The 60,948-nt window shown below is 44.6% G+C and overlaps 4 protein-coding genes across 9 annotated transcripts; 2 read left to right on the top strand and 2 right to left on the bottom strand.

Annotated features, from left to right (window-relative positions):
* Window positions 1-491: 491 nt before the first annotated feature.
* atp6v1ab (ATPase H+ transporting V1 subunit Ab) lies at window positions 492-10,104 on the bottom strand. The gene is made up of 15 exons (XM_086306276.1): window positions 9,940-10,104; window positions 6,827-6,928; window positions 6,431-6,559; window positions 4,992-5,206; window positions 4,769-4,906; window positions 4,525-4,676; window positions 4,270-4,432; window positions 4,083-4,191; window positions 3,791-3,913; window positions 2,706-2,820; window positions 2,529-2,592; window positions 2,234-2,437; window positions 2,006-2,100; window positions 1,425-1,596; window positions 492-1,189 (listed from the first exon to the last, which is right to left on the bottom strand). Exons 2-15 carry the CDS (start codon window positions 6,906-6,908, stop codon window positions 1,097-1,099), a joined length of 1,854 nt encoding a protein of 617 aa, XP_086162402.1. The 5' UTR covers window positions 6,909-6,928; window positions 9,940-10,104; the 3' UTR covers window positions 492-1,096.
* A 979-nt stretch (window positions 10,105-11,083) lies between these two features.
* naa50 (N-alpha-acetyltransferase 50, NatE catalytic subunit) lies at window positions 11,084-15,026 on the top strand. 2 transcript variants are annotated; one of them, XM_086306279.1, is made up of 5 exons: window positions 11,084-11,301; window positions 12,607-12,740; window positions 12,965-13,084; window positions 13,427-13,493; window positions 13,604-15,026. In XM_086306279.1, exons 1-5 carry the CDS (start codon window positions 11,294-11,296, stop codon window positions 13,779-13,781), a joined length of 507 nt encoding a protein of 168 aa, XP_086162405.1. In that variant the 5' UTR covers window positions 11,084-11,293; the 3' UTR covers window positions 13,782-15,026. The 2 variants fall into 2 exon arrangements, with proteins under 2 accessions (XP_086162405.1, XP_086162403.1); XM_086306277.1 differs by having other exon boundaries at window positions 11,085-11,301; window positions 12,604-12,740.
* Window positions 15,027-15,194: 168 nt separating this feature from the next.
* On the top strand, window positions 15,195-25,635 carry usf3 (upstream transcription factor family member 3). Of its 3 annotated transcripts, none has more exons than XM_086306274.1 (7): window positions 15,195-15,351; window positions 15,874-15,997; window positions 16,113-16,144; window positions 16,238-16,320; window positions 16,411-16,507; window positions 16,622-21,471; window positions 22,491-25,635. In XM_086306274.1, the coding sequence occupies exons 2-7, from the start codon at window positions 15,954-15,956 to the stop codon at window positions 24,300-24,302; spliced, it is 6,918 nt and encodes a 2,305-aa protein (XP_086162400.1). In that variant the 5' UTR covers window positions 15,195-15,351; window positions 15,874-15,953; the 3' UTR covers window positions 24,303-25,635. The 3 variants fall into 3 exon arrangements, with proteins under 3 accessions (XP_086162400.1, XP_086162399.1, XP_086162401.1); XM_086306273.1 differs by having other exon boundaries at window positions 15,871-15,997; XM_086306275.1 differs by lacking the exon at window positions 15,195-15,351 and adding an exon at window positions 15,408-15,495 and having other exon boundaries at window positions 15,871-15,997.
* Window positions 25,636-26,477: 842 nt separating this feature from the next.
* boc (BOC cell adhesion associated, oncogene regulated) lies at window positions 26,478-50,368 on the bottom strand. Of its 3 annotated transcripts, XM_086306272.1 has the most exons (18): window positions 50,142-50,367; window positions 37,900-38,028; window positions 36,970-37,242; window positions 33,449-33,595; window positions 32,767-32,910; window positions 32,377-32,670; window positions 31,226-31,498; window positions 30,876-31,141; window positions 30,626-30,791; window positions 30,210-30,278; window positions 29,727-29,936; window positions 29,197-29,372; window positions 28,893-29,115; window positions 28,594-28,782; window positions 28,300-28,502; window positions 28,127-28,209; window positions 27,707-27,855; window positions 26,478-27,559 (listed from the first exon to the last, which is right to left on the bottom strand). In XM_086306272.1, exons 2-18 carry the CDS (start codon window positions 38,009-38,011, stop codon window positions 27,390-27,392), a joined length of 3,147 nt encoding a protein of 1,048 aa, XP_086162398.1. In that variant the 5' UTR covers window positions 38,012-38,028; window positions 50,142-50,367; the 3' UTR covers window positions 26,478-27,389. The 3 variants fall into 3 exon arrangements, with proteins under 3 accessions (XP_086162398.1, XP_086162397.1, XP_086162396.1); XM_086306271.1 differs by having other exon boundaries at window positions 27,703-27,855; window positions 28,893-29,372; window positions 50,142-50,368; XM_086306270.1 differs by having other exon boundaries at window positions 28,893-29,372.
* Window positions 50,369-60,948: the final 10,580 nt, after the last annotated feature.

Below are 60,948 nucleotides of genomic sequence, written 5' to 3'. Positions count from 1 at the left end.
TTAGTGTCAATTGAGCATGATTTAAGACAACAGCCTACCTGAGTATCATTGCTGACCGTGTCCATCCCATTATGACCAGTGTACCCATCTTCTTACTGCTGCTTCCAGCAGGATAACACACCATGTCTCAAAGCTGAAATCATTACAAACTGCTACCTTGAACTTGACAATGAACTCACTTTTACGCTTTATACTTTTTTGACTTTGAGGTACAACTTATGCTACTTATTTAAATTATTTTTATGTTGTGTTTAACTTGATATTTAACTGCTAAATTCACATGAGATTAAGACTATTTTATATTAGATTACAAGCACTAAGATTCAGCTGTTGCTTTTAACCAGTAGTAATTAAGGTAGTTAAAATGTTAGGCAAATCGATCCTGAGGTCAGGAGACTACACAGTATGTGTGACATGTGGGGAAACCAGTTTGACAGCTCCAGCAGTATCATCAGAAACAATGAAGTCAAACAGGCGACGACACCACAATGTCTGTTTTTTTTCTCATGTTTTAATTCTTTGGGAGTAACATGATGAAAGCACTGGACAGCAGAGCGTTGGACTCTTACACATTCACACAGCAAAGTACACAGCACTGCACAGCGTGAAACAACCATAAAAACAAAAAGAAACAAAGCCTTTACGTCAAAATGCTGGCAATAAATAGACTGATCTCATTAAATTTATATTCAATACTTTTCTGTACAGATGGTCTGTGAATTACAATACATCAACTGAACAATCCTCTTCAGGAAGAGCAACACAACACATAGGATTCATGTAAACAGAGAAAGGAATTACCAAGGTGAAGGGATCCCTGTTTCATACACACATCTAATTCACATACACGCACACATGATCGATGACCATGCAGAGGATCCAGAGTGTGCCGATACGAGGCAACGAGTAATAATGAATACAGTACATCTTTCTCTTTTCCCTCCACATGAAATTTCACATGCACACACTCTCACACGGTGACTCACAGAGGAGCACAATTGAGTACAGATAGTTTGAGGGATACATGGAGGTGGAATGTGATTCTGCAGTGGAGGGGTCTGAGATGAAAACTCGAAAGATTGTGACTGGTGGGCGCCTATTCCTCCAAGGTACGGAAGGCGTTCTGCATGTCCTCCACCAGCTGTGCATACTCGGCCTTGATCTTGGCTTCACCATCCTTAACCGGGTCCTACACGGAAATAAACAGGAATAAAGTGTCAAAGCTCGAAAAGAAAACGATCTGTGTTGGCTTATTTAATCCAACAGGTAGAAACAGGTTCTAAGTTAACTTTTGACTTCTTGAAATCTTGCTGCTTAAAAACTAACACAGAAGAAAAAAAAAAAAAAACTTCTAAACCAAAAAAACAGATGATGGAAGAACAGAAGAAACATACGGTGGCTTTTGCATGTACACCTGAACACACCTTGAATTTCATCGAGCTGATCTTGTAGAGGATTTCTCCCATGTGCTCCCTGATTATGGCCCAGGTGATTTTGTTGTCGCTCTGAGCTGTGGTTTCCACCGCGTGCCGTGCCATGTCATAGAAAGCTATCATGTTGGAGAGAATGCCCACTGTCTTGTAGAAAGGACAGAACCTGAGGAGATTGACAGCAAAGAGTCAGGAAAAAAAGGAGCTAACTGTAGATTAGGTCAAGAAACGGGGGAACGTATGATTTATAAAGAGTAGCTCTAGGGCCAGACTTACTGCTTTGCAGCAGCACAACCTGGGTTTCGCCGTTTGTTTGTGCAAACTGATTTACTAATGTTTATGAAATGCAATTTACAGCTAATACTGTGATACCGCGATTGCAATGATATTTAACGCAGAAAAAAAGCATCGTATTTTTTGGACCTGGACACTATTTTGGCCCCGTTTAGTAAATATGCTGTTATTAATCTAATGATCTCCACACAGAAATTACCCAGCAGTGAATCATCATTTTTTTCAAAATCTGAGCCAGTAACATCAGTTAAGGTTCAAGTCATGTAGGCTATAAATGTTACCTGTCATAAGGAGTGTAACCGTTCTGCTGCAGGAAGTCATCTTTGATCAGTTTGGCCACTTCCAGTGTGATTTTATCTGTTTCTGCCAGTGAAGCCTGTCAGAGATAATGACACCTTAATTTATTCATGTGAAAAGACTTCAATGAATTTCTGAAACACGCCAAAATGGAACCAGTGAACAAATTTTTTTTAGGATCTGTTTCTGGCTTTGTCTCTGTGGTAAATTACCTTTCCGACAAGCTGCACAATCTCTGCCAGGTCCTCTTCCTCCTGCAGAATCTCCTTCGCCTTGGTACGCAAAGGTACAAATTCAGGGAAGTGCTTGTCGTAATATTCATCCAGGGCGCGGGTGTATTTGCTGTAGCTGATGAGCCAGTTGACGGATGGGAAGTGCTTCCTCTGAGCCAGCTTCTTATCCAAACCCCAGAACACCTAAGAGGGGAAAAAATGGGGGAAATAATAAAGCACATCTGATTTTATAAAGCTCATCCAGTCAGCGTGGGATCAGAAGGTGATCCTTTACCTGAACAATACCAAGTGTGGCTGAGGTAACAGGATCAGAGAAGTCACCACCAGGGGGCGATACACTGGAAAAAAGCACAAACATTTTCATTAAATTGCTGTATTCAACTTTCTGTTGCTTCTCAAAAAAAGATGTGCAGAGTAATGTCTCCCTCTACTGATGCAAAGCTGTACTCACGCGCCTACAATACTGACGCTGCCTTCCCTCTCTGGGTTGCCCAGGCACTTCACTCTTCCGGCACGCTCATAAAAGGAGGCGAGTCGGGCACCCAGATACGCAGGATAACCACTGTCTGTGGGCAGATGCAGGAAATAGCTTTTTATGCTGTGCCAAGTACCACTCTGCTTTTATTTTACCAAAGACCGAAGCACCAAAGCACACCAGCTCCACTCTAATGAAATTCGAAGCTGTCAGCTGTTTTCATACAGTCGCTTTTGCAGTTTTACCTCAAACAACACAAAATGGTTTAATTCATACTTATGGGTCAATATTTGTTCTATCTATATAAAGTCAAATGAAGATAAGAGAATGGCATATATGCTATATGGAGTGCTATTTATATAGTGCACTCATACATACATTCATGAGGTACTTTATTCTATAAACGTTAAGTATTCCATCTACCTCACATCGACGGGCAATTTATAACTACTAATTAATTTAGCATGCATGTCTTTATACTCCTGGAGGACGCCCAGAGAACCCATGTAGGTAATGGGAGAACATGTTAACTCTATACAGTAGGGCCCTAGCCAGACTCAAACCAGAATCTTCTTGTTGTGAAGCAACAGTGCTAACCACTGCACCACCGTGCTGCAAAAGTAAACTTACATTTTCAATTGTTGCTGTTTTTCTATCAACCAGAAATACACTGCAGAAGCTTGAGAAGGCCTTTTGTTCAACGGGCAGCTTGTTTCAGTTGCTCTGTTGTTTTTATTTAAATGGCTGTGCTTTTAAAAGTGAAAATAGGGTCCATGTACGAAAATAAAGCAAGCGTACTGTTCCTGTTACTCCCATGTATATCTTTAGAAAACCTGATATGATTGTGATGAATCTTTTGAACATTTCTCACAAGCCCCTCCTGCTGTTGCGTAGCTTAGGTGAAAATTGGACTAAATCCACCCTCAAAAGACTGACTGTAACCAGCTAAATCTGTGTTACAATAATTAGGAGATCCTTGAATATTTTCTTCCCCATATTAGACCCTAACATTGCGCCCTAAAATTTTAAAAAGCTCTGCTCACATGAGACTTCAAACTTACCAGCAGGCATCTCAGCTAGACGTCCAGAAATCTCCCTGAGAGCCTCAGCCCAACGAGAGGTGGAGTCGGCCATCATGCTCACGTTGTACCCCATGTCTCTGAAGTACTCAGACAGAGTGATTCCTGCCAAAATAAACTGAGTTAGAAGGCACAGCACATGTGAGCCAATTAAAAAGAATCACACGAGGACAGTGAGTGAGCAATCCCTTAAGAGTGAGTGTTCTTCATTATAAGAGGATCGCACAGTTAGGGTGAGAGATAAAAAGTACTTTAGGGTACTGTTAACAGTCACCTGTGTAGATGGAGGCTTCTCTGGCAGCTACGGGCATGTTGGAGGTGTTGGCCACCAGCGCTGTTCTCTTCATGATGCTCTCCGTCTTTCCATCCACCTCCATCGTCAGCTGTCGCCCAAACAACACTGTCAGTTACCTCTGAACAATAGTTTCCTTAAAAAGGGGTGCCAGTACACTGCCACTTACTTCAGGGAAGTCTCTCAATACTTCTGACATCTCATTTCCACGCTCCCCACAGCCTACGTAGATGATGACATCACTGTTGGAGTATTTGGACAGGGACTGGGAGATGACAGTCTTTCCACAGCCAAAGGCTCCTGGGATAGCTGTGGTTCCTCCTTGCACACATCTTCAAACCATGAAGAGAAGAGATTAGGAAAACCTTTCTGAAACAAAAAAATCATCAAGGGTAAAAGGTCTGAGGGAGAATTTGAGACTCACGGGAAAAGGGCGTCCAGCACTCTCTGTCCGGTCAGCAGCGGGTGATTGGCGGGCAGCTTCTCTGTGACAGGCCGCACTTGTCTGACAGGCCACACCTGCACCATGGTGAACTTCTCCTTCACGCCTTCAAACTCCAGCTCCATCACCACATCCTGACACAGAAACACACACGACATCAGCACAAATCAACGCCTCACAAGCTGCTCGTAAATTACAACCGCAGCTGAAGGCATGTCAGACTCACAGTGATATCATAGTTTCCAGGCGGAGCCACGTAGGTCACGGTGCCTCTGTTTTTAGGAGGCAACATGATCTTGTGCTTAATGAGGGAGTTCTCGTACACCATACCGTAGATGTCGCCGCCTGTGATGTGACTGCCAACCTAATAGAGTGAAAAGAGATGTACAGTAAATCTAATTCACCCGACATCTCAGACTTTTCAAGAAGAAGTCTCTACAAACTCCTACCCGCAGACTCTTGCTGGGAGAAAAATCCCACTTGAGGTCTCGGTTGAGGGCTCCAATATTTACACCTCTGGGAATGTAGATGCTTTGTGTGAGGTCATTAATGTCCTTCAGAGGTCGTTGGATACCATCAAAGATCGAGCCCATGATTCCTGGACCCAGCTCGACTGAAAGAGGTTTCCCCGTGCGGAGCACAGGATCGCCCACAGACACACCAGCTGAATTCAAGCTCAGAAAAATCATCAGGGTTTGGGTGAATTAGTTACCACCTGAGGACTAAGATAACCCCAGTTTGATTATTTTATAAGCAGCAAGGTGTTCAATAGTCTTGAACTCCCCCCCTCATTTCTTTATATTTTAGCTGGTAAGTGGGAAATGGACGCAGAGATTTGAAACATTTTCAAACATGCAGGGAAAACAGTATTTGGCAAAACTACAACCTCGAAAGTCAATATTTGGCATGACCACCTTTCTTCTTCAACACAGCCTGAACTCTCTTAGCCAAAAATCTGTTTTAGCTACAGACACGACTTTAAGATACTGTTCATCTGCTGTAAACAGATTTTAGGTGTTTTTGTCCTCCGTTTGTCCAGTTTCCTCCAATTTCTTAAGGACACACTTCAGGCCATGCCGTGTTTTTGTGACAGGCTTCTAGTAACAACGTTTCTAAGCTGTCTGTCATGTATAAACAAAAAAAAACCTGGTTTGTCCCTCCAGTTACGTGCCTTTTTTTAAGCTTGAATGAGTCAACAAACAAAAATACATTCCTTTGAAAATAGTCAGTTACAAGGACTAGATTGAAGAGTCCTTGTCCTTTGAAAGACCTTCGGAAAACACGGAGAACTCAAGGCTTGCTCAAGACTGCTTTAAAAAATACAAAATCGTTTTGGTTTCTACACAGAAATGGAATGTCTGTTATATCCAGATTCACACGCTCTCATTAGGAATTTACGGCTGTGACTTAATCCATCCAGTTACATAAAAGATTATTTTTTATAGTAAAGGGTACAGTAGCTTTTTCCAAATTAATTGACTACGTCCTTAAATACGGTCAGGGATGACCCCAAAACAATCTGGGTAAAAGACACAGGATGCCTTTGAAATGCTTGAGCATCATTATCCTTACCACCAGTTAGGGATGGAAGTATACTGACAATTAGATAGTAAATACAGCAGTAGCTTAGTTACACTGATGTTATTAATACTGTCCTAAACAATGTCACCTGCAGCTCTATCAAACTTGCTGCAAGAAGCATAACAAATGATGCACCCACTTTAGTGAATCTACCACAAATCCAGGGTGGAAGAAAGAGACCGAGTAGCATGAAATGGAGAAATCCTGCAACCAAACCCTATCTGACTGTTTATATGGACATCTTCTTCTTGTTTCAGGATCAACTTTTATAATATCCCATAACAGCAGCGTAATAAAATAAGGATACATGTCTCTTCATAGACCTGGATGGTGGCCATGTCTCCCTCCAGCCTGATAATCTCTCCCACCAGCTCACTGTGGCCGACACGGACCAGCTCATACATGGCTGCTCCTGCCATGGCCGTCGCTGTCACCACTAGAAGCACAGATGAGATGTAATCATAAGAGTGGTTGCTTTTTGTTTGACTGAAATGAATTTCGCTGTTTGTTGTAAAAGCAAAGTTGTTGTGCCTTTGTAGGATAAAATAGTGCTCACAAAACCTTATTGTTGTGACCAAGACTGAGAAATACAGATGTGGTTAAATGTGTTTGCATCATTACACCTCCTCAGTTTTTTCTGGAAAGTGGTAATAATGTGTTAAATATGAAAGAGGAGTTTCATAAGGAGTATGTGGTGACCGACCTGGTCCAGAGACTCCGTGAACGTATCCAAACTGGCTCTCCCTCTCCTCATCCCTGATCTTGGGCAGCTTGGACATGTCCATCTTCACGTTTATTAGTCAGACTGGAAGAAAAGAAACATAAGCAGCTGTTACTGACAACAACTTCCCTTTTTGTGACAAATTTAAAATGACAAATTAGTTCATTTTCAGCATAAAGCCCCTACGAGAGTTCAATTCAATTTTACTTATATAGCACCAAATCACAACAACAGTTGCCTCAAGGCAATTTATACTGTAACCTAAAGACTCTGCAATAATAAAGAGAAACCCCCAACAATCCTATGACCCCCTATGAGCAAGCACTTTGGCAACAGTGGGAAGGAAAAACTCCTTTTTAACAGGAAGAAACCTCCAGCAGAACCAGCCTCAGGGAGAGCACCCCGGTTACCATCTGAGGACAAAGATAATCCGCGTTTGATTATTTTTATAAGTATCAATTTGAAACTTCTCATTTTCAAGTTATTGCATTCACAAACTTAGGTGCCCATGGTGCCCGCCCAGCAGCAAGTAAATGGGAATTCAGCTGGGAAGTATTTTTGCAGGCCAGTCGAACTCTTATTTAACCACGTAAAAAGAAACGTTCATGTTTAGAGTGGCTGGATGGGTAAAACCAAAGCCTTATGAGGAAATAGGAGAGGTAAAAAGAAATACTGAAAGTTAAAAGAACACCAGCACACATCTGAAAACATTTCAACATAATTACTAGTGAAACGCTGACCACCGGTGCTGAAAGTTCAAAGGCGGTAATTACAAAAGCCACCTTTAATGTGCTGATTCAAAAACTCACAGCAGCTCTCAAAAAAATGTTTCGTTTTTCTTATAACACATAGACATTCTGTGTATTCAAATGAATTTGAATACCTCTGTGATGAACTGGCAACTTGTACAGGCTGAGTGGGTAAGCAAATGGATATATGAATGTGGACTTTTGACCAGAATTGGACAAATTTATATTTTCATTATGAGTTCATTTAAATTTTTTCCTGGCATTATGCTGACTACTCTATATTGTCTCCCCCTGTAATAACCATAGAAACCTTGAAGAATGCACAGCATCACTGCTCAGGGCTCCTTGTGTTGCTGCAGTCTCAGCATCAGAGGCAGAAGTAGGCCACCTCACCAGCCAGTCCACTGGCCTACTACAGTCAGTCAGTGTGGCACATCCGGCTAACATTAGTGGGGGATCCCACTGCATCCTCTTTTTTTTTTTTTTTTTTTTTTCATATGAAGAATAGGGTGCATCTTTCCCACATCAGGCTGTTCCTTTTTCTGCTATATTTATACCTCACAACTCAGCCACATGCAGCTGTAACACAAGCTGCCATGAGTCGTGACACAGACCCATCCTCACAAAGCGCTGCCTGCAGATGCTCTGCACACATTCAAGATCAGCTTTATCTGCTAAATATATTCATTACTTGCAGTTACATCAAGAAAATATGCCTATATTGTGGATTTCTTTTTCTGCTCCCCCCCTTTCTTTCCATCTTTCTACATCTATGTCCTTTATTGCCCTTCCTACTGATGCACGGATCTTCCTGCTCACGCTAGGCTGCTTGGCCATCTGTGCTGGAATAAAGCAGCTCCACCTATTGATTAAAGCAAGAACTGCAAGAGAGATATACATAGGAAGGCTTCACTGCTCAAAAACACCAGACTAAATTTACTGGTTTTAACTGGATAATACTGGTATTATCCAGGGAGCTCACCTGGAAAACCTGTTAGTGTACCAGAGGCAAGCCTCTGCCCATTTGATTAATAACATCACAATAAATAACAAAAGAATTACACATAAAACATCAAATATGTCTTCTTTTAAAGCAGCACAATAATATTTATTGGAATAATTAACTTCTGTATGTAATAAACCCACAGAGTAGCACTTTTTCATAACTTCCAGATACAACAGCTATGGAAAAAGTATTCTACATGACACTAAGTCATATGATCCTGGCACATGACTGGCTGCCCTCAGACGATGAGTCTCTTTAAGGAAGTGGAACACCAGCATGGTGAAAAACTGGGAAGTCAAAATCATAACTGTCTATGTGGAAACTCTGGAGATTTTCTCCCACCTGACTGCAATACTTCATATATTAACCTCCTAAGACCCGAACTCTTACACGGCATGCATATTTAATTTCTCTTTGATATTTGGGCATATTGGGGCATCGCGCCCCAATATGCCCAAATATACATGTCCAAAAATCTGGTAATTCTTTGTTTTTACATTCATCGCGAATGTAAAAACAAAGAATTACCAGATTTTTTTTAACCTTATTTTTGTTTTTAAGAAAAATAAGAGCCACATATGAGGATATTCGTTTAGAATTTTGATAAAACAGTAGCTGTATAATGTCCTTGTAAGTGGATATCAGGCCCTCGTAGAGCAAAATTTCGTATTTTGGTCTAAATAGCCCAAAATGTGATGTCCACATATGTGGACGCCAGGTCCTAGGAGGTTAAAGACAATTTACCACAGCATTAATATACTAATGTGGGCAACAATTGACGGCAAGCCTCCTGTTGGGACCAAATGTTACACCGATAAAACAGCTTATCAGACAGCAATTGAGGAGTCTGTAGTGAGTTTAACCCGAGTGTCCCTTCTGACCTGTATGAGATGTTGTCTGGGTAAAAACAGGCTCAGTAATATTACATGTAAGTGAGGTGATTCTGCAAAGCATCCTGACATGCAGATGTTAAATGAAAGTCCCATGGACGCAGGTAACGCTGCTGATCGAGTGCACAATATTCGAAACTATAAACTAGCCAGTTGTTTAGCCACAACAGGAAGAGTCTGAAATCCGAATAATAAAGCCGGAAAAAATAATGTTTGTAATTTCCACTCGGCCATATTTTGTCCTTACGTTAACAACAAGGTTAGCTAGCTGTGTGTGTGATTAGGTGTTGTGAAAACGATAGCAAGACTGGTTTGTCGGCCTGGGTGGAAAAAAATGCTGTCTCTACTATTCTGCTGCATAGGGATTGCTAAACGGTTTCACTGTACACACGCATCCAAATATACTTCGTAATATTAAAACGACGTTAAAATGAAAAACGGGATATTTACCGTGTGGCTGTGAAGTGTCCGTTTACTGTCTTGGTTCGAGAGAGGAACGCTGGCTGCTGCAGAGCGTGACAGCGAGATCAGCTGACTTCATTCACTCACCGCTTGCTTTTACTGCGGGCTAGCGGCAACTGGCGCCATTTTGGATCCTCCCCTGGACTACCGGAAAGATCTCTAACTGGTGGATATTTGTGGTCATTTAACCTACTTAGCATAAAGCACGACTCCGAGCTCATAGCTTCTCATATTGTTGTTGTAAACCCTTGTCTTAAATTATGTTTTCACCTTTGTGGTAAATTGGTTTTATGGGAGACTACGTAAACTTTTAAGTACACCTTATGTGAGCGAGCGTAAACCCACAGTGATGTAAGTTCTGTTGGTATGCAACGATAAACAACCTATCTACATTACATAGATCATAATGAGCCACGGCACCTTATCTCTCATGTTGTTTGATATCTTTTCAGCAACGGTTGAGCCAAAATGGAGGTGCTTTCACAACTCCCGGTTTATCTTTCAGGTGGTTTAGGAGTAAACGATAAAAATGTAATTTTGATAAAATACATTTATTTAAATATGTATACATACCCCCAGTTTGTTTGTTTTTTTGTTTTTTTATTTTTTTATTGGGGGGTGTATTTATTGGGGTAGTTTCTCCAAACTACAAATTTACAGAACTACAGGGCTCATGGGTTTTTCTTTCGCTTTCGTTGTGTAACAGAAAATCTCAGCATCCATATGACCAACACTGTATTACATATATAAACTAATTTCGGATTTCCTTTTTTATGAGTAGATAAATATAAAAAATAATTTCAGTAATATATTTAGAAAACTAAAACGATAGATTTCATTGAGTAGTAGTAATCCAGTTCTGGGGCGAAGACGTAGGCGCTTTTCCCCCAAAAAATATAATGCTTGCTTTCGGAGGTCAGACAAATGCATTTCACACGCCTCAATGTCACACCAGAAGTAAGGTCCCCTTAAATAATGCGAGACGAATACGAGCCCTATATAATTATGACTGAGAACCAGGATGTTTTCAACACATAAACCGTTATTTAAATGTCTTAATTTGGCTGGAAAAGAGCCTGAGAGTCCATATCCAGGTCAAAAAGTCTCATATCTAACATTAGAGGCGCGTGTGCGCATGCGGAGGTCAGGGTTGACAGTCCGTCTCCACACAGTCGTGGAAGGAGTGTGGCGGCTAAGCTAACTGCAACCATCGTAACTAGCTACATGTGGAGGGTAAAACGGGAGGCATCCCCGACCCCAACTCTTTCCAGTTTCTCACCTTTTACCCGAAACAACTTCAGAGTTCATACTCTTCGAAAATAAGGGATATCATCTCTTTAAAATGAAAGGGTGAGTGTGAACTTTTGGGTCACGAATACGTAGCTTAGCACAAGTAAAGTTTTTCATGTCTGTTTTTTTCCTACAGGAGGAGGCGGGGAGGTGACGGCGAGGCTAGCTAGCTTGCGAAACGACTTTTATTTAGGTTCATGGCCACTATATAAAGGACAGCACCGTCACTGAAGTGGTGCTGTCTTAGTTGTTGTCGTTAACTTTAGCCGCTTGTCGGTTTGTGTAGGTCGCGAACAAGCTAAGCTAACTAGCTCGCTGCTAGTGGAGAGCTGAGTCAGTAAAGCCAGTTTAGCTAAGCTAATCATAGCTCTGATTATTTTTGGTATTTGCCGCGAACCTCAGCTACCTGCACAGAGTCATACCAGTTTTGTCGAAAGTCTTAGACGCAGCTATCTCACGTTGGGCAAAAAAGTTACCATTTTAATGTCACACATGACAGCAACTTTAGCGTTTGTGCCAGCTGACTCAGTGTAACTTGATCTGCCAAAGTAACACACTATCAATGATGCTTCTGGACATTTCTGAATAAATTCTCTTATTCCACGAGGGCAATAAAGGCTGAAGTGTATTAATTGTATACTTAGGGTTTCACCGATCTCATTGTACATGCTTAAGGACAACACACGTGACCTCCACCAGTTCTTGGATGTGTAGTCGTCCTATAAATACCACAGTGAACCTCTCACTGAGGCGAGTGGACTGCTACGTGTGGGTCATTTACTAGTTACACAAATCCAGCCATGTCCCCTGGTCATCCTATAGATATTTAAAGGAGAATATTAATCAATTTTGATGGTAGAAAAGTTTCATTTTTAAGTAAAGAGTTATAAAAAGCACAAGCTGCAGGTGTTGTTAAAATTTATTTCTAAGCGGCATTCGTCCAAAGAATTACTGTTAGTAGTAGATTATGTAAATGTATGTGTGTGATTAGAGGGGACATGTTGATTTAAGCTATACAAGAGTTGATAACAGGTTCAGTTCAGCAGTGTTATAGCTTTTGGGACGAAATCACGCAGTTCATGAGAGATGATTTAATCAGTACTCAAAGTAGACAACTATCTGTGTAATTCATCTTTGAGCTTTGATAGTAAAAGTGAAATTCATCTTTGAGCTTTGATAGTAAAAGTGTTTACTCAAATATTGAGTGTATAGACTGAAAGAACTGTGCTTATAAACAAATATAAAGGATAGAAGGCTTGTAAGATGTCAGTTTATTAGTCTTTATTGTATTTTGGTTCATATAATGTTAAATGAAATGGTTTACCTGTTGTCAGCCATTTGACCGTTTTGCTCTTGTTCCAGTAGCCGGATCGAGCTGGGGGACGTTACGCCCCACAACATTAAGCAGCTGAAACGCCTCAACCAGGTCATCTTCCCCGTCAGCTACAACGACAAGTTTTACAAAGATGTGCTGGAAGTTGGAGAGCTTGCAAAGCTAGGTAAGACATCACAATACTTACACCTAGACAACTTCAGTTAGGGTGACACCTGATTATGACTGTATGTGATGACATTGATGCGTTAAAGAGGAAAGCGACTGGTGGAATTCAGTTTGCATGCACTTTAACAGCTTGATTTTCAGTCATGGGAAATGAAATGTAGAAATGTGGCTTTTAGAGGTATTTGATCTTTCAGCATCATGTTTTGTTTTGGTTTTTTGCAGCGTACTTCAATGACATTGCAGTGGGTGCTGTGTGCTGCAGAGTGGACCACTCTCAGAACCAGAAGAGACTGTACATCATGACACTTGGCTGTCTAGCACCCTACCGTAGACTTGGAATTGGTAAGTAGTAGTAGATTGTTTCTGTTATTGATTCCTGAAGAAGAAACTTTTTTTTTCTTCCCCACTATCATTAATGATCCTTATGTGTGATTCAGGTGAATAGAAGCTCTACTGTCATTAGTTTGATAACGGAAGTTACAATAATAATACATTTTATTTGAGGGCACCTTTCAAAAAGCCAAGTTCACCTTACAAAAGAACAAAATTAATAAAAGGAGCAATTGTCATCCTCTATGAGATGTATGATAGACTAGACTGTTTGATACTGTTTCTTAAAAGTTATGAGGACCTCAAGAAGAGGCTGTTGTGCAATTGGTGATTTTGTTTTTACCTTTACGCCAGGTACAAAGATGCTTAATCATGTGCTAAACATCTGCGAGAAGGATGGAACTTTTGATAATATTTACCTGTGAGTGTTTGCAGAATTTGCATGAAAACTTATCTGCATACAATAATTATTTTTGACTGATTTTCCAGATGAGCTGCCTGTTAATGCATTTGTATTTTCCCACTCTACAGTCATGTGCAGATCAGCAATGAGTCGGCCATTGACTTTTACCAGAAGTTTGGCTTTGAGATTATTGAGACAAAGAAGAATTACTACAAGAGGATAGAGCCTGCAGATGCCCATGTGTTGCAAAAGAGCCTGCGCAGTCCTTGTGCACTGCCCAGTGGAGAGCTTCAGAAGTCAGAGTAGGGGCACAGCGTTCGGAAAAGGCACTAATGTGGCCACCTCCACAGAAACAGAACTGTGACAAATGCCCCAGGATTCAACACTTTCTTCAAAGGACGCTAAAAAGAGAAAACAAATTTCAAGCATAAAAGTTGCTGCATTTATTTCACAAGAGGGTCCCCTGTTGTTGTTTTTTTTTTTTTTTTTTTTTTGTCAAATTCTCTTCATACTGTTAATTGACAATGACAAAAAGCTAAGCATCCTATAGTGCTCCTGTTGACAAAGTTACCAACTTCTGACAGTTGACATGGTGGAGGGGGAAAGAGTTGGTGTTTTCAAATCACATTGTTGTTTTTTTTTTGTTTTGTTTTTTAAATGCGGTTATTAAAGCTGGAGGGGACATATCTATGCTGTTGATCAAAGGAAATCAGTTGGTTTGGAAAAGTAAAGGGAAAAAGTGCTTGAAAGACCATCCCCCGACACAAATGCAGTCCCAGGTGGTCAGCTTAGAGTGATACTTGAGATATGTGGAACAGACAAAGCTCTATTCCTGCACCACCTGAATCTTTGGACTCATGAGAAATGAGTCTGACCGGTTTGTTGTGTCCGGGGGGGCAGAAATGCGTCCCCTCAGTACAGGAGAAAGGGGAAAAGCTTGACGGTTTTGTGGCAGTGGGAATATGCGTTCAGTACTTTTAATTTTTAAATATTTCCAGGCTGTTATTTAAATCCCCCTTCAACTAGTCTGTTATTTTTATTTTCCACACTGAAATGGCAAATGGTTCAGAGGTTCTCCTGGGTTTATCACAAAGAGTGAAAATATAAAGGAACGAGAGAACCAAACAAATGTATTGAATGTGTTATGAATAACATCAGATCGATTTGGATTTGGGCATTATTTTCAGTAGTATGGTGGAGGTGTTTGTGGATGCTTGTTTCTAAATATATACAAGTGTTTTGAGACATACCTTAAACACCTTTGGCACCTTATGTAGCCATCTTATGACATTGGTCTTCTCAAACTTCCTGCCACAGTGAGCTTCAGTGATTACACACACTTTCAGCTGAAAGTTTTGGAGTTTTGCTATGATCTCTTAACAGTGTATTACCCAGAGGAAGCTCTGACACCTCTGCATGCAAGGAGAGTTGTGTCCTCTCCACTGTAGTATACGCATGTTTTCATTTCTTTGGAGAATTTTATCTTTTCTGGAGCTCTATATTGTAAGACTTTTTAACGTCTAAATGAATAAATTACTATTTGCAGTAAAAGTTGTGTTATGTTTTGACATTATGAATATTTAGTATAGAAATTGGGTTTTGTGTGTGTGTGTGTGTGTGTGTGTGTGTATGATTTATGTCTCCCTCTGCCTTAAACTCTTCCTTGGATGCTTATAGGTGTTGTGATTGGATATAACCTCCTACCTCTGGAATGCTATTGGCTTTCAGGACTGCGTGCGGCCCGCCCCTTTCAGCACTAAGTTAGGTTATTCAGATTGTTTTGGGAGATGAGTTGAAAGCTTTGCTAGCTAATAGTTAGCCTCCAATTTTTAAAGTTCTTACAGGAACAGCGGTCTCCAAAATGTCGAGGCTAAAGGTTCGTGAAAACTACTCTCTGTAAGCAGCATTTGTGTGAGCACGGCCGAGAAGCGACTGGCGTTGTTCTGCTTAATAATCATGTCGGTGTCGATAAGCTAAGATAGCTGTTAGCCTGCTAGCTATCAGAAAGCTAGCTGAACAGGTAATTTCTTAGGTTTCTTTGCAGGTTTAAATATATGAACATCGCTCGCTGCCGATATTGATACACAAGCCCAGGAGAAAGATCTGTTTAATCACTTCGTGTAACACTCTAATTATTTTGTAACGTGTCGGTAAGTGTTTTTATCTAAATGAGTAAAGATAGGGTAATTACACTAGCTTGTTAGCATCTGGTAGTAGTAGAGGCTGAGTGTAGCTTGACAGATTTAATACTTTTATATCTGCTATTGTATGAAACAGTATGAGCTCATCACTAGTGTATCTGTACTATTTTTCTCAGCTGATACACAGCGGTGTGTTGACAGTGCTCTTATTTATAATCAATACTCTGTTCGGATGCTTTATGTTTTGCTTGCAGCAGGACGAGCACGGAATGGATTTTAGGTCCAGCTGTTGATGTGTTGACTGGTACCTTATCATACAGGCAACTGTGAGGACAGGATGCCAGAGATGACTGAAACTCAGACACCTGGCCGTAAACCCAAGTAAACATCTTTGAGATATAGTCTGTTTGTTCCGGTTCAGTCAAATAATTTCCGTAAGTGGTCGTTTAAAATGTGAACTGTTCAATTTTTTTTAACGTTATTTTATTGTTTGCAGAAAGAAGAAAAACAAAGAATCTCACAATGCAGGTAAAAAACCATAGATGACCATAGATTTATTGTGTAGGGTTTACTTTAAATGTACATGAATTCTGATGACTTTGTGTCTTTTTGTTGTTTTAGTTGAAAGACACAGAAAAGAAAAGATTAATGCCGGGATTAACCGCATTGGTAATCTTTTGCCATGTTCCCAAGCACTTAAACAGGTAAGAGACAATCTGGTGTTTCTGTTTGCCTAAATATAGTGAAATTAGAGCAAAATATTTTAATAGAAAAAAATGTGATTTTATTTTTAGAGTAAGAACATGATACTGGACCAGGCCTTTCGTTACATCACTGAACTGAAGAAACAAAATGATACAATGCTTCTGGAAGGAGGAGATAAAGTCCAAGGTAAATTGTAATATTGTACACACCAGCTTCCTAATTTAGTTGGAGTATCCTACAAGTTAAGTGTGAATATGGATTATGTGTGGTTAAAGTCATGAACTCTACACCTCATTGCAGCAGAGGAAATCCGTCGGCTGCGGCGTCAGCTGGAGGAATTGAGGCGAGAGAGTGCTCACTATATTGAGCTCCTCAAAGCCAATGACATTAACCCTCTGGAAGATCCCACTATCCACTGGAAGGGCAAACAACGCTGTGCTAAAGTGGCAAAAGTTCCCCCTACTCACCAGCTCCCAAAGGGGATAATTGTTTGTTCTAATGGCAATGGGAAATTCCCTGCAGGAAAGGAGACTAGCCCAGGAAAACAGTCATCTGAAACATTAATTATTCAGCCATCATCTGAGGCCAGTGCCAGATTAAGGGTTAATGGAGCCCTGCTGCATGTTAACAACTCTTCTTCTACCCCTGCACTTCTCCCTGGGTCAGCAGCAGCACCCACTCAGTCTACACCCAGCCTGAGAATGATAGAGCAGTGTGTGGTTGAAGCACCAACTGTGGCACCCACTCTGCCACCTTCTGTGTCTTACATCACCCTCCAGATTCCTGCAGCATCCACGTCAATGCCTCAGCAAGCTCAGCCCCTCACCTTAGCAGCTACTTCAGCCTCACAGCTCCCCACTGAAGGCTCTGCTCTGCCTGCATCCACCCACCCTACAAAAGCTTCAGAGGGTTGCTCATGGGTAACGCAGGACGCTACCATAAGGACTGCAAGTTACACTGCTATCCCAACCAGCCAAGCCCTTCTCAGGGCTGGGGCAGCAGGCAGCACACAGACTACCTGGACAACACTGCAGATGGCAGGGAACACAGTGCAGCCAGTCTGCCAAAGTCTTTCCACTCCAGAAGTCAGCAACACCACCCAGCCTATCCAGCAGGTGACTGTATGTCCAATGGGCAGCAAACCATCTGTTCACCCAATTCAAATACAGATGCAACCACAGGTGCCTGTACAGCAGGCACCTCTTACAGGTCACATTCAAGCGCAGCCGTTTCAAAGAGCACCCCAGATACGGCCAGCAGTCCTAAACCAGACACAGCCTCAGCCTATCCTAGCATGCCAACCTCAGTGTGCTGTTCTTCCTCAATCAGCCATAGTGCAGCAGCCACCTGTGGTGGCCCACCCTGCAGTCGTGTCTCAGCCCCAGCCTACTCTTCTTCAACCAGCCATAATCCCACAACCTCAACCCCTCCCTCAGCCAGCCCTGGTACCCCAGCCACAGGCCACCGTGCTTCCTCTCCTTCAGACCATGCAGGTGTTGCAAGTCAACCCAGGTGGAGCAACTGCTTCAGGTGTTACAGTACCACAGAACACAAACAATCCAAGTGTTGTAATCCTGCAGCAGGCCAGTGCTTGCCCTACCCAGCCAGTTGTGAGGGAGGAAATAACAAGTCAAACACCATGTCAGCATTTTGTAATCATCCAGGCACCCAATCAGGCTGCAACTTCTGCTCAGAATCCCCAAGTTGGCATGGTGCCTGCTGCTATCCCTACTGTTTCCACTCAGATACCCATGACCAGCACCTCGGTGTCTGCACCATCCTTGCAAAGTGTAGGGGGAAAGCAGCTGGTGCACATTCTTCCTCGCCCTGTTCAGCCTCAAGCGAGCCATCCTCCGCAGGCCACCCAGACATCATCTTCTCCACCAGTTCCTACAACCCCGCAGACTATCACTGTGAATGGACAGGTGTTTGCCTTGCAGCCTGTGAAGACTTCTGATAAGGCCAGTTCCCAGGGTGGCCAGAGTACATTGCAGCTAGTCCAGCCCACTACCAGTGAGGAACCGACTACTAATGTGGCTCTCAACAGCTTAGGGGCCCTCAGCAGTCTCAATCAGAGCATCTCTCAGGGTCTTCCTCTTAACATTTCTAGTCAGAACAATGGTCAGCCTCCACCTGCTCCATTATCAGTGTTGCAGCAGCAGTCTCCTGCTCCAGCATCCATCTCTGGAGCCACACTTGCACTACCTGCCCGACAGCTACAGGTCCCAGTCACATCAGGGCTGGTGGTTAGTACCTCTAAGCCTTCAGCAAAGAGGCTTCGCACAGCCTTGAATATGAAGAGAGCAGCAGCAAAAAGGACTAAAGCTGCAAAGAAAAAGGAAACCAGTCCCCCACAACCTGCTGTAGCTCTTTGTGCCAAGCCAATAGCTGCTACAGGAGAGAGCCAGACAGTTCAGGTTACAGGATCTCAAATTTTACAGTCTGCATCTGTTAAAGTCACAGACATTAACTCCACATGTACCACAGCTGTCACAGCTATAGATAAAGCTATAGGTAGTGTCACTACACAACAGAACACACAGAAAATGATTGTAAGCAGTTCATCCAGCGGGCCAGCTGTGTTTAGTCAATCCCATCCACGGGATAAAACCTCTGTCAGTGCGTCTCAGAGTGATTCGACATTCAGTCATTCTAACACTAGCAGCATCACAACTGCAGTTACAACAGTCACTGCCACATCGATCGAGCCATCGGTTAGTTCAGACTTGGTTGACAAGAGTAAAGTATCTCCACTTTCTGGCAGCGACTCAGCTGTAACCAAGCTCTCAACTGCTGAGGCTAAACATCCTATCACCAGTACAGAAACTAGCATAACACAAACTAAGTGCACTGCCAGCACTGCTGCTTCTGGACAAAACCGACCTGTGGTGACCTCAGCAGCTGCCTCTGAAACTCTGTACACTTCTTCCTCTGTTTCTACTGTATGTTTGACTCCAGTCTGCACCAGCAGTACCACAGCAACTGCACCGTTACCTTTTAATAAGACTACCCAACAAACATCACCTTGTGGTTCCCAGGGATCTGCTTCACAAGATTCTCTGCCTTGTAATAAACAGGAGTCTCAAGCCACTCCATCTTCTGTGTCCACAACTCTGTCATCATCTGCACCTGCATTTTCTGCTATGCACAGCTCTGCAACAACCCCTACAACAAGTTCAGATATTAGTAAAAGGAACACTGCTCCCAGAGTTACAACACAGCAGACTGATGTGAGCACACCCAATCTGTCCTCCTGCCATCCTACTGAGGGCAAACCGCCTCAGGCCCCTAGACCAAACAGTGAGGCTCAGGAGGAGATGCAGTCCACACCAGCAGCCAAAGAGAGCTTAGTAGTGGCTCCTGACATTCCTCCTAGAAAGGACTTTTCGTTGTCTCAACAGGTGTACACTAACTTAGATGATCAAACTCTGGAGCACTCTTTGACCTCTAGCAGGCAGACTGATTCTCCCATGTCTTCTGGAGCTGGGGGTGGTAGAGGGTTTTCTGTGGCGTCCATGCTTCCCCAAGGCCACACTATCGGTGCATCATCTGGGTCCTTTGGAACATTTACATTCACAAATGAGCAAGCAGAGATGCTGGCGTTAGCCATGCTGGAGCAGGACAGCCCTGGAAGGAGGAGTGGAGGGTGCTCTGGGGAAAACACTGCATCTACTAACCCCACCACAGCCACGTGGGAGCCCACAAAAACCACACCAGTGTCAGCCAGTAAAGAACGAGGCTCAGCTGGGCAGCAGGCTAAAGTGAATAAGCCTATTGACCCAGGAACAGTTAAACCTGCTGTTGAGGTGTCTGTCAGAGGACAGGTTGGGGAAGGGCCTGTGAGTGCAGCCGGTGGAAGCAGACATCCACAAAACATCTCTTACTCCCAGTCTCAGCCTCTTCCCCAGGTCCAGTCTCAGAACTCATCCCAGAGTGGGACAGTGGCAAGCCTCAGTGTCAACAACCTGATTAGGCCCAGCTCTAGTCACCAGCCCTACCCTGGCTCCCCAAATCTGCCTGGCCAACAGGCCTCAACTCCCTCTCCTGCGGGGACCTCATCTCTTATATCCCAAGCCTCAAATAATGCTCACTCACCCTGTTCAGGTGCTACACAGCCAAATGAGTACATCCCCTTAAAGACTACACTAATGAGGGCTCAGGGAGGAGTTGGTATTGGCGAGCGACAAGTAAAGCTAATTTCCAAGCGGCAGGCTCAGGATGAGGTGATGTTAAACACTGGTAAACGACCTAAGCCCTGCCCTCCATCTGGTAACCCTGTCAACCACATGGATGTGAAAGCCGCTGACCACAACCAGATGATGGTAGGTCAGCTACCGTCGTCTTCCTCAACCGTCATGACAAGGATTAATTCAGAAGGTGGAGGCCCTATCTTCTCTGCAAACTCTTTTATGAGCCCGGTAGTTAGGCCTGCAGATGGGCACTGCCCTCCACAAGGACCTCCTGAGCAGAACCAGCCAGGGGTACTTCATCTGCCCCAGGGGCATCAGCAGCATGCTGTAACACAGCCTGGTCAACATCTGGGAGGGAACCTTTACATGAAACAGCAACAGCAGGAGCAGCAGAGGCACCATCTGTATCATCTGCAGCACCACTTGACACAGTCAGACCCAGCACAGCGCCACTCAATACACCAGAGGGCGCTGCAGCAACAAGAGCAGCATGTCCAGAAGAAGCGGGCACTCGTCAGAGGCAGTCAAACAGGCTCACCTGCTGGCCTGCAGCAGAAGCAGCATCACCTGGAAAAGTCTGGAGTTCAGCAGCAGCAGCATCCTTCACATCAACAACAACAGGCACAGCATCAACAGCACACGCAGCAGCAGACCCAGCAACATCCACAGCAGTCACACCAACAATCACAGCAGCATCAACAGCCAACACAGCACCAGTCTCATCCCCAGCAGCACCAACAACAGACACACCAACAGCCTCCACAGGGACAGCATCAACAACACCAACAGCAGCAGCAGTTGCAGCAGCAGCAGCAGAGCTCTCACTCCAGACACCAGCAGCATCTGCAGCAGCAGATCCAGCAGCAGCACTTTAGGCACCAGGAAAAGAGTTGTGAAGCACAGGCAGCCAGTTCCAGGGGCCATCACAGTAATCACCTGGCCCAGCAGGACCACCTCAAGGTTGGTGTCATGTGATATAAAAAGTGACAGTTGCATTTTTAGCATAAAGCATATTTTAAAACCAGTCCACTGGAATGTTTTTGTTCTCCATGTACCATTTACTAAGTATTACCCCATGAGACTTTTTTTTTTCCTGTGCAAGAGATCTGAAACAGTTTAAGTTAGTGTAACTCTGCCTAACTACCTAAGTGTCCTTTATACAAACATCTGGCTGCTGCAACAGTCTACCACAGAGAAACTCTCATTTACAGAAAGAAAAAAAAATCATGAAAAGAAAACAATCACAGTATTGACACTTTATAGTGTGTGGGGGACTTTGCAGTGAAATAGCAGCTCTGCCCTTACAGCCACAGTGTAGACAGAGGAGTGTAAATTTAAGATTGTTTGTAATTGAAATGTAGTTCAATCATTGTGTTTTGTTTTAATTTCTACTATCTATTCATGAACATCTGAGAGCTGTCAGGATAAAAATGTTAACACATGCTTTGTGGTTGGATGACACTGTACACCAGGGGTTCTCAAAGTTTTGATGACAGAGTGCCACTTTTGGGACTTAACATATGATTGAGAGCCATGCAAGAAAAAGGCACACTACATTACATCACATTACAAAGTCACAACTTGCGTCAGTTCAGAGGATAGTCTTTTATGTGATTAATTCATTTCTTGATAGATTTCTTTAAGTTGATTGAGTTTTCTGAATTTCTGGACAGCAGCCTTATTTGTTAATGTTAGAAAGGTTTGGTCTGCTATGATGGGAAGAACAGATGTTGAAATTGAATAAATATCTCCCTTGTTCATTTTCTGGGCTGATATATTGTAGCGTGACATGAGTTGTGGGTGTTGAAAATGTTCAGTAGTGCATTTTATGTTTGTTGCCCTCACAAGCTGCATAAAATACTACTAAGGGGCACCACTGGACTCCACTCTGATCTGTTTTTATTGCTCTTATTGATTTATGATAGTTAAGATTCATTTTGAGGGTGTCACTGATAATATTTCCACTTTTTCTCCCTCAGTCTGGTCAAGACCATAATGCTATGCAGAGGATGATGAGTTCTAGGAGTCTGGAGCAGCAGCAGCTCATTTCTCCTCCCGCCAATCCTGTGTCACGGTCGTCTGACTTGGCCTGCACTCCATCTCGGCAGGAACGTCACCGTGTGTCCAGCTACTCTGCTGAGGCGCTCATCGGTAAAAGCTCCACTAGTGGCGAGCAGCAGCGCATCGGTCTCCACCTTCAGCCTGGTCACAGTGGCGCTCAGGAGCAGCCAGACCTCCGTGGTTATCTGGACACGTCAAGAGGGAAGGCCAACATTGCACATAACCCACAGAGCCGTCTGCCATCTGACCATCCGGGGTCCGCTGATGTTCAGCGGGTCTCAGAGTGTCCGCCCTTTAAGGCAATGGGGGGTGCAGGAGGAGCACATCAGCTCAGTGGTTTTGAGGCTCAGGTATCTCGTGGGAGTGACATGACATCTAAACCAGTGCCTCCCTCCCAGAGGGGGCCTCAGGGGCAGCAACAGCCAGGTTTCAGGATGGGCCCTGCAACAGATGGCCGAAATCGTGGGGGCTACAGTGGAGCTCATCCTGGATCACAAGGGGTCCAGGTTGGACCAGCACTGCCTCGAGAACAGGATGGATGTCATCAGAGTTTCATGCAAAGCCTCCTGTCCCCCCACCTTCCTGAGCAGAGCAACCACCAACGAGCAGTGCAGTGCTGTCCTCCGGTCAGCATGGAGTACAGCTGTGTGCCTGGAAACTCGTCAGGAGACATACAGGCCAAGACCTCCAGTCCCAGTGTTCCCCAAACCCAGAAGGCTCCGCCTATGCGACTTACAGAGGGAAACAAGGGCCACATTTCTCAGGTCAGCAGTAACATGCACCCAGGCCCAGGTGTGCGATCAGGACTCCCTCACCCTCCACCCCCACACAGCAGCTCTGAGCCAGGCCGCTCCTCCGCCCCCTCCCGTCCACCCACTGCTGTTAGCCAACACTCTCGCCACATTGCCAGAGATCCTCAGCCCACCAAACTGAGACCTGGCGACCGGCCTCGATCCGGTACGCTCAGACCGAGCAACCCGTTTGAGCCTGAGGGCCATCTGCCTCTGCCCCCTGGAGGTGGGGTGCTGCTGAGCCGACCGCAGTCTGGAGGAGAGGCACGGCGTAGCGCCATTGTGCGCTTCATGTCAGACAGTGCTCAGGTTCCTAGCGACAACAACCTGGTTCCTGATCAGCACCTAACACAAAACTTTGGTTTCCCTTTTATTCCTGAGGGAGGGATGAATCCTCCACCTCCCATCAATGCAAACTCTACGTTCATCCCGCCAGTGAGCCAGCCGAACGCCTCCCGTACGCCGTCCCTCCTCCCTGTTGAGCCTCAGAACACTTTAACCTCCTTCTACCCTTCCTATTCTCCAGCTGCTCACCCCAGCCTTTCCAGTGATGTCACCCTCCAATACTTTCCCAACCAAATGTTTACGAGCCCGAGTGCCGACAAAGGGAGCGCTCCTCCACTCAACAACCGCTTTGGCTCAATCCTGTCCCCGCCACGCCCTGTGGGTTTTGGTCAGGCCAGCTTCCCGCTGCTTCCAGAAATGCCCCCGATGCCCATCGCCAACTCGTCTGGAATCACCCCTCACATCTCCAACTTCAACTTGACCTCTCTGTTTCCCGAAATCGCTACCGGCATGCCCACTGATGGCTCAGCGATGCCAATGTCTCCCTTGCTGTCTCTCTCTAACACCGCATCTGCCGACTCAGGCAAGCAGCCGAATCGTCCTGCTCACAACATCAGCCACATTCTGGGCCACGACGGCAGCTCGGCCGTGTGAGGAGACCTCCTGCTGCAGCGTGAATGTGATGGTGAACTGGAGCTTTAGAGCAAAAATTTTAAATGTTGTTGCTTTTATTGTTCAACGAGTTCAGAAAGTGGTGATGAAGCACTTGTTGAAATGGTGATTTTTGTTGTTTACATGTTCAAAACAGTTTTGGTCTCAGATATGTTCCCTTTGGCGTTTGCCAATGTTATCATTTGTAATATCTGAACAATCTTATAATTTTACAGGAACATGGAAATGTGTGTCTTTAAAGTGTCCCTCTTATGCTTATAGGCTCCTAATTTTATTTTGTAGGTCTACAAGCAAAGGTGTGCCTCTTTGTGCACTGCTGTCTTTTTGAGGCTACACTCCCACGAGCCCATTCTGGTCTGGATGGTTAGCTCCACCAAATTCACATGTAACTGGCGTAGCCCTTCAAAAGCTGACATCTGCAAACAGAAAGCCGTAGCCACATTATAAAAACATGCCATCGCTTCTAACTTTAACATCATCCTACGTTTGAATTTGATCGAAATCACGGCAAAGCCTCGTTTTTTGTTTTTTTTTAACTTGGAGAGTTTTTTCCACGCGTGTTTGCTGTTAGTGCAGAGCAGCTTTTAATGTTCAATGAGTTCAGAAAGTGGTGACGAAGCACTTGTTGAAATGGTGATTTTGCACTTCTTGGAGACTTACAGTAAAGCATTTGGAGTATTTTGCTGATAAGAGACATTTTAGAGTTATCGCCCATCTTTGAGTTGAGGTCACTGCTCGTTCTGTCCTTCCTCAAGGATGGGAAAAATTATTCCAGTTTTTTACATGGGTGTCAAGTTTTAAGTGGAATAATAATAGTCATGTGTTCTGTGGGAGAGAATGGACAGCTGTGGACATCACGGTTGAGTTGTCCTTATCATACTTCTTCCTGTTTTGCAGGGAGACGTTAATAGGCATTGCAAGCAAACCTTTGCATAAAACCTTTCTAATTCTCTTTGGTGTGGATTTTTCAAACATGTCAAATTATGAAATGGATTGAATGATGAAGAAAAAAGTTAAAAGCATAACAGGGGCACTTTAAAGTTTGTTGTAAAAATGTTGGTTAAACCGACTGGTAGTAAAACAAAATCAGTTTTAGGTTTAGAACTTGAGTTCAGTGTATCCTGGGTCATTGAGAAACCTTCTGCACAGTTACCTACTAATGTAATTTACTAACTTATCAGGTTGTGCTGTACAGAATTGTTTTTCCAAGAGCTATTTTGTAAATACCAATGTTTAATATCAGAATTATTAGATTATGTATGTATTTGTAAATACAAGATTGATTAATAAAGTTTATAAGGAGACATTTGTATTTGCTGCCAACTGGAAAACTGTGTGCTTTTTTTATTCTCTTGTCCATGACAGCATTTGAAACATTTTTCTAGATCAAACGACAGCCTCCCGCCGCTCACTCCTGACTCTCTCTTCTGATCTATACATAGTGATGATCAATTAAACCAAAAGTTTTAGATTTGGATTCATCATTTCATCAGACCTGTTGACACTAATTTTCAGTCCTGTAATGTGGCAAACTGCAGCCTTTTCTGTTTCCCTTCCTTAAGAATGGTTTCATGACAGGAACCCTTCCACCTTCACAATATGATGAGGCTTCAGCAAACACTCCGTGGATGAAAGGACTGGACGTATCTCTCAGGTCAGGAATCAGGTCTTTGTGCATTTCTTCCTCTTTCTTCAGGATATGATTTCCAAATATTTATCTGCTGTGAGGTTTTTAGGTCTGTTACTTCTTGTTTTCCACTTGTCTAATTTCCTCACTTTTTTGAAGAACACTGCACACCTTGCTGAGTCTTGCGAATGCATTTTACAGTCAACAGCTTTTTGGGAATCATTTTGTTAATGGAAAAAAAAACTTTTATACCCGTCAACTGTTATCGGTGAAGTTTGTTGCGGATTCAACTAAAGAAATGTGAACAAATTGAGTTTTTGCTAAAATTATAAGTGTGTAGACAATCCTGGTTCACCCATTTGTATGTTTGGATGATTCATTATGAGTGTTAAGTGGCTTGACAAGCAAAAAACAAAACAAAAACATTTCTCTGAAAATGAGTAAAAAAGCAGCCAATTTCCAAAGAAATTTTCTGAAAGACTTTTAAAAAGCTTAAAGAACTAATGCTCAAGATTCACAAACGACTCGACTCAATTTCATAAGCATTTATTTACATGCAATAGTGCTCCAGCATGTGCAACCACAGAACAGCTACACTTTAAAAAGAAAAAAAAAGGGAGTGTAGATTCAGGATCTCCTTCATTTTGATTGCAGATGTCTCTGTCAAAGACTAACACTTATGTACCGACCAGTGAGGGAGGAATAATACTGACACACCTGTCGCAGCAGCCTCACCTGGCAGTCTTTTGGTAACCAGCAAACAAGTAAACACAGAAATGGTTGCAGTATAAAGTTCAGCTTATCAATGACTGAGTTAAAGACATTTTCCAGAATCTCTCCCATTCAGTGATTTAAAAAAAATATACCAAAACAAAATAAATAAACTATACAATATATAATCTCTTGTACACTACTGAAACAATGATTTATGTTGCATACACTTGTTAATAGTTTGTTAATGACGAACAATGCATAATACATTTGTGTTACTGCTATACAGAAATGACCGAGAACGTGATATCGCAGAGCTAAACAGCACCTCGTGACAGCATCAGACTGGGTCCGATTGTGTTTCTGTCTAAAGCTAAGTACCTAAAAGGTCCAGACTAAGGATGGAGGAAGGCTGGGAAAGACATGATTGGTGGGGAGGGTTTAGTTGTGAAGTGCTGAACTGAGAGGAAGTCCCTGGAGACTCCAGACTCTTCTTCACACAAGGAATAAAGGTCTCAAATGCAGACAGACAAAAAGACAACATACTACTCCCTTTGTCCGTGACATAGCGTGAGGAGATCTATGAATAAAAAGTCACTTTCTTTTCAATATGAAAATAACCTTATATACAGTATAATCGGACACTTATGTACAAAAGCATAAATATATAAATATCTGTGATACAAAAATAAATATTTTCTCTCTTTTTGTTTACGGTTTATTTAAGTCTCTCATGCATCTGTCACGCTGGCCGTCCCCTCGTCCTCGGGGGACGCTTCATTTGGGAGGATGTTCACTTCTTGTATAGCTGCATCTTGGGATTGTGGCGTTGTGGCTGCTGAAGAGGATGTGGTGAAAATCCCTTCGTCCTCCAGAGAGAGAAGCGGGAAAGATGCCGGCTCTGCGGTAAAGAGAGAGGAATGGTGAGAAGATGACAGGAGGATTCAACAACAACACCAAAACAAAGGCATCCTTAAAAGATGCTCGTTTGGTTGATAATAAAAGAAGAACATTATGAGCAGATATTAATGGAGACATCCTCACATACTTGGAGCGATGTCCTCCGTTTTGTCTCCACCACAGAAGCCGCCATCACCTCCCGCGTCCTGTGAGTTTAAAAGCTGATGTGGGGAGTTGAGGAGCTGGAGAGTGGAGTCATCTGGAGAATAGCAGGAGTGCTCAGGATGATCAGGGCCACTGAAGAAAACAAGAAAAACATATTTATTAGACTTTTTTTTATTGTCCATACCAGTTGTGACGTTTGGGATGTTCAGCCAACAAATTTCTTCAACATTTATCCAGGTGTTCAGTTTAAATTCTTGAGCCTGTTGGTCAAAATTCAGTTTTCTTGCTCATCAAATCAGGACAAAAAGGTTTTTTTAATGTCACTAGTTCATATTGGTAGAATTATTTTACGGTGTTAGTCCAGTACATTAAAAAGTAAATAAGTGTTATAATGAAAACACACCTGGTAGAATAGTGGTAAACAGGCAGGTGTCCATTGGGCTGTTGCAGCAGCGTGTCACACTCCATATCACAATCCACACTATCCTGCACAGACAGACGAGCATACATTAAATATTCAAACAAAAACTCGTGGATAGTATAAAACCTAGTTTTGTTTTTGTTTTGTTTTTTTACCTGCTGGAGGCCAGGCAGGCAGTGCTTAGGTTTGCCATTTGGTGTGTATTCTCCGTTGGCGGGGTACACGCCATGTGGAGCAGTCATGTGAGTATCCAGCGGGCAGTGGCCCACTAATGCAAGTCCCTGAAGAGGAACCATGGTGTACTGACATGACGACATGGGGGCGGCCACAGCGGGGAAGCACATGTCGGTTGTTTGCTCTGAAATGAGGACAAAACAGGAATTACACGGATGTGGACGGGGAAGACGTTAATCCCTGTAAAGACTCGAGGAACGGCAAAGTGCACTCACTCTGTTTGGCCCAAGCCCGCCACAGGCAGAAGGGGATGAAGGCGACAATAATGAAGACGAAGGCTCCCAGGACAACGCCAACTATGAGGTAGGGGAGGTCGCCGGGGCGAGGCACACCTACACCGGGCGGTCCATACCGAGGGTCACTGGGAGTCTCTGATGGGAGAGGCTTTTGGGAGTTAGGACGAGCTGTAGAAAAAAGGAGAAAGAGGAAAAAATTTAACTATTAGCAAAGAAACTCTTTTGTAAAAGACAAGACCAACTGACTGCGACAAGCTTTCGCCAACAAAGCACCTCACCTTTTGTTTCAAGGATGACGACATTGCCAAATTCGCTCTCTCCCTTCTCGTTGAAGCTCTGCATCTTGATGTCGTAGGCGGTCTCGGGCTGCAGGTCCGTAATCGAGTGCCAGTATCTGTCCCCTTCCACCACATCCTTCTTATAGTCGCTGTCATTATCGCTGTCTGTCGGCCGGTAGTAGATGTAGAAACCGTAGATGGGCGTGTTGTTTACTGGAGTGTACTGTCGAGGGGGAGAATAAATCACATTATAAATCACTGCAAGCTTGTTTTTGAAATCCTCAATCTCCTTCTGGACACTCACCGTCCATTTGAGAATGATGGTGGTCTCGTTGATGGCCTCATTATAGGTAATGTAGGGTCCATCGACGGGGCGTTCGTGTGTTCTCCCGCCAACCACCGTGTATGCCTTGGAAGGGGCGCTGGGAGGACTGGAACCAATCACGTTCACCGCTACCACACGGAACTTATAGGACGTACCTACAGGGAGAGGAACGGGCATTGTTCATCTCTGGGATTACAACCAGCCAGTGGCGCTTTCCCATTGTTGTGCTGATTAATGAGGCTTGTTTTCACTTTACTGTCTGTTTTCTTTGAGCAAATGCGATGCTGTGCTGTGCTTTTGACTGATGGCAACAATTACTGAGATGATTGAAACAACACTCATTATGGTGATAAATTTTGCAGACCATGGGAATGTAATTATGTGGACATCATTGTTGTAATGATATGGTACGACATGTCCTACTGCTCCCCCCACCCCCACCGAGCCAGAGTAAACAGCTTTGAGCAACAACGCTACGGTTTTGAAAAGAGGGTGTGAAGATGGCTGACCTTTCTCCAGGCCCGTGATCTCCACGGAGAGTCGCGACGGGGGGATGTTCTCCACCGCCGTCACCCAGTCCTCTCCTGCCTTCTTCACCTTCTTGTACTCCACCCGAAACGACTGGATGGGGAAGCCGCGGTTACCGCGAGGAATCCAAGTCACGTACGCCGACGTCTCAGTCGCTGTGGAGACCGTGGGCTTGTCGGGGGCTTCGGGAGCTGAAGAAAAGCAGGGAAGAGTGTCAAATGGAAGCTACAAACAGGGACAATATACTCAAACTAGTGAGAGAAAGTTCAACAACGGTCACGTTCAGGACTTACTGGGAGCTCATCCTTCAGGGAACAGAAATGCAAGAGAAAGTGAGACTTGTTAGTGAAAGGAGAAGGTGAAACTGTATCTAGCTCTGTTCATAATCAAAGTAATAGATTTATTAGTATTGTTAATCAGAGAGGAGTTTGTCTCAGTAATACACAGGACTGTTGAGAGCTTACGAGAGAGGCTTGGTGAGGGGACAGAGGGAGTCTTTGGAGGATCATTTGACACTCCCAGATTTTTGCGACCTGTGGACAAAAGAGATAAGGCACCACATCATCTTAAAGAAATATACTCCAAGTCATTTTTAAAGGAAAGGACTGGTGTCACTTTCTGACTCCCTGAGTCTGAGAAGTCAAAAGTTAAGATGTGTTTAAAGCTGTCAAAATAATGATTACCTTAAAGTGCCTCAGTGTTTAGCAAACATGACTCAAAACGGAACAAATAAGGGAATTTCTTGGGGACTATTTTTTTACAGGCAGATTATGCAGCAGCACGCTGATGTGAACTGACCACAAGTACCCGGCATGAAAAAAAAAAAAGCACCTGGCGCGAAGACTGAAGGAATCTAGTAGGATAACAGCTGTTGTTGTACCTTTGCCGGTTCTGAAGGTCATCATGGCTGGTTGTCCCAGCCCTGCACAGTTCTTGGCAGTCATCTCGACCTCATACAAGCTGTCCGGCTGCAGCTTGGATAGAGTCAGCTTATGGAGAGAGCCCGGGATACTGGTGGAGGTCCAGTCTGCAAGAAGTTCTCCCACCTGAGAGGCAGAGCAGGCTCAGTTACTAACACAAGAACACATGTGTGACTCTAAAAAGTTTAGACGATGAGCTTCTTGCAGTACCTTTCTGTATTTTATCATATACTCCAGTACAGGAGGTCCATGCTCGTGCCGCGGCTTCCAGGTGAGCTCATAATAGTCAGCCTTGCCTGTGCGTGGCTGACTGAGGATGATGGGGGCTTCTGCAGGCATGTACCCTGGAAATTCTGAGCAGTCTAGAGGCAACATGGCACCTGCAACCCCCGGCCTCACAGGCGGCTGCTCTCTCAGCACCTTGTCTGGGCTGAGCGGGCGGTAAATGGAAGGCAGCCTCCCTCGGGATAAAGTCCCTGTAACGAAACAAGAAGGATGACATCTAACATCTGTGAAATAAAAGAAAATCATCAACAAATTACCAAACTGAACCCACTCACCGGTTGATACGGTGATGAGGCGAGCAGAGGCCTGTGAGCTGCCCACCCCGTTCTCAGCCATGCACTGGTACAGCCCGTCATCCCGGGGGCCCACTTTGGAGATGCGCAGCCCCCGGGAGGTGAGGCGGTGGCGAGAAGACTGGGCGAGCGGCTGGGCGTTGTGGAGCCACATCACAGAGGGAGCGGGCTTACCGCGGGCCTGGCAGATGAAGCGCACCGTGTCGCCGTACACGACTTCCCGCTGCTGCAGCTCCACCATCACCTGAGGAGGCTCTGCAGGGAAAAGAAACACACAAAGGAGAGAGGTGAGGAGGCCGACCTGAAACTCTGTGCATATGCATCTGTGTGGATCTAGGAAACATTTGACTATTTTCTGGTATTTGTAGACCAAACTACTAATCGAGGTAAACTTCGGCGCTTCGGTGAATACAATCGTTCACCAAAACACTTAATTGATCTCCTGATTCCTTAAGATTGCTTTACAAGTGCCAAAAATCTCCAATATTTACATTTTTATATAACTATTTTTGTCTCGCTAAACATCCAAACCCCAAAATGTTCTAACTATAGTGGAAATACTATGAGCTGGAAACAACATGGTTCGTGTTCTTGCTTGATAAGTGACTTAATCGATTCTGAAAACACAGTTGTAGTGTGTGTGTGTGTGTGTGTGTGTGTGTGTGTGTGTGTGTGTGTGTGTGTGTGTAAGGGGGTGTGTGGAGCCAGGCTGGGCCAGCTAGTTGATGGTTGGCTGCTTGTGAATGGGGGAAAAGACAGAGCTCATTACAGCTACAGCAGCACTCTGGCTTTAATTAGAGCCAGCTGCAGAGAGACGAGCCCACAATACATTCATACACAAACATGCACGCACGCACACACACACAGAAAATCACTGTAAAAACAGTCATCCATAACCTAGACACACTCAATCAAGTCCTGGTGCAGAATAGAGAGCTCTGTCTCCACCAACTCTGTGTTGCAAAACACCGCCCACACTGCTCCTCTCTCACACACTCTGTACATACAGACCCCGTCTTGCCAGTCCGCCAAACAGGAGTCGATGTAATTATTAAATCCATGACACGGAAAAAACTTAAAACAAAACAAAAGTACCTTGTAGAGTCAAACAAAAAACACTTCATTTTACTCACCAAACACTTGGACGTCATAGAGCACCACGGCAGAGCTGGCCGAGCCGATGCCGTTGTCTGCCCCGCAAGCGTAAGTGCCCGAGTCTCCCTCGCCGACTGCATCGATAAGCAGGTTGCTAAGCAGGAAACGCGTGTTGTTGTGGAGACGCAGGTCCTGCCCGTCCTTTGCCCACGTGACCTGGGGAGTTGGGATGCCACTGGCCACACACTCCAGCACCAGCCGCTGGCCTTTAGTCACCATGATGGAGCGGGGTGCCGGCGGGTAAATGATCCGAGCCGCTTCTGATGTGGAGCCTGAAAGAATCGAGGCATTGTGCGTGTGAGCACCTACGAGTAAAATGCGTCCCCGCAAGACCAGAATGCCATGCTGAATGAGCAATAGTGACTCACGGCGTATGCGCAGACGATCAGCAGAGGTGGACGTTTTAACCTCCTGAGTGACGGGGTTGTAGGCAGCACACTTGTAGGGTCCCTCATCATCACGTGTGGCATTGGCTATCTGCAGGTTCCCTGATGGCATGATGAGGTAGTTCCCTGCAGGACCAAACAAAAACATAAGTCTGAGTGAGAGGGGTGCAGAAGAAAAGCAGAGAAAATAATCAGAAATACCACAGAGACAAAGAGGAACCACAGAAAAACTGAGTCCATGTTGTGAAACAGCGTGGGTAATATGAGCCCTGTGTGCCATTCCAATACATAGCTGCACTTCCAGCTGAAGCCACAGAGTGGCACTGTCGAGTCTGACCCAAGTGAATGCTCTTCAACGTGGTATTCATTTCCTCACAGATAAGGTAGATATCAGTACCTACAGCTCCCAGGCATCATCAGCATACCAGCTACAAACCACTGGAGCTTTTCTTCTCTTCCAGGCAACTTAGAAGTAAATAGTTTGAAAAATAAACAACTGCATTCCCATGTTTCAACATTCTCCAGATAATGCCCTTATCGGTGGTTTTACGATGGGTCAGATAGCAGGATTATAGCATTTCGGTAAATTACGAAGATAGTATGGGAATTAAGGAGAGAGAGTGAATGCTATAAAAGATCTTGAGGGATTAAAGCAGCTGGTTACCTTTGGATGTTTCCAGCCACTCCTGTTTGACGCTGTAGCGAACCTGAGCCTTGGGCTGGCTTTCGGGGAGGTGACATTCAATAACAGCCGTGTTGCCTTCATCCACTTCGATCTCCTGCTGGTCATCGGGCTCAAAGTCCCGCAGCTCTAAAAAACAACAAAGACATGAGGAGAAAAGTCAGCGCCGTCTCATAGCTACAACACATTTCACCCTTCTTTCATCATCTTAATATGCAGTGTAAATCACGTCTAACTGCACATGTATACAGTCATTCCTCGGCTTCAGATGTACAAAACCGCAATATTCAGAGCAATAATAACTGTGCTGTTCCCATGTTGGGTGTCTCTCATGTCAGTCCGACTTTGCTGTGTTGTAACCACATTCCCACAGCTTCTCTAATGTTCCCTCTTTTTGGAAAAAAAACTTCTACCTCCACTTCTTTCCCACTGCTCGTCTTTACGTGATCCGCTGAAATTCGCAGGAATTTTAGGAAAGCACTTCAAGCTAATTTTTCTGGTGTCAGTAACATTTGAGTAGGCCACATTAATCTTGTCAAACATTATACCGGGGGACTGGAGCCGGGTCAGATTCTGTGGGAAATGGTGGGAGTGGGGATTACCGGGGCCATGTGCTGTGACTGTGTCCCACAGACACACGGTCTGCACAGCATAGACACTTATCTGGCCCCCTGACCTTCTAAGCCCCTGCCTGAGCGGCCTGGAGGCCTGGCATTGGGGGGAGGGGTCAAAGGGGAGAAAGCGCCATCCTATAGGGTTTCATTGCCATTTTATAGATTTGAAGCAGAGAGAACCTAACATGAGACAGAGAGAAGAAACAGGAGCAAAGAGAACAGCACAGGAGGGGAAAATAACACCCAAAGAAATTTGTCATTAAGGCGTCCAACAGTGAAATGAAAGATAAATAAAACTTCTCCAGGAACGTAATTAAACGTCTGCCAGCCTTTGTTGATTTATTCTTAACAAACACAGCCTCTCCATTCTTTCCAGAGCTGCTATAACTGGGGTGTTTTTCTTGGACCCGGCACACCGAGCTGCCCGTATGCACACACAGTCAGCTGATGAGTCTTTGTACACCTCTGTGCAGCAGCAACAGGAGTCCCGCACGCACCCCTGAGCAAGGTACCGTCCCTACACACTGCTCCCCGGGCGCCTGCTTAGTGGGCTGCCCACTGCTTCACTGAGTGAATAGGTCAAATGCAGAGAAAAACAAGTAATTTCCCCATGGGGATCAATAAAGTATCCATTATTATTATTATTATTATTAATTCAATAAGCAAAGTTTAGTTAACAGTATCTATTGATAGGGGCTTTAAAGTGATTTACTAAAAGCACTGAACAAACACATTCACTGCGGGCAGTCGATTTATCCACCACGCACGCTGGATCTGCCCCCTCTGCAGGCGCCTGGGGGAGCTTTAATAGGCGTAATGGGGGAGATTGTCTAACACGCACGCACACATTAACAACAAACACACAACACAACCCTATGCCTGTGTCAGCTCTTATTCTGAAAGATGAGAATCCCAGCCAGGACATGTCAAGCTTAGCGGGGTGTGTTGAAGGGGAAAAAACCTCAAGGATAGGCCGTGTGGCGCTCCATTTGCAAAATCAATCAGGTGCTGTTTTTACAGACACCCCTTCCCCCACCTCATATCTCCCCACTCCACCTTCCTCCTCCTTCTCTTGGCTGTTTCTCCCAAATTCCTTCATATACACCTTTTAACGCCCCCTCTCACAACTCTACTGCCCCGCATTCTTCACAGGAAAAAGAAAAATCCCCTCATGGGTGCCTCTCAGGTGTGCACGCGAGCGCGCGCATGTGATGTTTCTTGTGAGTGCATCCTGCATGGATGGAGGATTGATGGCATTCATAAAGTGAAGCAGACCTCCCGCACCACGGCTGCTTGGCAGGGCGAGAAGGAGCGAGAGAGAGACAGTACATTCATCATCTTTATGTGCAGCAGCAACAGGAGTCCCGCGCGCACGTCTCTGAATTATAACACGTTATAGCAACGTGTTGTGCGTTCACGTTGTGCAGATACATGTTTCTACGGCAAAAAAAAAAAAAAAAAAAAAAAAAAGGAGGAGGGTGATTGTCTGCACAAGAATTCAAGCGGGGGAGCTTTTAAGTGATGCCAAGAAGACGCAGATTTTTCGGAGTCGGATAGTGTGGAGGGTCTGGAGTCAACGTATCCTGATCACAAAAAAAACATGTGCGTACAACTAAGAGGGCTCACAAGGAAAGGCAAGCACGTACACACTCCCCACGGAGCAGTTCCTTAGGCGGTTTGGGGGTGGCCGAGGAGAAGCAGTTATTAAATTAAAGAGGCTTTTTTGGGAAGGCAGGGCGAACAGACTGGCTCCACATGTGGTTGTCCCAGTGTGATTCATCCACTATTGGAGCAATCAATAACTTTTAATGCCTTTGTAGCTACAGCCTCTGGAGAAAACCCAAAGAAAAATAAGAGCGAGAGAGGTGAAGATGACAAAAAGAGGAGGATGAGGAGGAGAAAGAGAGAGAGGGAGACGGCGATAATGAAAGGAGGCGAGCTGAGAGAAAGTGACAGGGTGAAGAGTGAAAAACGTGCGAGGGGAAATGCGTGTGAAGATGATTGTGGAGGGATCCGAGGAGGCAGAGAATGTGACACCACGTCTCGTCTCGTGTCAGGATCTTGTCTCGACTGGCCTAAAAACAGCTTCCAGTTTCTGCAGCCGCATACATCACATCCCTACGCGTAAAACAATACTGGTAAAAGCACCCTCCCCACCCCCCTAGCTAATGGTGTGCTCTGCTGGGGCGTATACCTATATCCTCTGTCCACTCTTATCTCCACTCAGCCCTCAGCACAATTACGGGGCCATAACTTCTGGCGAGTCCTGCTGTCGGGCACTGCAGTGAGGAATGTGGTGTTGTGGGGAAAGCAAAGGGCCAATGAAGGTAGGGGGGCCTCCAAGCTAAGTCCTGCTGGTCCCCTTTCCTCCCCCCCACTTGCTCAGACTGGCCCCTGGGTCCCCTTCATTCCTCCAGCTCAGGTTTCACAGTTTCAGGCCCCCTTTTCAGTCCCACAATGGATATCAAATACAACACCGTACACTAGCAAAGCACTAAAAACGTCAGCATGGGGAATCATTTATTTTAACATTATTAAATTGACGCAGCTGTTTTTTGTCTGAGTACACAGAAGAAAAACTGCCTGACTGTGCAGAGTTAATCCACTTATTACTGATGTGCAACAGATTCTCACTGGAAGGACCAAAACTGCAGTAGGTTTATATTTTTTTTCTCCCCAAAACCACAAGTAGTGGAAAAGTACGAGGTTTACAGTGATGTACTGGTAAAGGTTTAAAGCAAACAAATGCCGCCCCTTCACTGCTTTTGTTCTACTTAGAGAGAGAGAAAGAAAAAAAGTCCAACGCGTTCTTTGGATATTCTGACAAACCAAAAAGGGGCCCCTTTGTTTGTGTTTATTTGTCACAGCTTCGTGTGGGTGGCTACTCACTGGCAGCAGTGACGTTAGCAGGCACACTGGCTAGGGCTCCGGCGCTGGTGCTGGCCACACACTGGTATCTGCCAAGAGTCTGATTGGAGAGAACTGGGATGAACAGGCTGCTGGGCCTCAGCACTACACCCAAATCTCCGTCTACCAGCTCATGGCCGTTGAGGCGCCAGCTGATGTTGGCGGAGGCGGGACGGGCACTGCAATGCAGGGTGACGCTGCCTCCCAGCTTCTGCACCACGGATGTGGGCTCTTCGTTGAACGCCGGCACCTCGTCTGAGGAAACGATTAACAACAAGGATTCAGATGCAAATTAGAAACTCTTCATGTGAGCATGCGTATAAAAGATATTTACACGTCGGGGAACTGATATGTATGTTTGCCATCATTTCTTTTCTTGATTAGTTGGAAATCCAAAGCAAAGTTTGACGTGATTAAACCACAAAATTTCCTACAACAGACCAAGAAAAGCAGCAAATTCCCAGACAAATGTTTGGCTTCTTTGGTTGCAAATTTTGCTTGAATCAGTGAATGAGCTAATCGCCGTGGCTCCACATACAATACTTGCATTATTTTTAGTGGCAAGAACAGCTCATGCACACTATTCCCGCCTTCCAATTTCTTTCAAATAAACTGCTGTACCTGCTGCCAGACACATAACATCTCACTCGCTGTGCCTCAGCCAGAATATTTTGTCCCTGGCAAGGACTTACTGTGCATCAGGTGTGTAAAGGCACTCAGTAACTGAGGGTAGAGTGAGGTAGAAAACTGCCACAGCAAATTGTGACTGAGGGCATGAAGACAGATGGATGGAAAAAGGAAACATTTTCATTATTACGTTGCTTACTGTTAATACACAGAGAGAGGAAATAGGCACTGGGATTACAGTGAGAGTGGGGTCCAGTACTTCACAAGCTAATGTTGTTTACTCACCGGTGAGTGAAGCGCCGCTCTGCAGGCAGCACAGCAGTACTGCGCCAAGAGCGCACAACACTGGAGCCCTTCTCTTTTTCATCCACGGAGTCCAGTCTTGCTTTCCAGACATCTTCCATACACTACCCCCTGAAACACACAACAACAGGAGGTGGTTAGAAAGGTCACGTACAGACTCTGAGCAAAACAGGCTTTAGTCAGTTTGTTTCAGTCAAACCTGACTGAAGCAAACAGGCAGAACTGCACCGAGACACGCATCCTCCATCTAAACAGCGCGCAGCTCCCTCTGATTGAATTTTACTTGTATACACACGTGCACGAACAGGCGGCCGCTAACGAAACACAAGCCAGGCGAGGCGGCGCGCTCAGCAGAAAAACTCCAGACACAAATAAAGTCTTTCTTTTCTGTCAGCCCCCATCTCACCGTTGACCCCATCCCCTCCCGCTGCGCCCGCACCCATCCAGCCCACGCTCATCAAAGGGGCGCCCTCATTCTGCGTGCCGTAACCCGACCCCTCCACCTTCCTGCTCAGGTGTAACCGATACAGGTAGAGCGGTATGAAGAGAGGGAAGAAGATAGAGGAGAAGACTAAAACACACAGGCTGCTTTCAAGAGTTTGGACAAAGAGCAACTAATGAGAGGTAGTAGAAGGGAGGGAGGCACAGGGTGGAAATGTATATATATCCTAGAAGTAAGGAGTGAGGATAAGATGGATACTTCAAATACAAATAGAGAAGTTGCTGGTAATGGTTAGTCTATTAACGGTTAATATAGAAAGAGGGGAGCTTTTCTCTCTCTCCCCTTGCTGCCAAGTTTCCCAAATTCTTTCCTGTCAGGTTAAACTAACAACTTCCCGTCAGGATGAGGAGGGTGGTCCTGCAAAACTAAATCTCCCCTTTCTCCCCACTCACTCGCTCTCTCCCTCACATGCACGCATGTCCTCGAACATACAACGGTCCCGTGAGGAACCTGCAGAAGTGGAAGCGGCACGCAACTTTGAACATGCATTTTTGTTCTGAGCTTAATAAGGCAAAGGGGATGATTAATGAAGCCTGCCTGCACACCAACGCGCTCACACACAGAGAAGGGTCCCAAGGCAGGACAGTAAGAGAATGGAAACTTTTACAGTGCACCTTCATCATCTAATGGTAGCAGTGAAGAAAAAAAGATATATATATATATATATATGTGTGTGTGTTTGGCTGCCTGGCACATGAAAACGAGCAGAGCGGTAGGGTGATGGAAAAGCAGCTGCAACAGCTCCACAAGGCCACACATCACTCTCTGCTCCGTTTTAATTGCACATTATGAATGTGTAAACAATTTCAGATGACTAATTCTCGTGCCATCAACAGCAACAAAGCAGCGCTCTGCGTGGAAAAGACAGCGTGGCGCAGTAATGATTAGTCAGCCCCGTAATGAATCGAGTTTATTTACACCAAGAAACAGAACTTTTTTTCTCTTTTTTTAAAGCTGCTAAACGCTCCAGTGTTCCAGTTGTTTTTGTATGCTTCCTGCTGGGTGTTGGATTTTAAGATGCTACAACCCCCGCAAAAGCAAAAGGGAACTGGATTTGAGTGGTAACTCTACATAATGCTATTAGCACTGATGCAAAATTTGTATTAATACCCTGTTAGACAAAAACTCCAATCACTGATTTCTCTAGATTCACACATGTGTAGACCTTCTGTTTATCTCTCATTGTGACAAGCCCTCAAGAATGAGGATAACCCTTAGTGTCAGCCCTACATACATGTACAGTTTCATTTAATCACTGGTCCACACAAAGTGGCTCATCAGTAGCGGGCTCACTCTGTAAACAAACAGCACGCTACTGTGGGGACCAGGAGGGAGCAGAGCTGAAGGCCTGTGGCTTCTGTGGCTGGTCACTATATGGACACAACTCAGTACAGCTGCCCATAAAAAACACCTACATCTCTGTGGAGCACCTGTCCCGACTGTAAGAGTCACTAACCATAAACCAACTACACGCACAGCGGGACACGCTACCTCAGCGCGTAGCCCTCCCACATGTCCGATTTCTCATTCTTTTCAAAATAAAAGCACTAGCAATCAGACGAAGGACAGAGCTTTGTTGCAAAGGCACCTCGTACAATATCACTCCCTTAAAAAAAAGAGCCCTGCTTCTCTGAGTGTGTCTGTTGGTCTGATTCATTAGCGAGCTGGGTCCTGTGTTTGCTTAGCGGATACCCTGCGTCAAGATGAAGAGTTGCCCTGACATCCATGTCCAACTTTTTCCATCACTCCTTCCCAGAGAAGCCAGAGAGGGAAAGAGGAGCCTCCCACGCATCAGCGACACTGATAAAAAACAGAGCACACACACACAGACAGCTCCCCTAAATTAAAAGCAGTGTGCATGTGCACTGGTGTGTCTGTTTGTGCGCACATATGCCTGTGACTGTTTTGTTACAGCCCTACCATGAGGAACGACGCCGCATGGCAAACACATTGTGCGAACAGCTTTGCGGTATATGAGACATACTTTAGTGACAGTGCAAGAGAGGGAACTCTGTGAACTGTTCAAATCTGCCAGTCCCACTGAACAAGTATGACTAGAGTGGAACCATTTCTGTAGTCACAGTAAGGACCTGAAACTCGACTCGCTACAGTTTTGATGTAGACCAGTAAAAGAGACAGCAAACGATGACAGCGCTGTGATTTTTAGATTTTGGGTAGCTGTTTTAATATTTATCTTTTGGGTAATATAGCTATTTTTTAGTTCAATTAAGGATTTTTTTTATTTCAATACTTAAATGAACAAAGTCTAAACTTGCTGACATTATTGAAAGATTTTCAACCTACCCCTGCAACAGGTGGGCCTCCATGCAACATATGCATTAAATAAAATGTGAAAAATCAACTTTTTATAAGCATAATTGTGCATATACACTGCTACAGATCCATATTAAACAGAGTTTCTGCAGGATTTCTTCTATCAGATCCATTCTTGTGGTTTCAGCAGGTTTAGATTTTCCTACCCTCCCTCAGTGCCTTCATGTTCCCTTTGAAATTTAGGGAGAAAAAAAAAAAGACTTTGATGCTTATTACATCTATAAAGGTGTCAATAGAGAAAATGTTTTAATGGCACATATCCATGTATTGCACAAAAAATCCTTTCCAGACAGTTCTGTTCAAACCCTTTAAACTCATCTTGGTTTATCGTGATTAAAAAGTTCATTTTCATGGGAGGAGTTTTTAAGGGATTATCTTCGACTGCTGTGGTATTTTAATGGTCATCTCAGGGAGATCTTAAAGGTGTCTTGACTTGCAATTTGCTGTGAACACTTAATAACTTGCCTTCAGGACTAAGGAGTGATCACCTTAATAGTACGATTAAACATTTCTATCCAGGTGAGAGTGTCCTCAGGGGCAGAAACATATGAAAAATTATGAATGTAATTGTATGATGGCCAACCTTTTACAAAGTGCTTTCATCATATCACAAATGAGGGAATATGTTTTGGAAGAATTACATTCCATCCCTCCAGTAGAGTTACCATGCGGTGGACCAACACCATTGGTTACTGGACACAGATAGCTGTGGACAGCCAAACTAGCAATATACCATTTTTGTGTCCTCATGGTGTCCGCCTTGAATAGGCATCCATTCTTTGTGTCCTTGTTGTGCAGCATCTGCTGCAAGGTCACGAAAAATTGGCAAGCACACGGATGTCTGCTCAGAGTCACGTGTTCGCCCTCGGATACCTAAATAAGCGTCACTTGAATTAAAACGGATGTTGGCCCATTTTGCATACTCTGAAACCAGAAGAAGAAGCTACTCTGTGCGGGTTCTTACTCCAACACCTGTTTGGAGAGGGCGAGGAGAAAGCACAAACAGCAGGCAGTGAGAGGTTGTGGCGGTGGTGTGCAGGCATGCATCACGAGCTGTAGGTATGCCGGTGTCTCATATGCCGTTGTGGGGCAGAGACACTTGACAGAAGTTCATTGTGAGCGTGCTAAGTAAAGACACCGGGGCCCCCGTTCTCCTGGGCCACTGCCGGTCCCATTGTGCCCCTGCCTCTGTGGATAAATTCATTTTGACAACCCTGCTAATTGGATAAAACCTGACTGGAGCCTCCTCCCCGAGCTCTCACATTCCATCTGCTTTCTAGCACGGAGAAGACGAACAGGAGAGAGAGGAGGCAGTGAAGGGGTATCAGGGTAGTAACTTCTCGTGAGGAGCTGAGCTGTTGAATATTTATCACCTCCCCAAAGTCCCCTCTTGCGCTCCCTCCTCCTCCCCCAGTTTTTACGTCTTTTTACAACCCGTGCGCTCCCCTCCACCCCACCCTATCCTCCCTTAAGGTTCTCCAAACACCACAAAGCCCCCCCTTTAGATAAACACATGCGGTGTCAAGTGTTAGGAGTGCCGGGGGTTCAACTGCCCCGCTCGGGCCCGCAGCCCACAATGCCACGCCGCATAGCTGTCATGCGGGAGGCCGGTTGCCCCTGGCGACGCTAACAGGCAGAACGCACCTTAATAGAGTGGAGAGTCATTGTAAAGCAGTGAGCCGGTGCACAGACAAAGACCCCGCAGACCCCTGGAGAAAGGGGAGACGCTACTCTGAAGGGTCCGGGGAAGAGCTGATGGGCCCTGCTCAATGACCAAAGAGAAGAGGGAGGGTGGGGTGGGGGGGGTGCTCAATGACCAAGAGGTTTCTGTAGTGGTGTGTGGAGAGTTTGTGGAGGCAGAGAGGAGGAGAGAGAGTTCGGTGCCTTTAAAGACTGATGTGAGCTGGGTGAAGGGGGTTTTATGGATGCAGGGGTAGGTGGGTGGGTGGAGAGGTTGACTGAGAAAGCTGAACAGCGACTCAAATTAATAGAGAGGATGTCAACTGGCAGGCGAGCAGGAGGAGAGAGCAGAGCCTCATCAATGAGCGGCTGTGTTCGAGGGAGCGTGTGTGAGAGCGTCGCTGAATGTCTCAACATATTTTCTCCTCATTCTGTCAATCTGTTGGCTGGCCTCTTAGCCTGGCCGGGGTTTTGGTGCTGAGTAAAGGAGGAGGACGCGCATGGTCCAACACAACCACATCCGGTTTACCATTAGACCATCACACAGGGCAACTACATAAAAGATGAGAAGGGGATTTTTATTCCAACAAATTCTCAAGAAAACACTGAGACAGGCGTCACATGTTAGCTGCTGGTCAATGACTTCCTTGTTCTGTTAAACCTAGAGTCCAACACCTAAAGATTTTCACCCAAAAGCTACATGGATTATTGACTAACCCGATTAACCAACTTTAGAAAGTCATTTATAGTTTCCTAAACCCCCAAAAAGACAGAATCAAAAGTCTTGTTTTGTCGAACTCGCAGTTTGAAAGCAAAAATATTTTTACTTCATTTTCTGCAATAATAAAAGGGAGAGAGGGAGCACATGCTGACACTGGAGATGCCAGCGTTAAACCAGCTAGTTTTGCAGATTATTCACTTAGCTGTTTCCGCACTAACTCTGCACATGGATTTTTTTTTGGTCACCCAAAACGTCAAAACTCAAATATGTACATATAATCTGAATAGAACTGGGCAGAAATACATGCGGTTTTGTGTTAGTTACTTTAGTATTAATGCGTGTACCTCTGGATGTTGCCCATCTCTACTATAATGCAGATAATGCAAAAACTGAAGCGGACAACCTCCGTTGTTTTCCCTTCTGCCAACTCAACACCAAAACTTGGCAGAGTCTAAGTCTAAAAATCGATTCCCACCTCTCTTTCCACTCCCCCGCAGACAAGAGGACATTATGGAGTCCCCTTTGGCATAAAAATGCTGCCCAACAGGTGGAGAGGGGGCCAGCTCAAATCCTCCACTCAAAACATCACTCGTTCTCATGCCACAAAAATTACACATCAAAAGCATCCCTAACGAGGTTGAGAACCTACCCCCTCCTCCTTCATAATACGCTCTCTCAAACACACACGCACGCTTCACAAAGTATTAACGAGCTATACGCCCGTCCAAGCCCTCCTTCACCCCCTCCCCAAACCGACACTAACGAGCTACAGTGCGTCTCGGGGATTAACGAGAGGGATCTGGACAGGCCTGCCATGTAGAGGAGGGGGCGTTCTAATCAATTAGGCACTGAAGCATTTGCATAATTTAGATAACGAAGCCGAATTAACCACGGAGAGCTAATTATGGTGCCATGGTGAGCACATCCACCCACATTCTTCTGCCTGGTGTGGGATGCCAGCGTGCCCACCAAGGCCATGGGAACAGGGCTGGATCATAGAGGCTTCCTGGGGAGTTAGTTAGACCTGGAAGGATGGGAGCGAGGAAGAAAGGAGTAGAAAAGATAGAATACCAGGGTTAGGAAGACAAAAGAATAGAGAAAGATGTACAGAAGAACAGGAAGAAGGACACTGAGACCATTCCATATTCTTACTCCATATTAATAAGGAATAGTATCCATTATTGTTATGGAATAAGGATATGGAGAATGATTAAGATAGAAAGCTAGAAGAACAGAAAGATGGATAGAAACAGATGATAGAATTAAGGATACAAAAGCAAATAGAAGCATAGCAAAAATGTTAGAAAGATAGACGGCAGGATACAAGGACAGAAGGATGGATATAAAAAAGGATGATAGAAATAATTTTTTTTTAAAAAGAATAGAAGGATGCCAAGAAGGAAAGGAGGACCGATAGAAAAAAGGATAATACCCAGGATTTCACAGTACTCATCGCACAAACACACACGTGCGTGCATGCAGTTACATATTTCATTTACCCACAACCATTCTCTCCTTGCACAAGAAGCGCACACACTCAGTGACACATAAGCAAGCAATCACACAAACTCCTATTACATGGTAAAAGTATACTCACAGAGGCACATAAATATGCAGACCTCAGGAAGTTTTTCCAACACCAAATGTCAACACGCTAAAAAACAGGCTACCACTTATCCCAAGCCCGAGAAATAAAACGCACGCACGCCGCGGCATTCACGCATGCCAATATAGACTTTCATAGCTGTACGTATATGCAGCCTGCTCTTTGTGTGTTCCTGCGGCGCTGGGAGAGAGGGGAGGGAGAGAGGAGGGATACGGGGTGGGTTAAAGGGGGCACCCCAACTCTTTTGGCAGCTCATGCATCAGAGTGAATGGAACCAATTATAAATCAAGAGCAATTTCTCCCCATTATTCAGCAGGAACCGGGAGGGGGGGGGACTGGCCCTACAACTCTCAGTGGGAGATGAAGGAAGGAAGAGAAAAGCAGAGCGGGTGAAATATTATATGAAAAACAGATACGAGGAGGCATTAGGAAATTGAGATAAGGTGGGGGGGTGACAGAAAGAGAGATGAGGGAATGGAGAAAGACTGTAAAGTTAGAAGGAGCAGGCCAAATGAGAAGGTTATAGGAAAAAACAGACATGAGGATGAATTGGGAAATGGATAAGAGGCAGGAACGTGAAGAGAAGGCGATGGGTTCGGCTGCGTCAACTGAGTTTGAGATGGTGCAATAGCGCCTGACAGCCTAGCTCATGGTTATCGAGTGAAAGCTGCTGCATCTCAAAGACATTCTTGGGAAGGGAAACAGCTGGAGGAGGCTCTTTTCAAAGAGAGCTCTCAGTTTCAGGAGCAGGATTTGTGAGACGCAGTAAAGCAGAGCTACCATTTGTCCTGTCACTCAAGGCCACGGATGTGCATTATCCTGCATAAAATAAAAACCTCATACAGATACAATTTGGACAGCAGACAGAGCCGCGCTGTCGATGGAAAATTCCAGCACTGATAACCTCAGGGGCCCAATACCTCACTAATCTGGTGCCCAGTGATTTATTCTGTTGAATCATGTCTTCTCCTGCCAGTCTGACATTCTTCGATGATGAGTTCTTGCTCTCTGGGGCAACACTTTAAATCTGATTATTGGTTGTAGCTCTGGGATACAACCCAGATTCCAGCTTTTTTTTTTTGTTGTTGCTGCTTTTATTGATCTATAACACAAGCTGGAGAAAAGAATACAACGCACTTATTATTCCAGCGTGCGTGCAGGCTCAGCGCGCCACACTCAGCGAGCCCGCACGCAAAAGGTGAGAAACTTAAGGAAACCAACAAAAGGGAGGAAACTTTTCCAACTGAGTGCATGAAAGAGAGCAGAAAGAGCAGGAACGTGACTGCGAGGCTTAAACCGAGCGGTTCCAGTCAGAATGCAATCTTAAGCATGTGTGTGAATGATCTATTAGAGCGTCTGGGTTGCTTTTGGCTCGTAATAACACCCCCCTAATCTTTGTCCAAATATCTGCTTTGCACACACAGGACTATTTGTCTGCACACACACACAGCTTTCTTACCAGAGTCTGGAGTTGATCAATGATCTAACAACACTCATACCGCACTCTCAATGTGCATTTGTGTGTGTGTGTTTGTGTAAGAGAGCGAGAATGAGAGTACGCCCTGGGTAACTTCATTATCCAATCAAGAACTTTTACTTTAAGCAGATCAACTCAACTAGTTTAAAGGCTTTGGATAATCTCTATAAAGCTGTTAAGACACTGGCTGTTTTTAATATACATATATGTGTATAAACTGAACACAGACGTGCAGATATGGTTTTGCAAACGTAGCCTAAAAGCGGGCTTCTGTAATGGAAAAAGCTGAACAACCATCTCTTGTTCAACAGACTTTTTCCCTTTCTTTCATTGCATCTAATTTATCTTCATTCCTTCTTCAATAATCTGCTTGATCACAGCCAAATTAGCATCTCCAACACTGTCAAAACTTTCTAGTTCCCCCCTTTTCTTTTTTTCGCCCACCTCCCTCCTCACATTCCTCTCTCCCTCTCACTCTGTGGTCCTGGCTGACAGGATCAAGAGAACAGAGGTATGCAGCCCCAGGGGAGGTGCCTAGACCCCGGCCACCTGCCAGTCCAGGTGTCCCTCTTTGGTTATCTGATGTCTGACTGGACACAGAAACCCTCCTGAGGGAACGAGGCTCAAGTCCAAGCTTCCAATCTGTCAGTGCGGGAGGACTAATGCACCGTATGTCAACAGGCCAATAATGTCTGGCAGTGGAAAATGAGGCAGCCTTATTTGGCAATGAGTGTGTTCCTCGCTCGTTTATGAAAAGTACATTAACCCAGAAAAACATCTGCTGAAATTATCAAGTAAACTAGTCACACTTCTCTCTCTCTCAAGTCTTTAGTAACCCTTTTTCTAATGCACTAATCTCAAAACCACCACGCAGGTGACAAGTAATACATTCCAGTGCAAGGAGATGATCTTGATGGGAGGGTAGCTACCACACACACACACACACACACACACACACACACACACACACACACACACACACACACACACACACACACACACACACACAAGCAAAGGCCTACAGATTCTCTCTGCAGGCTGTTATGACTGCATGAGCGTACCTGCTGTCAGAGATGAAAGCGTGCCCCCAGGATGGAGCTTTTTCTTCTTCACCTTTGTCAATTAACACGGATGTTACACCCACTACAACAATGGGTGCTTTTCAGAACCACAGTGAGAAACTTTTGGCTCCCAAAACCCGAGCGCGAGCGCACAGCGGTCCTTATGGATCTGCTGGCTATTCGCAATCTTGAAATGCATCTTTAAAATCCATTTATGTCTGCAGACTTTGATTTAAACCCAGATGTGAAAACACTCCCGGCTGCATGAGGGGTTAGTTAAAGCCTGTCCTCTTTGCCTTCATATCTTACATCATACCTCAACATGGCAAAGTCAATTTGGAAGCAAAGCTAAGATACGAGTGAGAAACTCTATTTCTGTTGGCGGCAGACCCAAATCCACACAGTAACTTTTCCTCACAGGCTATAACACATACGAAAGCTCAGCTCCTATAGGATGGATGAAAACTATCCAGCAACAGGCAAAATAGGGGAAAACTGTCTGTCTGGCAGGTAACCAAGATCAATGAAATTTAATTTCACTGAAGAAAAAGAAGGTTCTGCCGGTAACAGCCACATGAAATTGTAACCGAAAGACAATAAAGCAAGCTTCCTGTCCATATAGTCTTCATTCGCAGTCCTAAAAATGTAAAAAAAAAAAAAAAAAAGAAGAAAAGCAACTTAATAGGAACATTGTATGGTTTTTTTAACATTAATTACAGTGTAATACACATATTATAGAGGCTTGAAACATGCCTGTGGTGCAGCATAGTACATTGAGTCTGCTTTACTGTATGAAAGCATGTTAGTCTTCATTTACGAACCATCTACAAACGAGAAATGGCACCGCCTTGAGAAACATAACCAAAAACTTTTGAAAATGTAGTTTGGTATCAGAAGACTTATTTCTAAGAACTTATTTCGTATTTCTGTGAGAAATATCTGAAATGTTTGCTCAAAAATGTGTTTTCCCATCTTTAACACGTGGTTCGTGTTCACAAGTCAATAATGGTATGATGGTATTTAAACTTTTATGGGGAAATAAACTGTTTGAAAATGATAGTTTCTGCCCACAGTAGCAGCAGCTCCAATATTTTTGCTTAGTATTGCACAAGATTGATTAGCAACTCCCATAATTGTCCCCCCCATCAGCAATCAAAGGGGCCAAAGCCCTGTGAGAAACAGGCAGATAATCAGACAGGAATCATTTAGTTCAGCTTTGATCCACCCGCCTGCCAGAGATGATCAACAAAAACAACAAACCCTGCTACCAAACAAGAGGCTCCTTTTTTACTGAGACCAATTAATTCGCCCAGAAGCTGTGCGCCTAATTGGAGGAGGCCAGGCCATTCGTTTCGACTTTTAATCCAAGTGACATTGATTCAGCGGGAACAATCGGGCCCTCTTGTCTGATGCCATGTCTGTCACTGAATCGCGAAGCCGTCCTCCATGCAAGGCAGTGGAGGCTAAATGTAGACTAATCCAAATAACAAAACGACACCTGGGGTTGGAAACTCGAGCCCCTGCGGCTGTTTCTGCAGGCCTCCATCCGCCTCCTCTCCACCCCTTACCTCCTTTCCCTCCACCCTGGGAGCCTTCACGGTGATGCAGCCTTTGGCCAGCGCTCAAAACTCGGGTGGGGGGATCAAGACGAACATTTAGTCATTAAATCAGACCTGGATGAGGGGAAGGCATCAGGGGAGACTCTCCTGACAGCGAGGCAGGATGCAGGGTTTCTCACCAACAGAGGTGCCAGTTTACTGGAGGCTTTAATGAGGTTAGTCTGACACCAGGACTTTGGTTTGGGGGTGAGAGGGAGTGAGTGGGACTCCACTCAGGTAGCAGTGTTTGGGTTTGTTGATGACAGCAGAAACATACAATCTGGTCGGGGCTTTTTTTGAGCACTTGGAGGAGGGTTGTGGGAAAAAAATAGAAGATTGCGGTCTAATGCGTAAACGTAACCAAACTGTTATGTTAATATCCAACAACTTTGATAGCACTACATAAACTTCAGGGGGAGGGAAGGGGCAGGATTTTTAAAGATGGCTAAGCAGCACCGTAAAAAAAGAAATTAATTATTTATAAGAACTCTGAGAATTGGCTCTCGTTCTTTCTACTTCCTTACAAATCTACTCATCGGAGGTCACTGCTCACCCGCTTTTCTATACCTCACCACAACGATGCTGAGCATGAGGGTGATGTTGATGATATGGGGTAAATCTGGCAGAGCTCACCATGTCTGTCTCCTGTTACCCTATGGGAGCGACTATAGGCTGCGGCCTGCAAAACGTAGACACGTTTTCCCAAAGAAAAACGCAAGTATACCTAAACACACAGCCGTGAATCTCCGCGACGTGTTACGAGAGGTCCGTAGCTCTTCATAAACACGCATCGTGGTGAAATAGTCGCCAGAAAAGTGGGGGAAAACTTTGGGGGAAAATACGGACGCGAGACCAATCAGGGCGCAGGCTAAGTCCGAAACCAAAGTCAAATTTTTCCTTTTTTTATATAAAAAGCAACTTCAAATCCAAAATCTGACCTCGAGGTGCGTCCCAATAATGCACGTCTGTGTCACGGGAACTTTGTAGCAGAGTTTTTGTGGATCATAAGGCTGGAGAAAGCGGAGGAAAAAAGCAAAACAAATGCGGCTATCGAAGCAGAGACGCCAGCATGAACGAACTAGTGATCAAACACCAAGAGTCGCACATTTCTCTGAAACAGAGTCACGGATGAGCCGGTGAAGTGCCCACAAGAGTCGGAAAACACGCAACATAGCCGATACGTTCATGTATAAAACTGTAACAACAGCGTAAAAAACACGGAGCGCACGAAGCGGTCAAACTTACCAAAACTGCACTGCTCGGCGCTCGCACCTCGTTTTAACCAGGCGATCTTCTCTTCGCGTCTCTCCTGCGTTTAAGTCCCCCAAGGAAAAAAAAACACAACAGTTTTCGCTTCTCTTTTCCCTCTAAAGCCTTTGCTGCTTTAGTAATTTACTGCGATGCCACCGACATTTTCTTCGGCTCCCCCAAGTTCTCACATTGAAAGGCCGTTTTTGGATGACTGAGCTCTCAAACAATTCTCCCTTTTGCGACGCCTTTTCGGGTCCTCCCACTTCCCAAGCAGGAGGAGGGATCTGAACAATAGGGACTGGCTCCCAAACTCCCAGAGCTGGGTAGGTACTGCACCGCCGTTTGCCCCTACAGAGCGTATGCACAGCGTATGAGGACTTTGCAGAGATTGTGCTTAAAAGTAAAATGTGGTTTTAAAATGCAGATGGAGATAACTGTGAATAGAAAATATTTTTTAAAAATGAAGTTTTCTTTAAACTTTGGTGTTCTTTAGGAGGAAAGTGCGCCCCCTCCCCCTCCTCCTGCTCTGTTCCCCCTGATTTGCTATGCCTCGGTCCCCACAGGGTTTGTATTGACCCCCGTCCATTGAGGCCTGTAGGCCCTCCAGTGCAGCTGTGTAAGTGCTGTGCTGTTGTTGTGTTGTTGTGGACGGGACAAGTGTAGTCAGGTCTGTGCAGCACTCACACACACACACACTCACTCTCATACTACAGTGATCACAGCTCGAACCCCCCCCCCTGTGCTCACTCTGGAATTCTCTTCTTCACTTCAGTCAGCACTCTTTGAAACGAGGGGAACCATTCCTGTCCAGTTCATTAATAACTGGGTATTCCCAGATCACAGGGTTTGATAGAGGGGTCTGCTGGTGGGAAGCCTTGCCTCTCTGAATGCAGGAACTCCCACCATGATGTACCTGAGGGGTTGCCGCATCCCTGCAGGCCTTCACTGTCTGACAGCCTGTGGTATTTCATGACACCTGTTGTTCTTGTCCAGGTGAGAGTATGTATGTGTGCACACCCGGTTTGTCTCATTTGGAGATGCTGTGTGTTAAACTTTTATTGGATGCCCAAAAATAAATAAATAAATAAATAAATAATCAAAAATCCCAGCAGGATGTTTCAGGTCCAGGATGTCTTCAAGGAGTCATTAATCGTGGGTGTTTTCCAGTGTTGTGCTGCAGTTTGCCAGGACTTTGCAGGTCCTGCCAATGTTTTGCTGTTGTTGCTACTGAGCAAGGCTCTGTTTGTATGCGGTTCCTTCACACTAGCGCCACCCTGCACTACAAGGTAGAGAAGAGAGAGAGAGTAGAAAAAGGGGGGGACTCCCATCACCTCAAAAACCCCTCCATGTTCTCCCCCCCTCCATCTCTCCATGCTGGGCAGGATGAATTAGCCCAGGGACAAAAGGCTTTGTGGGCTGGCCATGAAAGGCCTATTAACCATACTGCATCCCCCAGAGGCCCTGCCCGCAGGACACCGCCTCCCAGAATGCCACTCTCTCAGCAGGCCGCAATCCCAGCATGCACTGCTTCCCTTCAGCACTAACCCCTGTCACCCCTGAGCCTCGCTGTAGAGCCCCACATAGATTGTCATGTAGATGATAATAAATGCTGTTATGAAAGTAATGGAGGGTGAGAAGCAGAGAAGGGGGCTGTCAGCGGTGGGTGAGCATGCGGTGTGATTTCTGCAGTTTACCCACAAAGACTCTGAGCTGGATGGAGCAAGAGCACCGGGTGAGTTTTGGGTGTCGGCTGTCAGGTGTGAACCCATCCAGTGTCATTACTGAAAGGTGCATTGTTCATTAGCGAGGGGATTTTTCTTTTTCCTCAAGGGTCTCAGCTTTGCAGTGGCTCCTCTTCGCCCTATTGTTTACCCGGGATCCATGACAACGACCCACTCTCTCCCTCCGTCTCTGTATCCTGCTGACCTTAGCAGCTGTGTCACTTCCTTGGTTTGACAAAACCGGAATGAATCGCACACACTTGTGCTTTGTGGTGCAAAGGTGTACTAAATCAATGCACTTAATCTCACATTAATGGGGGAAAAAAGCAGAAGAGGACTCACGTCTGCTCTCTTTTTTTCACTCTTAGTGGGTGGTTATCGATTAGCTGTCATCAACAGAACTTTGCTCACGTCAAAAATGGCGATGAGGCTCTCTGCTCTCCTCACCTTTGGTCTCTGTTATAAACCATTAACCTCTCCTCGTTTCTTTCTCAAGATTTCCTTACTGTCTCCTTCTTTTAGAGTTGTGTGTTTGCTAATCCTTTCGATCATGCCAAGTGTGTTTTGTTGTATTACATGTTGTGTTGTTTCATCTCTCTACGCCTGTCTGTCTCTCTATACTTTCCCCTTAGTCCTACCTGTAATACCGGAAAATAAAGCTGACTGTTCCGTTTCTGAAACAACATAAGCGCCATGACACGACCATGGGTGCAAATTGTGGGGGAATCATTAATTTATTCCATGGCGAATTCCTAAGCTTGCTCACTTAAAAACAAACAAACAGTCTCCAGTTTTTATGGTAGTTTCATTTTAATGGCGAGAGACAGAATATCAACTGAAAGTCCAGAAAAAACACATTACATAAAAGTTATGAAACGATGTGAATGTCATTGAGTGTCATTGAGTGAAATAAGTATTTGATCCCCTACAACCAAACCCGAATTCTGGCGCCTATTGGCTTTGTGCCCATGTGGCACACAGATTACTATCAGTCAAGTCAATCAATTACAGATTCTCCTCATTTTAAATCAGTATGTGTATAAAGCTCAAATCAGTTTCTCCCATTCCAACCTCTCCAACACCATGGGCGAAATCAAAGAGCTGTCAAAGGTCGGAAGGTTGGTTGGACTGAGATACAAGACCATCAGCAAGAAGTTTGGAACGTTCCCATTACTCCAACCAGTAAGGCCGATTGCAAGACTCCCTGCCGGAAGTTCCTTCTTAACAAAAACGAGACATTTTTACCTCCAAGTGGGATCATTTGATTATTTGTTTTCTCTTTGTAACAACATAAATTCTTATAAATTCCCATCCCTACTGAATCCAGAGAAGCTTCTGGATCCACTCAGTTTTCTCATATCCAATTTGATGTCTCTTCCAAAAGGTGGGCAAAGCCACACAATTCCATCCATAACTTCTAACAAACCAACCGACACACAGGCTAACCAAACCAATCACACAAATCCACATAAAAACAATCCTTGGCAGACATAGAAAGAGACAAAAACACCAAAAACAAAACAAAACCTAAAATGGGGAATATAATAACATGTGTTCAATAATATTTAATCTGTTTAAGCTTTCCCAAAATGCATCTAAGATCTAATAAAATTCTAGGGTCCATTAAGTCCGTCATGCCTATCCTCAGCTTGGAGAATTAAAGCAGACTGGTGCACTGATAGCGAGTCCATCAAATCTTGATGCAGTTCTCCATGCTGAAAGCGTTTGGCTTGCATTGTTTCGGTCTGGTTTGTTGTTTGTTCCATTTGGCTGAGGGTAAGGCCAACATTATAAATGCAGACCCTGTATTAATTTCAAATGGGCCATTGCACGAGCGCAGCCGAGGTGCTGGTGCAGGGGTGAAACAAAACAAATGCACGATTGTCCGCGCTCCAAACAAACCAGTTTGTACGGCAAGTTGTCCGACCCTGTCTGGAGGCTAAAGGGTTTCTGTGTGAATTGAAAAGCCACCCTCATAAGGCAAGTCCTCAGGGAGAAGAGAGATGTGATGGGGATAACAGCTCGGGCTTTCAGTCCCACTGCCAAAACATTCAGTGTCTAGCACAGAAACATGCATAGTGGATGAAGTGGGAAGCAAGGATACTAGTGCATTAAATCTGCCATGCAGTGTATTCTTTAGTGTATTCTGCTCAAGTCTGCCAATCAGAATATGAAATGAGAGGCTGGAGAAAACAACGGCGCACAAATGTTGTCTTCATTATTCAAATAATCTTAAAAAAGGGAATCATTTTTACTCATGCCGCTGTGGGAACTCTCTCGTGTCTATCAGCCAAAGCTTGTTTTTCATTTTACTGCAGTGTAAAAACATGACAGCGGGGCAGACGTATGATGCGGGTTGATGGCATGTCTCTGCTTGCAAATAACCTTTTTGCACCACAGTTTAATCATTCCTCCAGATTCAGCGAGATCACTGTTATTGCACGGTGTAAGATTCAAAGGTTCACCGTTTCATGTCTGTTAAAGAAACGGGGAATGATAACGCGGACCGCAGATTTGTTATCGTGTATGCGGATACTGTATTAAGATATATTTGAAAGTAATCCATTCCTTTTCAGTGAAAACAGCAACGAGCCAGAGCTCAGCGGGAGTTTCGGGGCTCATCCGAGCTTCACAGGACCAACTGGTGTCTACGTGAGCGCCCTCGGTCATGGTTCATATCGTTACAATAACCCTCACATTCAAACAACAGGTGCTTCTGTGCAGTCCAGTGTCATCATAAAAGGCCTTTCTGTCCATGACACATTATCCCATTACAGTGCCCAAATAAAAGATTTGATGAAGCACAACGGGAGGTAAAGTCAACAGTACAGTGGCAGCAGTTGTACTTTCCGGCATTTTCTTCACATATACGGCTAAAAATAAACTCATGCGAGCTGAAAAACTGCAGACTGCATGTCAGAGCTGTCTGAGAGGGAGTTTTTTTTTCCACGAGTACTTTTTCTAACTTTCATTCCTCTGCTCCTAAATTAAAAAAAAAGAAAAGAAATCACAGACGGAGCTCATGGGAACATGTCTTCATGGAGAAGTAAATGATGTTATTTTATGACCTTTCAACTGTAACTCTATGCATGTGATTTATTCAAAATCCTGAGGAGGATAAAGTGCACAAATCCTTTATGTAAGAGTCATATTTTGGCAGAGAGCCGGTAATGATATTAATACCACTGTTACATCCGTTAGTCTGCTTTAGTATAAAAAAAGAAATTCTTCCTCCTCCATTCATCTGCAGCCGAAGCAAAGACATTAAAACAGTAAATGTCTCACAAACTTCGACAGGTGTGGTTAGATTTGGTGTATGCGTAAACACATGTGGGGCTAGTTTACATAATGTAAACACCTTCAAAGTGCCCTGTAGCCGCCACAATGTGAGTGAGGAACAGCATGATGAATGTGAACTGAAAACTTTATTTTCACCTGGACGATGAGAAGTCTCAGAGACATAATCAGCCTTAAATAAACCAGCACATAAAATTTCTTCATGTCTCCTCCATCATCACTAACCTCAGTCAGTCTTTCAGGCCCCTTAAAAATGGCTGCACATCACACTCTGAAGTTATCATGCAGTCTCTCTCTAAATAAGGGGTGTCAACATAAGGCCAGGGGGCCTGGATCAGCTCGGCAGAGACTCAAATCCGGCCCACGGGATGGTTCAGTAAAAAAACATTTTGATTGCAGGAGGCAATTTTCACATCATATGATTGTCATCCGTCCTCAGTATAGCATCTAAATATTTCTTCGCAGAACAGGTATTTGGCCCGGTGCCACTGTGATGTGTATCCACAGCCACACAAAGGAAGCAATCAGTTGTTAATATTCAGCCGCTCACAGCACTCGCATAAATCAGACATGAGGTTTCACTCTCCCACATCATTCGCGCATTTTAGTTCGTTTGCAGTCACTGATGTTACAAAGCAAACATTTAGTTTGTTTGGTTTAGTTAATTTGTGTCATTCGTCTCAACGCACTTTATGACACCACAGTGTTTTCTAAATGATGGTGTGCACATTTGTCTGCCTCAGTCCGTCCTGGTTTGAGGAAATGAGGACGCTGAAGGCAGAGGTGGGTGAAATACAGAGACCAACCAACTGGACTGAACCATCTGCTGTGATGGAAAAGAAAGACTACTATCCCTGTGGTTCCCCCTATGGCCACTTAAAATAGCTTACTCCACTACCATATAGCCTGAGTCTTATTTGTCCAGGTCAGTTTATTGAGTTAGCTGCTTGTTTTTGTGTGTAGAGTTCTGTTCAGCTGACCTCTTTTATGGGCCCAGCTATTTCTTAAAATTGCCTATTTTCGTTGCTGTGCACTTTAGAGATCATTTTACTTTTTTGGGTACACCCTTTGCAAATTAAAATCACCTGTGCCTGTTTGTCTTTTGAGTGCTTGTTCTCTTGCAGCTGCCTTTCATGCAATACCATCTGTAAGGCCAGTGTTTTCTAAGCTAATTATCAACATTATGGTTTAGTTCTGATCAGCTTTTATTTCTCATGAGGGCCTCCTGCCTGTTTTTTTGGGAGGGGGGGTCTCACCTCCTATTTAAAACAGCCAAAACGTAAGGAATTGTATGTATCAGCATGTAGTTGTTGACTTTTTTACTGGAAATAATAAAAAGGAGACAGCGGGACTCCCCCAAATGGGGACAAAAATCTGTACAATATGATATTTTATGACTTTCTTTGTTTTGCATGAAATTTGATTGTGCAAAAGTTTACTTTCATCTGTCGGTAACCACAGCTGCCAATTAAATGTAATGAAGCGCAATAAAACTGAAAATATAACAGTACCAGTACACGAGCGGGGCAAACACACTCCCCTGTTTCTGAGCTTGCCTCAGCCTTTCAGAAACATGCTGAGGTGTGCCTTTCGGCTTCTTCTCCAGACGTTCAGTCAAACTTCTCATCAAAACTGAGAGAGAATAGATTTATGGTGTCTCTTGTTTTCTTTTTTAGACATCTCCTCCGCACAGATGGAGCATCTTATATTTTAGCTGTGCATTGCCGCCTCGAGTGTTTTTCATATCCGGAGATTTTACTGTTCTTTTCCATTCTTTCTAACCCAAAGCTTACCCTTTTGGTGTGTGTGTGTGTGTGTGTGTGTGGATGAGGAGGTTAATAGGCTGTTATTGGGTCTCATTCCAGTGCGATTGTGCTGTTGAGACAGAGATCCAGGCTCAGGTGGGGTCGGACCTCAGGCTGAGTTACTGTCTGTGTGTCATGATGTGGAATGTGCTGTGTGACTGCTCTGATTGGATATTGGTTTTCTTCACAGAGGTAACTCATATCTGCACTGAGACTAAAACACTATAATTTTCTGCAACTGTTTTTTTTTTTTTTTTAAATAGTACCAAGCCAATAGTGATGACATTTGTTTGCCGAGTCTAATTTGGTTTATTTTATTTACCGTGTTTACTTATTTGTTCCAGAGTTTGAAACCTTTTCCAATCTGTAAGTCATTTCCACAGTGGAAAAGTTTATGAAGCAGTTTTTTCTTCTATTTAAGTCATTTTAAGTTTGATTATTGCTTACTTCCTGGCATTGATTTGTAAAAAAAAAAAAAAAAAAATCTGGGATTTTTGGACGCAGGAAGGCTTTGCTTTCCTTCATTCTAAATGGGAACTGTGAGCAAAGAAAGTGTGAAATAATGAGGTGAATTTAATATAAAAGTCACAAGCTGCTAAGATAAATGAACGAAAAACCAACCTAATAGAGTTTTACAGTGCAACCGTATCTGCCTTTTGCCTGGGTCAGTACATTTAATAGATGTTTGAATTAAAACTCTGAGCTTTGTTAGTCCAGAGATTTTGATCTTGCGATTTTTCCAGTAATTGTTTTCCCTCAACAAACCCTCAAACATAACCAGTGTTGCAACACGGAAAGAATCCTCTTACTGACACAATCTGACAGCAGCACGCCGGGCTCTCGCCGTCTCACACTGCCGTCCCCTCTCTCGAGTTTTATCAGCGTGGCTGTGCAGTGACTGGTTCAGGGCTGTAAATATCGGCCCGGCTCTTTGTGGTATTAAAGCTTAAGTGGCCTGTAGTCTCAAAGTTGTGACTTTATATCCCTATTGGAGTGAAGTGTGAGTTTTGACTCGAACTCTTAACTGTGTCCAGATGCGGCAGACACTCCTAATTGGACCTGGAGCCAGTTAAATCCAAGAGCCTCTCGGCTCTGCTCAGCTCATATAACTACTTGGCCCAAGGTTGGCCTGAGCTGCCCCTGCCATACTTCTCTTTTTGAACAACAAACATTAATGTCTGAATAGGCGTGCTATTCTGTTGCTCCATCTGCCTCTTCTTCTTTTTGCTCTCTGGTTTTGTCTTGAGAGACTCAGATGAATAACAGCCCATCGGAGGAGCTTCGTGGTACAGAAGCTTGAATAGTAAAGTTAAGTTATAGGCACAAGCGGTGCTGCTGGAAAGGTCAAAAGGTTGAGTGGCAGCCAGGGTCAGAGAGTGTACGGTGTATATCGGAGGTTGGGGAGCAAAGAGCAAAGCAGGGAGGAGAAAACCCTGACGTGGGTGAAAGTCTGACATTCCACCTTTTATCAAGCACCTGGTTTAATCATCCAAATCCTCCCTGCATATGGTTTTATTTGAATCCGTCTCTCTGTCACTCCCCCATCGTTTCTTAGACGTCTCTCATTCCTCCCATCATCCATCTTGGCTTTTGCTTCTCCTCCCTTATTTTGACTCACTCCCTCCCTCATCCCCTCCCCCCTGCCTCCTATCATCTATCTGCCATACCTCCCTCTTTCCATCGCTCCCTCTCTCTGACTTCCTGCCTTCCAGTCTGCCAGACGGTCATAATTAACGAGGAAAGCGATAGTCCCCCTGGCCCTCGGGAGCCCTCTCCACTCACTGCCCTTAGAGAGAGAAATGCTTGGTGTGTGTGTGCGCGGGTACACACATACACACACACACACACACACACACACACACAGATCCCTGTTTCACCCCGTACCTCCAGACTTGGCCTATAGTCCCACTCCACTCAATGCGTCTTTATGTTCAGCGTCAGCAGTGAAGCATGATCTCACCCCCTCCAAAAGACACACCAAATGACTTACAGAGACTCCCAAACACAGGCCGCAAACATGGAATGACCTACTATCCAAGAGCAATAACACATACACACACACACACTCACAATCACAAGCTGTCCACTGGCAGCTGCTCTTATTATGACTAATTCTGATGAGGAAGCTGGAAAAAGTAAAGAAAATTAACTAAGGCTGCCTGGTTCACTGTGCTTTTTCTCAGCGTTAAGTGATTTTGTGTGTCTGACTCACGTGTTGCAATAAATCACAAGACAGACTTTCCTTTATAGCCCTACCTGTGCATGCATTTATATTACTGCATGTGTATGTGTGTGTCTATTTATGCGCCACTGCCCTCTTGCCTTGGCATGTCCCCCCACCCCTCCACCCTCAGTTCTTGGAGGCAGATCCCAGATCAGAGGGCAGGGAGCTGATAAGGAGCAGCACTGATGCTATCTGTCAGTCACCGCTGGAGGGCTCTCCGTCCCTCTGCTCTCCCCTCCTTTCTTATCTAAACAAACAAGATGCTTTCACATACTGGCACACAGGGGGTGGACACAATAACAGGAACACCTTGTACATTAGGTCAGCACAACAAGCTGCACGATGCTAACAAGCCGATGAAGATCATTACACTCTTATGCTTTTGTGGCGGTTTGAGGGAGACAGCAATTTATGGGTTTGATTTTCTGACTCTCATCTGCTGTGGAGCAAAAACTGGCTGTAAAGTTTTATCTCCACAAACCACAGTTCACTCAACAACTGCACAGATTTAAGGTTTCGCCTCTGTTTCCACTCCTCAGACCCAAATCTGCATTAATTTTAAAGGTAAATAGCAGAAAAACAAGTTTCATAATCAAACGTTGCATGAATTATTTTGAAGATTAAAATGAATAAAGGCTGTCATATAATAAATAAAAGGAACAGAGGCAGGTGGATCCATATTCTTCGGACATCACAGTGAGTAAACTACACACAATCTCTATTGTTTGCACAGCTACAATTACGTTTTTCAAATACTGTTTTCATCCTAGCACCTGTTTCCTCTCTGAGCATGTATATGCACACACACCTCAGTGTTTGTTCAGCCCTAAATGTGTGCAGGTACATGTGCCGGCGAGTGTCTGTGTGTGTGTTGGTCCAAGAGTGTAAATATTGTGTTGTGCTCTAGTAACAGCTCTTCCTCTGACTCTCCAGTAGCAGCACGCTCTACTGTTTATTTTCCTTCCTGACGGACGACTTCTTATCAAATAAGCAGACACTGCCTTCTAGCCTGCTGTCCAACCATGCGCTCCCAGAGGATATCCCGCCCCCCTTTTTCCTCCAGGCTGTCGTACAGTGGAGCCTCTGCTCACTCATGATGACTGACAACCAGATGAACCACTCACACCGCTGTCAGGCCGTGTGAGCTGTACCAGCAGTGACTGGTAGTCTCTCAGCTCACCTTGCGTGAGGGGGATGTGCCTGATGCTGTGTGATGAGCAGATCCAGGGCTCTCATATGCGTTTCTCCAGAGATACCCACGTAATCACATCCAGAGCAGATGTGACTGTGTTTTCTCTCTGTTCCCATGGCAGCCCCCTCAGTTATGACAGAGAGATAAGGGCTGATGGTGGCTCCCACAATGTGGGCTTTTGTGAGTCAATATGGGTCTGGAGAGTCACTGCAGATGCTTGAAGCAGAGCTGCAGAGTAAGTAAATGACTCTTTCACAAGATAACAAATATGTAGGGTTGAATTTTGCTTGTAAAAACAGCTGTAACTGTCTTTTGTAGCTCTCTATAAAAATCCCCAGTAGACAGTATATAAGGGCTGGATGTAGCAACAATGATATCACCCAGTAGTTTGTGGACTGCCATTCTGGATTCTCAGGTTTGGCTTTTCTGGCTGTTGTTGCCTTGTTTCTTTTAATACAAATGAACACTGAACAGACAAGCCGTGGCTCTGGCTGACAACTCATGTAAACTCTATGCCATTGTAGTAGCTACTTATAAATCCCCCACCTTAATGCATGCTCTT

This window comes from Aulonocara sp. 'chitande type north' Nkhata Bay, linkage group LG9 (genome assembly GCF_057382095.1).
Source record: "Aulonocara sp. 'chitande type north' Nkhata Bay isolate Kocher_YH1m ecotype deep benthic linkage group LG9, A_spYH_male_GT1.1, whole genome shotgun sequence".
Classification (NCBI taxonomy): Eukaryota; Metazoa; Chordata; class Actinopteri; order Cichliformes; family Cichlidae; genus Aulonocara; species Aulonocara sp. 'chitande type north' Nkhata Bay.
Note: the sequence above shows the minus strand (reverse complement) of the source record. Positions and strands in the feature narration are given on the sequence as shown.

What these genes read in the sequence shown, in the direction of transcription:
- atp6v1ab (XM_086306276.1), bottom strand. Translation starts at nt 6,908, where the DNA reads ATGGACATGTCCAAGCTGCCCAAGATCAGGGATGAGGAGAGGGAGAGC. An exon ending in CTGGAAACTATGATATCACT is followed by an intron (nt 4,677 to 4,768) that starts GTGAGTCTGACA and finishes TTTCTGTGTCAG; the next exon opens with GATGTGGTGATGGAGCTGGA. An exon ending in TATTGAGAGACTTCCCTGAA is followed by an intron (nt 4,192 to 4,269) that starts GTAAGTGGCAGT and finishes TTTGGGCGACAG; the next exon opens with CTGACGATGGAGGTGGATGG.
- naa50 (XM_086306277.1), top strand. An exon ending in TGGAGAGCTTGCAAAGCTAG is followed by an intron (nt 12,741 to 12,964) that starts GTAAGACATCAC and finishes GGTTTTTTGCAG; the next exon opens with CGTACTTCAATGACATTGCA. An exon ending in ACTTTTGATAATATTTACCT is followed by an intron (nt 13,494 to 13,603) that starts GTGAGTGTTTGC and finishes CCCACTCTACAG; the next exon opens with TCATGTGCAGATCAGCAATG.
- usf3 (XM_086306274.1), top strand. Translation starts at nt 15,954, where the DNA reads ATGCCAGAGATGACTGAAACTCAGACACCTGGCCGTAAACCCAA. An exon ending in ACACCTGGCCGTAAACCCAA is followed by an intron (nt 15,998 to 16,112) that starts GTAAACATCTTT and finishes TATTGTTTGCAG; the next exon opens with AAAGAAGAAAAACAAAGAAT. An exon ending in CAAAGAATCTCACAATGCAG is followed by an intron (nt 16,145 to 16,237) that starts GTAAAAAACCAT and finishes TTGTTGTTTTAG; the next exon opens with TTGAAAGACACAGAAAAGAA.
- boc (XM_086306270.1), bottom strand. Translation starts at nt 38,011, where the DNA reads ATGTCTGGAAAGCAAGACTGGACTCCGTGGATGAAAAAGAGAAGGGCT. An exon ending in GTGGCTGGAAACATCCAAAG is followed by an intron (nt 32,911 to 33,448) that starts GTAACCAGCTGC and finishes TTGGTCCTGCAG; the next exon opens with GGAACTACCTCATCATGCCA. An exon ending in CCCCTCACCAAGCCTCTCTC is followed by an intron (nt 29,937 to 30,209) that starts GTAAGCTCTCAA and finishes GCTTTTCTTCAG; the next exon opens with CTCCCGAAGCCCCCGACAAG.